At 36.5% G+C, this 60948-nt stretch overlaps 1 protein-coding gene across 1 annotated transcript; it reads left to right on the forward strand.

The window, feature by feature from the left end:
• The first annotated feature begins 28156 nt into the window (after positions 1–28156).
• LOC139143766 (uncharacterized protein F23B12.7-like) lies at positions 28157–60733 on the forward strand. Its single transcript, XM_070714318.1, has 3 exons — positions 28157–28370; positions 31851–31986; positions 60532–60733. Exons 1-3 carry the CDS (start codon positions 28157–28159, stop codon positions 60731–60733), a joined length of 552 nt encoding a protein of 183 aa, XP_070570419.1.
• Positions 60734–60948: the final 215 nt, after the last annotated feature.

Genomic DNA, 60948 nt, shown 5'->3' on the forward strand with positions numbered 1-60948 from the left:
AAACATTGCTTCACGCAAATCAAAACATAACACGCCAGCAGTTTCATAAACATGTCCTTTCTTGACGCACGTGTAAAAGACGGTATGACTGACCGTAAAACATTGAGTAAAACCAGACAGTAACGATAAAAGACTTTCAAATTTGGTTCAAACACACTCATTACATATTCATAAAAATATGAGAGGAATTTTTAAAACGGTAAAACTCACTTTCCTGAAGCTCAAAAACACTCCCGTTTTCGCCAGCACATCAATTCTGATCAGCACCACACGACAACAACAACACAAACTTTGTCGAACATACTTTCGCTTAACAATTAATGAAAATCCGAAAATTACCGAAGGGTGCATGGTCGGCACTCTTCAGAAATGAGAGCCAAGAGCTTCGTGAGGCGAGGCAAACATGGATTGCTTACGTAACCGCTTCACACCTTAAACAATAGCCATTGCCACTCTGTCTCTGTGAGTTTGGTCAGTGTTGCTTGCATAATAAAGTTATGCAATATCATTTTTTCCGTACAATGGTTTCCCTATGGAGACGGTAATGACAGTGTAGACATATATCAGGAAATACTGCACAAAATTTAATGAATTTTTTCACAGATGACAATCTCGGAACATTGCAAAGATAATGTGAGTGTCATGTTAATTATCAGCTCATTTGCATATTTAATGAATTTTGTTATTAGTGATATAACTCTGAACTTGATGATACGTGCAACAAATATTGATCTGATGTATATCTAATTATACTTAGAAGCATTGGGCGGTGAAAAGTTAATAAATAGCTCATTTGCATATTTTATGAAGTTTTATAATTAGTCATATAACTCCGATATAACTGCAGCAAATGTGATGACTTCTGCTGAAGATACTGATCCGACTGATATCTCACTGTGGTGTAAAGCATTAAGTAGTGTGAAGTTCATTGAGGGTAATTTGCATATTTAATGAACTTTCTAATTAGTGATAATACTCCAAAACTATAGCATTAAACTTGATCTGATAAATATCTAACTATACTGAGAAGAATTGCGCAGTGTCACGTTAATAAATAGCTCATTTGCATATTTTATGAAGTTTTATAATTAGTCATATAACTCAGCTGATCGAACTAACTGCATCGAATTTGGTGAAAACTGCTGCATGTACTGATCCAACATATACCTGGCTGTGTTGTAAAGAATTCAGTGGTGTGAAGTTAATTAAGGGCTCATTTGCATATTCAATGAATTTTGTAATTAGGCATGTAACTCTGAAATTACGGCACCCAAGTCAGTGAAATATAGTACAGTTATTATCTGATAACTATCTAATTGTACTGACAAGCATTTGGCAGTGTCAACTTAACAAGTAGCTCATTTGCATATTTTATGAAGTTTTGTAATTAGTCGAATAACTTCGAAATAACTGCTCCAAATGTGATGAAATCTGCTGCAGATACTGATCTGACAGATATCTGATTGTGGTGTAAAGCATTTGGTTATGTGAAGTCAATTAAGGGTTCATTTGCTTATTTAATGAACTTTGTAATTAGTAATAATACTCAAAATTACAGCATTACATTTGATGAAACTTGATACAGATATTGATCTGATAAATATTTAATTTAACTGAGAAGCATCGGGTGTGTCAAGTTTATAATTAGCTCATTTACATGTTAAGTAAAATTTTGTAACTAGTGATTTAACTCTGAGAGTACTGTGCGAAAGTTTATGAAACCTGCTACATATAATGATTTAACAGATATCTTATCTTTCTTTTTACACGCCTAACACGGATGTCGATTACTTTGGTATGAATTGGGTTTATTGACAGGAATATTGAAAAACATAATACAATAAATCTTCGTCAGAGATAGTTACTCTGGCAGTAGACCGTATACACGGCTAGTGTTATTAAACTATCAGTAGTCTCTCTGCATCTCTGCATCAGTGCTCAATTGAACTGCTGTCAGAATATACAATGTCTGTCTTTGTTCTTGTGTTCTGGTAAGTGATTCGCCTGAGGTCTGCAAATCTTGCGTAAGATCACCTTGCTCTTGTTTTAAAATGAGACAGGTCAAAGGTACAATTTTTTTACACAACTTCATAACAGTCAAAAGTATGCAGTAATTCATATCATACTGTATTATTTCATGCGTCCAGTAGTGTCAGATAAATGTCAATACATGTCGCGTCATCAGCAGTCAATCTCAATGCTTGATAACTAAGTTTGTAGTTTTCTCAAATTCAAAATCTGTACAAGTCATTTCTTCCATTCAGGGGTCATATTAGCAGGTCAAGTTGTTGTGTTGAGTAAACGTTAAAATTATCTAGTCTGTTTACTGAATATCCAACATTCTGTGAAGCGCACTACTATAAATGAATCTGTTGTTAAACACGTGAGCATATTCAGTTCATATCTGGTTATTTGACTGATATAATTGACCTGAAATATCCAACAAAAGATCTGTGATCGCCTGGGAAATTACATGCAACTTCCCTGGTGGTTATATTAATGTCTTATGGTCAGATACCTTGTTCTATATGTGTTCTTTTGCTGTAGAACGCAATGTCTTCAGAAATTAGCCAAGCCAGAAATATTACGTCTTTTAAATGTTGTTTGAAGACCTACCTTTATACAATATTTTCTCATAGTTGTGCTTTTTACACTTTTGAGCTCTGTTTTGTATCATTATTAACTGTTTTGTGGGGTGCGTTTCCTAAAAATTATATATGTCATTGTACACAGCTATTATGTAGACGTCCGTCGCCTGACGCCATCTAAACTTAGCGCAAGGACAACACACTAAGACTGGCCTAGGTACGTCAAATAACTTTGTGATTCGATTGAATATTGTCATCACATTGCCTTTTTCTTTTGATTATTTGACTACTCAACTGTCATGACAGGTTGAAATGTTTTTTTCTAAAACGGACAGCATCTATTATTTCTACTCCAAACAATGTTTCACTCTAACTTTCTATCAATATCATTAAAATCGTGAAAACCGGTGTTGACGGCTTGAAATCGAATTAATTCGCATTGAACGTTAACCACAATCCCCCCTATGAAGAGCTACTGTCCCACCGCGAAATCATATCAGTAAGTGATACGATCGGAACGCCCCTTTTGAAACCAAAAATAGATGAAAATATTTAGGAGCGAAGATGTTTGGCTTCTACATGTATATTGATTTCACCTCCATTTTCAAAAAGTCAAAAAAAAAACATCTCGTCAAACTACGAACACATCACTCGATTAAGACGCGATATAGACCAAACATTATAATTACCTTGCATGACGTGCGCCCAGGGACGTACAATCAACGATACGTTTCACGTATTGCGTGATACCGAGGTCCCTAACCTCTTTACTCAAAGAAAGAGTACTTTACATTTTAGCAATCTGGGGAAATGTTTTCTATCTTAAGTTTTCATATTTTTATAAAGTAGAATAAGGGTGTCTGTGATTAAAGAGTAATTTTATCAAATTTTATCATAGTTATACATCATCGCATACGGTTCGGAAGAACTGAGGTGTAAAGTTACTAGTCTCTCTAAAAATCATTCCTATCTAATCAATGGCGTTAAAGTAAGACATTTATTATAACAACTATACTTTTGTTTCAACATATTTGCTTCCAGGTGCTGAAATCGCAAAATGGAGGCCGTGTGGCGTTTCCTGTGCCTCGTTATTTTTTATTATGGAAATGATAGAATGATAGCATGGTGCAATATTACTACACCAGAGCTCGGAACACCCCCAAGTCTAAGGGAGAGCTCGAGTTTTTATACCTCAAGTGTAAAAATTATCGGCAAAGCACGAAGCCGTCATATATCTAGACCAGCTTCTCAACAACCAACAGCTTCATTTCAAAATGAATCAATCTACCGAACAACGACAGGTGGTCCACAACCAATAGAAGAACCGTTCCCGCGAAACATGAATATCGACCCAACATCTTTGCAGTGCCAAAGCTCATTCACAAACAAATCAATCGATTCATGTCTGTCAACAGGTGCCGTAAATTGTATTGGGGAAACGCAAGTACCTGCAATCACTGCAAATATGGTTATGTGCAGCTGCAAGCCTGAGTGCGTTATTTATGGGGACTGCTGTCACGACTACCAATCAGTATGTTCTAACAAATCGAAGGAATTTGAAAATATCGCGGACACAAGGCGGTGTATGGAATCTGGTTCAAAATATGGTGGAATCATTATGACTTATAGATCCAAGAAATTGGCCTAATGACGTCATAAGAGCTAAATGTGAAAATAGTTCAGGTAAGACAGGTTTATGTTTTTAAGAAAATAATAATAAGGAAGAAAAGAAGTTCTGTTTTCTACAATAATGAACGGCACAAATGGATTTGCATTAAAGTATGAAAGAAGCCTCTTTGTTCATGTATATCAGATAACTCACATGTGATGAAGCCCTCTATTGTCAGTTTTTTTGTGTCCTAGCAGTGCGTGGCGTACAACTGCTACGTATCCTGAACACACACAATGCAAAGCAGTTGCCAAATGAGACTACCTGTTCTCTATACATGTTCACTTCTTGGCGCAAACACACACACGTCAGCTATTGTTGCAACGATACATGTCCGTCTGCCTGTCTGGCTGGCTGGCTGGCCGGCTATTCATCTGTCTGTCTGTGTGGCTGGCTGGCTGGCTGTCTGTCTATCGGCCTGTATATGTGTTGGCGCGATATTTAACATCTTTATGTTCGCCAATAACAAATTTCAATATTTAAAGAACTTTTCCTTTTTAGGGATGTATATCTGAATTTATTTTATCAAGGTTGACGAAAAATCTATATCAATGGGAGATACTGTTATATAGCATTCGTGAAAGTTGTAGTACTCCATTTTAAGATCAGCTGATTACTAATTTTCATATTTAACAAATTTTCCTAATTAGGGATATATAATCTAATATTGATTTTATCAAAGTTTGCAAAATTTGTTGTTTACTTTGAATATACTATGATAAAACAATCCACAAGAATCCCCAGAAACATCATGGTTCCAGCATATGTAAAGCCAAGCGCTCGTGTAGCGCCCTCCCTTGGCGTCCCTCACGTGGCCAAGGCGTTCATTAAGGGTTCATTTGCATATTTAATAAACTTTGTAATTAGGCATATAACTCTGAAATTACGGCACTCAAGTCTGTGAAATCTGGTACAGATATTGATTTGATAAATATCTAATTGTACTGAAAAGCATTTGGCATTGTCAAGTTAACAAATACCTCATTTGCATATTAAATAAAGTTTTTTAATTCGTGGTTTAACGCTGAGAGTACTGTGCGAAAGTTGATGAAAAAACCTGCTACATATAATGATATAACAGATATCCTATTGTTCTTATTACACGCCTCACACAGGTGTCCATTATATTGGTATGAATTGGATTTATTGACAGGAATATTGAAAAACATAATACAATAAATCCTCGTCAGAGATAGTTACTCTGGCAGTATACCGTACATACGTCTAGTCTTATCAGAAGTCTGTCTTCCACTCTGCGTCGTGTACTCAATTGAACTGCTGTCAGAATATATATTATCTGTCTTTGTTCTTGTGTTTTGGTTGGTGATTAATCTGAGTAATGCAAATGTTGCATAACATCTCCTTGCTCGTCGTCGTTTGAGACAGGTCAAAGGTACAATTGATTTGCTCATCGTCGTTTGAGACAGGTCAAAGATACATTTGTTTTACACAATTTCATAACAGTAAAAAAGTATGCAGTAATTCATGCCATACTGTATTATTTCATGCGTCCAGTAGTGTCTGATAAATGTCAATACATGTCGAGTCATCAGCAGTCAATTTCAATGCTTGATAACTAAGTTTGTAATTTTGTTAAACTCAAAATCTGTACAAGTCATTCATATAACACATCATTCCTTCCATTCAGGGGTCGCATTAGCACACGTTGTTCTGTTGAGTAAATGCTAAAATTTCCTATTCTGTTCACCGGATATCAACACGTGAGCACATTACGTTCATATCTGGTTTTTGTATTCATATAAAGTTGAGTGCATGCAGTCTCTTTACAGTTCTTGATATAAAAGAGATGCAGAATTTTACTAACGCCCACACACATATTGATGGTCTGATTAGTTTGAACAATCCCAGTATTTCTAATTGCCTTCATCGCATTTATTCTATCTAGATGAATAAGAAATAAAAGAAACAACATAAAGTGTGAGCTAAGCGTCATACCTTGATCTGTATCTTTTAAATTAGACAAAATGAATTGCACATGCACTACGCTGCATGAAAAAATGACGATTTTAATTTTGCAATTATTAACTTTCCACTTAACCAGTAATATTCCATCGGGTCCAGCGTATGGTGATTAAATTTCACAACGTCTTAGATACTGTAGAGCTAATGATTCATATAAAGACTTTCAAGTGAGTCACTGCTTTCTAGTCTTAAAGCTAGTGAGACAAGGATTTTCGAAATGTTGGTTTGCTAGATCATTTAAGACGTTCTACGGTAGATATGGAGATCCTGCATCAAAATATAACAAACCTGTTTCTCAGGTGATGAGAGACAGTATTCTTGGCTTTGACTAACAGTAGTAATTTGGCACATCTCGAATTACCGTACACATTTACTTTGTCACTTTAGTTCAATCGTAAAGGGTGTACCACCACTTTACTAGTGGTTCGAGATTGCACTATTGATTTTGTCAGTATTTTGTTGTTGTTGTGGTTGTTGTTGTTGTTGTTCTTTTCTTGTTCTCGTTTTGTTTTGTTTGTTGTTTCTTTGACCTGGTGATTTAATTTCCTTGAACGGTAACGATTACTGGAATAGATTGATGTCATATTATTAAGCATTTTGAGACAAACAAATAACTCATTTCCATATTTTATTAGATGCCCTAATTAGAGATATATCTTTCTGAATAGAATTGATCAAAATGGAGAAAGCGTTCTATGTACATTCAAGAAGCTACGGTGAAATATTACCCAAAGTCATTAATCATTTTTGCACGAACTAGTTACTTATGTGTATATTCAATGAACTTTCCAATTTATGACCATAACACTGGAAGAGCTTTACCAAAGTGAATAAAACTTACTATGTATATTGATTAGACAATTATATTGTATTAGTGATACATATTTTGCATTTTCAGTCAGCTTTTTTATAATTTGTATATCTAATGACCTTTCACAATTTGACATAGAAAGCTTGAAGGACATAACCAAAGGCATTTGCACTTGCTATAAAAGTGTTGATGCACAGTGAACAATCAAAGGAAAATAATATTTTAGCTAATTGCATATTAGTATACTTAATGACTTTTGGAATAAATAGCTCGTGGATGTTGTTCATGATGTTGATCATAACAATTTCAATCATTTTCCAAACTTTTTGCAACAGATTCAAATTACCTACAACTGCAATATAACGGTATACTGAAACATGGGAGCATTTTCAGTTCATATCTACTTATATTCATGTTGGGTGACTTTTGATCCTAGTGCAGTATGCAAACTAGATTTCAAAGGCACTATGTTATCATTCTGGTTGTGCTCCCTTGTTTTGCCTAACTATGTTTTTCAAAGTATTGGAGTAAACTTGGGATTGAAATTATTTTGTAACTGCTTTGATATTTGGTCTGCGTGTTAGTGCGGAGATTCTCTAATTCACATTCATTCTCATAGTCACCAAAGGCCCATACTTTTACTCTATATGTTGTGTTTGTTTTTGGTAAAACATTTCTCTACGTATTCCCGGCCGATTGCGTTTACATTATTGAAAATAACTGCAATTTAGATTTGTCAAAAATTTGTGGCGAGAATTGGATATATAGATTTTGGGAAGACTTATCCGCTGTATGCAAATATAATATCTCGACCTCTTCAGGTCTGATATTCTTTTGATTTGGTTTACAGGCTACTATGATGACTTTATTTTGATTGTTAAAAATAATAGTCAATTTAACAATTTGGGTTCGTGGCAAACTTAATCTAATTTCTTGTTTTTGTTTTCACCGCATTTGTTTCTCTTGAGTTTCAACAGAATTAACAGAATATTGATATCATATTCTTTAAAATGATTGCGATTGCACTGTAATCAATTTTTCATCATCATATTTATCAATATGAGAGAGAGTGAGGTCTAGCGTTTAAGCTGTAATTCAAGAATGGCATCATGGTTACCATAAGTTCCATCAGTATAATATTTACGTGGTTGACATGCCGTCTCTAGCGACCATTTCTTAAGATGTTGGCAGTAGAGTGTCTTCATTTCCTGTGGATTAGTTGATATAATTTTCTTGTAAGCAGGGAACTTACAAACGGTAACCGTAAATTGATTGGGACGGGTGATAACTCCGAATGCCCGAGAAAAACATATTAATATCAATTATATTACCATGCATGCCCAGTCGCATTTTGATTGGTCGAGCTTAACCACGTGACTGACCACAAATAAACAGTAGTGGTTTATTAAAAGGCCCGTGAATATGAATAATAAGATTAACAACTTAAGTATCGTAACTTTACAGCTCAAACGTAAATCATAATCAATCACACAAAATAAAATGGAGCACTTGTAGGTCAAGTTGCGATACTTTTTTTCTGAAAACATCTCTGGATTTGCCAATTTTTCACAGTGCGCGTGATAGTGCGTTGCGTATTGCTCAGTTTCTGGGGCTCAGTTGTCGTTCGCTCCGGAAATTTTCGCACATTTTGACGGGTTTCTTGGGTTCGCTGATAATATAATAGAAAAAACTGACTCACCTCTGACCATTAACGTTTATTTGCGGGCGCGGGCTTGAGGAAAGCCAAATTAAAGGGCTCGGCAAGCCTCGCCCGTTAATTTTTGGCTTTCCTCTCGCCCTTGCCCACAAATAAACGTTAATAGCAAGCGTGTCGCCCGTTATTTCTATAATATTGCGCAGATAAGACTAAAGACTCAGTAGTATCTCATACTTTCTGAGCAATACATTACTGCAACATCTAAGATGTTTTTGCTTTAAATTAATGTACAATTTTCGGTTGGGATCAACATAGCAATCAATATACAGCACTTTTCAGATATTGTACACTGACATGGCACCGTTTATATTGCAGGTCAAACTATGCTTGAAGTGACTACAGCGATCAAATCCGACGGAAATAATAGTACAGTATACAAGAACATCTACTGTGGTCTTTGCCATGGAGTCAACCTAAATGATATGCAGTTCGGGCAACTGAAGTGGGAATGTCCACTGCTGTTTGTAGGAGATGTTATCAGTGACACTGAAACAAATTCATTAAGTGTAGTTTCTAAGTCAAGAGCTATCCCTTCTTGCAAACTGTTACCTGTGATACCAGAATTCCTTGACGACATAAACCTCCATTGCCATTACTACATAGGAACTTGTCCTGAGGGAACTAAAAGCACTCTCGTTGAGCTTTGTCAAAATCACACTGCAAAGGTTACAACAGGCGAGATTTTTGTTGTATATTACAAAAGCGTATATTGTGGTATGTACAATGAGGAAGAATTTAACCCCCATATTTTCCTTTGCGGAATCCCACGGGATTTGCGAAGTCAAATTAAATTATGGACATTTGACGTACTGTTCAATATTAATGTTCAAGGTAATTATGACATGACGATACGACATGTTTCCTCTGCACACCAATTCAGCTGCGCAGACGGTGAAATATTTGATGTCTTTACAGAGAAGTGTACTCCCCTAAATCTACAACGCCCTTTACAAACCAAACTTTCACCACCTCAACAAAGCAATGTCTCAGATCCTAATGCCGTCGGTGCTTTGTCCGAATCATTGATCATACTTCGGTTAGAATTCATTTCATCTAGCAATTTTTTTAAAACTAGTGAGTTAGAAATGGATGCAGAAATGCTTGTCAACAATCTTTACCAAAATGCAACGAACAGTATAAAAATACTAGAACTGTCAAATGCTGCCATTATCCTCCAGTACTCGGTTAGTCTTGTTAAAATATTCTGTTTTTGTCAATTCTGTGACATTAGCAAAAGTTCTAAGGGAAACGTGTCTAGGCTCATGGCAAGAACATGTATACTACTTTCGCCAAGAAGACGTCACTTCTATAGACATTTCTTTCAAACAGATACAAAGCAATTTATGTAACGACAGTAAGGAAGAAACCATTCTAAATACAACTATTTTGTTTCACAAAATCGAAACCAGTCCGTCAAGTTCTCTTTCAAATATCACAAAACAGTCGCCCGATCATCTTCAGCAACTGAAATACAGGGCCTGTCACTACAAACAAGTTGGCGGTGGTATTGTAGGCATCAGTGTCAGGTCTACACTTTGGGTTTGTTAAAGGCATAATTCGAACATAAGTTGTAAAAAAGGTGTTATCATTAAAGTAGGAAAAGACAATTTTGAAATGATTGGAGAGCACATCGTTGACAGGTCGATGCGTTACTCACCACAGGAATACGTTTTGTCTGAAGGGGGTTTGCATGCCTTTTTATGTTATTTTGACAAGAAACGTGCTTTCTTTTGGGATTTAAACAAAAAGACATATTTAAAGAAACTGTTAACATTCACAACTTCAGTGCTGTCGATTGGCTGCTTTCTGGCTACAATTATTGCCACCGCGCTTTTAAAGGAAATTAGAGGAAGGGCCGGAAAGATTATACTAAACTTGGCAATTGCTCTGTTAATTGCACACGTTTTGTTTATAACTGTGGTTGACCTTCCCCAATTTAAGATGGCATGTAAGGCAGCAGCAATTTTGTCACATTATATCTGGTTGGTTGCGTTCTGTTGGATGGCTGTGGCATCTTTTGACCTTGTATACCTTTCAAACCAGCTCACGGTAAACCATAATGACAAGTTTATTTGGATTTACTGTTCGTTCGCCTGGGTATTACCTCTTGTGCTTGTCACGGGGTGTGTGTTAATAGACATCATAGGGCCATATGAGTTTAAGATCGGATACAGCGAGGGTCCAGTGTGTTGGATTGGCCGATCAACACCCTTGATGTCTGTTTTCGTAGTTCCGGTAGCTCTGATTCTGGTATTTAATGTCACATGTTTTGTAATTACCATCAGCTTAATGTGTAAATCGGAAGTGCAAATGAAATGAAAAAAAGACCGTCCAAAATCTTTCACTACACGCCATGTTGTCTTCGCGGTGCAAATAACAACAATCATGGGTCTGACATGGAGTCTTAATTTAGTTGACAGTTTCATACAATCAGATTGGTTGGATTACGTGTACATCATTCTCAATGGTCTTCAAGGCCTTACAATTTTTGTGGCGTTCCTGCTTCGCAGACGCACGTTCCAGTTATTACGCGAAACCTGTTTCAAATGTGCAAATAATTGAACACGATACAACACTTGAGGAAAACGTTGATCAATAGCCACCAAAGCTTCGCTGTAACAAAGTGTTTCAACTTACTTTCTATACGTATATGACTTGATGTTACATGCATAAAATCACTGAGAGGAATGCACATGGAATTAATCTCATTACACATATAATTATAAAATATAGAAGCTATCAAAAGTTTTACTCCTGCTATATCAACAATATTATATGCATGCTTGTTTCAAGTTTAAGTTTCGTAATCGGTTTGCATATAAAACCATGGAGGTATTACCCCCTGTACGGTTCATTTGAACGTCCCTTATACAGCCACGAATGGCTGTTTTATCGAGATGATGCAATGAAAACGCGATTTGCAGGAAATCAAACTGTTTATTTAATCAGTCCTTTGTAACAGTTCATCAGTTTGTATTAATTGTTTGTTTATTATACTATTCAAACGCATACAGTGGCTTGCTTCGATGTTGTTGTGGAGGTGTCAAACCCAAAGTTTACATCAGTGATCAAGACTGAAATTGTGAGTTAGGACTCAGTGTTCTAGATGGTGTGTCATCTATGGGACCGCCGGCTGCTAAGACCCAAAAATAAATATAAGTATATAAGCAACTGCCATGTCAGCGATAATGAACACACAGAACAAAAATCAGGCGACTTGTCGAGTTCTGTAGACAATTTGAAAAAAATTCTGAGAGAGATGAAAAAGGTGATTGTTCGTGCGAAACATATCTGTAGCGAAACCCATACGAATTCCACGACAGATCGCTGAAATGATTTCGATCTTAAACACTATTGAGAAATTTGCTGTGATGCTAGCGAACATCTGACAATTGTTAGCACAAAATTAATACAATGTTTATTTTTTTCGAAAATTCGAAGATTAAATGCTGGCGTGTCACTGTCATATGTCATATCCTAACGCTTTTCTTGGTGTGTCCTTCTTGCCCCTTCAATCAAATTCGCCCCTTATTCCGCTATCCAACTTTTGTTTCACGAATATTAACAAGGATAACACGAACTTTTAGAAACACGTGCGGTAAATTAATTGTTTTGAATAATGTCAATTTGCTTCCTTGTTTATTTGAACGACGGTTCATGTATCTAGCGGTTGTTGACAGACCAATGTTATTGAGGTAGAACGTGCTTAGAGGACGGATATAAGGACTTTCAATTTTTCTACTGCTCTCTAGGTTTATCACTTATGGGCACTCATTTTAAAGCTCTTCGAGTGAGAAACATTTAACCATCTTATTTTTTCGAATATTTGAAATTGTATTTCTCACCATAGAGTTAACACGGGAATGGCGGCTATATTATATCTCACATTTTGCTAAATGTCAGGCAGTTTTTTTCTCTTGTACCAGACTTTACAAGATCACCCCTGATATCTGCTCTTGATTGGTAAGAGTATGGTTGAAAGTGCCATTGAGGAGAATTTGAGGAAAAGTTTATGTCATTCACTTTCGGGGCGCATATTTCCTTAATCCAAAAACCGTTACCTCAATAATAAGTTGATTCGCACTCTTCTAAGATACACTCAATTGATGGAAACAAAGACAAAGACGCTACATGTATTTATGAGTTTGTTTTTAACGTATCCTTGAAGTATACTAAGAAACCCATCGTCCATACGTAAAGAATGAACATGAGAATAGCACGCGATAGCTCTGTAACATGTCAGTTATGGATATGTAGTTGTGATATGGAAATTGTACGTTGTATGATTATTTAGTTGAAGTGTTTAATTAATATTTATTATTAGATGTATTTGGAAGGACAGCACAGCCGACGATCACAGAAAGACACGCGTAGATATGGGAAAAGCTATATCTTTGGCGATGGCATCAAGTGGTTAATCATTTGATTCTTACGAGTCACACTGAGTGTCAAACTCACTGATGCCAACTCCTTCCACCGGGAACAGTGAACTTGACTCTCAAAGTGACCCAGCATAATGAAATCATTAATTATTGGTAATGTATCATTACCAGAAATGTATACACTACTGCACTATTCTTCCTGATTTTAAAACACTGGCTCTATTCATAGAAAAAATCGTAAATTCAGTGGTACTGATATAAACAACCAATGAGGTAATATTCATATGAAAATGCATTTTAATTCAGAGATTGTAATTTGTTTAGATTGTACACATATCCAATAATAAAAAGCACGTGTATTTAAGTAAAGTGTATACTCTGCTATTCACCATTTTTTCTGTTCAAAATTTCACAGTGGCACCAATAGCATATTTTTAACCTTTGAATTATGCTAAGAGCCAGCGTTTGTATAGTTCGCTGCCTGTTTACCATTACAACCAGTGCTGGTGTGGGTAGAATTCCGTTTGTGCTGTACTTATACTTTTATGCTGTCAGAATAAAACATTCTGTATTTATGTGATATCATTTAAACTTTTTTTGTTGTTTATACTATAATTCCACACAAACACTGTGTAATGTATGACTCAGTCCCCTCACACAGTCTTGTGCAAACTTTAAAAAATCCCCTCTAAAACCATGTACTAAAACTGAACTCTCCTTATTTCCATCCCCACTATGAAAATGAAGGCTTCCGAAATTTGAATCACGTGGAGTCCATTTCTTATTTGCGATTTTACTTTGCTGTAAGTATTCCATAACAGCAGTTAATTTGTCGTCATGAACATCGTTGAGCGTATTCAGTTATGAAAACACCTTACTTCATCGGATATTTTAGCCAATGCGTAATGCCTACTTCATTTATCGATTAAAAATAAGGTTGGTCAATAAAGATACTTGGCAGAATGTGTTGTTCTAAATTCAGAAATACATTGCAAAGAAAGCGCACCAAAGATTAAAATGTGGTCTAATGTTTTAATGATTAATGGTATAGCTCGATTATATGACCACCTGACAATAACAACCGTTTTATGTTGCTGGTCCCCATTCTTTTAATCGGACGAATACGGTACGGTGATGTTCATGTGAACTGACTGAATAATAAAATTGCCCATATTTCAACGTCCATTTTGTAATTTTCTGGTAGAAAAAAATATCTGTAAAAAATTACTGATTTTCAGCAAAAATGTTGTAACAGTTTAAAAGAGGTAAATCAGCTAAATAGGGATTGTTCAACATTTCTGCTATGTTACTGTATGCACGGTCAAGGCCCACTGTATATACATATCCGTAATAAAGTCTTAAAGAATACAATAGACACTTCAATGTTCGAATTATTATTACACCTTTACTAGTTTCTTTGGTCAGCATGACTCATTACAATTATTCTCCCATCAAATTTCTAAACCCCTTCATACTACTGCCATCGCTGCATCGTTCTGGTGGCTTCGCTTTGAAATGCCGCTCACTAAAGCCGTCTTCCACATCAACAGATGGTCAATCGGGCGCACCTTCACATATCCGATCGATTCAGCCATACTATCGTTGATTTTCGAATTTTTCATTTGAACTAAATAGGTTTGGGATTTACACTTGGATTTACGTTGTTTTCAAAAATCACCGAAAATATACTTAGGGCTTACACTTGACCTAATTCTGACCAGAAATAGGAAGGTTGAAAAAAAACCGCTTAAGTTATCACAGATTCGAGATTATGCTTCAACGTCGATAAATTATACACTACAGCAAAACCTTCTCGTGTGCGTATCAATGAGCCGAATGCGGCCAGCTTCTTAGGCCCGCCGCGCAAGCTATTGCACTTTTCTAAACTAGGTATGCTATCTTACTACAAATGACAATATACATATGCACATTAAAAGCAATCTGTGATTTAAGGTAGCCAAAGAGTGTTTAGGTAGCAAACAAACAGAAGTATCTTGGTAGATTAGGTAGAAACTCATCAATCACATTGCTCTATAAAGCTGGTCAATGATATGCATTGATATAATGGAGTATATTGGACAATTGCTTGCCATGTACAACAAATTTTATCAGCAGAGAAAACTAGCATGTATTTACTCTAATAAAGTAACGGCCAAATTAAAAATGGTTTTCATGTACTTCTAATGTTTCACAGAATTACTGACTATTTTTAAGAGAGATTTAATCAAGGCGTATACATAAGGCACCTTGTCTAAATGGATATTTTGTGGCTGGGCGGTCATTCGACGACTGACAACCGTTTAATTGCTAACGACTGACAACAGAACATTGCCCCTGTAATTAACCGATTTTAACTTCAACCATGTCAATCTTCGTGCTTAACGTTTGCCAAACGCCTGCAGAGGAACACCTGACCTAAGTCGCATAGCAAAACATCCAGAGGCAAAAGAAGGACACCTTTGGTAACATGAACGATTCCGTTCTTTTAAATGATTCTCGACCAATCATTTCAACAGGCCTGGGCTAGATTACGTATTGGAGAATAGAAAGAAGAGCTTGGCAGAGCAATAAAATTAATCATTACGACTTCCGCATATTGTTTAGAGGTAATATATGACAGAGTCTTATACCCTGACTTACAGATATAGACTTGCAGAATTTTGATTGTATCATTTTTCTGTATATGTTCTCCTCTATTGTAAAATAAAACTATAGACTGTCACAGTAACCCTAAACTGTGCTTTTTTTAAGAAATATTTTGGAATAATATTGATCACATCATTGGAAATTCGAGATGTCCTGATACCTTCTGGATATTATCATTTTGTATAAATATGGGACGCTACAGTTTTCAGTTAGTTAGACTTCGAGATCACGTCAAGACTATTTTGGACCCTCACACTCATGCTGGACTTGCTTTGTAAACTCTCCAAGCCCCAGTCAGCAAACCTGCAAGCCTCATCCATAAGTGTGCCTGTCTGCTCTGCTCTTGAGACAAGACGTTTGTAATGTTCGGTTGAGGTAATTAGACTGTAAACTTTTACAGTTTGTACTTTATCACTTGACTTAGTTTTTGGTTTTCATTACTTTTATTTTAAACAAAATCACTAACTTCAACACTTTTTTGGTCATAACAACAATTTGGGAATCGTTCGGGCTCTAATATTATTTGTAGATTTTACAACATTTGGCCATCCTTATCCAATTACTTTAAACGCATTGCTTTTGAGTATCATGTCGTCATGGGATAATTCAAGCCAGACGAATTTATGGAGGACCTTCATCAGGAGACATTTACATCTCTCTCAGAAAAGACAACTTAATTAAGTTGACCCATTTTATTAAAGTATAATTGAAAAGATCTTTGCAGAATATGAGAGAGAAAGAGAGAGACAGACAGACAGACAGACAGACAGATAGATAGACAGACAGACAGAAAACAGACACAGAGACAGAGAGACAGAGACAGACAGACAGACAGACAGAGACAGAGACAACAGATAGACAGACAGACAGACAGACAGACAGACAGACAGACAGACAGACTGACTGACTGACTGACTGACTGACTGACTGACAGACAGCCAGAGACAGAGACAGACAGTAAGACAGATTGACAGACTGACAGAGACAGAGAGACAAAGATTTAGAGACAGATAGACACAAACAGAGACAGAGAGCGAGAGAGACGCAAGACAGACACACACACAGAGCTGGGTAGGAAAAATTGTAAATGGAAGAAACACAGAAATAGAGTGAGGCAAGAAAGACTAGAAAGGGAAGGCAGGCAGAGTGAATAATATAAAGAGAGGAAACAGAAAGGAAAAGCAAGACAATTAGTAGACTGTGAATGCTTTAGTTGCATTTTTCAATTTGTTTGGCCCTCCTAAATGTGTCCAGTCCAATCAAGGCCCTAATTTTTATGTCTGAAATTTTTCACTAAGTAGCGGTAAGCTAGGCATTAAACAGTATAGGTCCTCTGTCTATCACCCAGAAAGTTAGGGTGCTCTCGACCGGTTTCATCAGACTTTGAAAAATATTATCAGGACCCATTGTTTTGACACTAGAAGCATTGGACGAAGGAATTCATTTTCTCCTCTTTACTGCTAGCCAGTAAATTCAAGAGCCTCTTGGTTCTAGACCATATAAGCTTGAATTTGAACATACAGTCCGTGGCTCACTTAAACTTTTTAAGATAAATTCTTATCATACGAAAATGACAGTCTGGATCTTTTGCAATGTGTATCAGAATTTCGTACAAGACTTAAAAGGCAAGTGAATTAGCCAGAGAAAATCTTGAGTCACCTTAGCAGTTCATGAAAATAAATATGATAAAACACCTGAAAACGGAAGTTCGAACCTGATCAAAAAGTTCTTGTTTTTCTTCCAGTTCCTGGCAAATCATCCATGCTCGTTACTTTGACCCCTATCTCAATAAAACTGTCTTGAGTGAAATTAAGGTGCCGTTCGTTGTGTGTTCGAACCCGTTTGAAGCCACAATATTTCTACACTGGGTTGATAGCTCTTCTGGTTGAGAGAATTGTCTCCGAGGCTGTCTTTCGCCAAGTTTAAGCGACGTGTTCATTGCTTTGCTTGGATAAAGCTGGTGTGTGTGATAGTGAGCGTACTAGCGTGAGAGCTTCACGAGCTCTATAGCGTGTGGCGCGGTCGCAGTCAGAAAAATTGTAACAACGTAGCTCGGTAATTGAACCATTTGTTTGAGATTGGGGATTTTGCCGAGCGGATTTGTCTGTGGCTTCTACGCTAGGCGACTGGGTGCCGTACGTTGTGAGTTCGAACCTGTTTGAAACCACCATATACTTTAAATTGAAAGCTGGGATCAGTCAAACTCCAAAATTCAGAAATTCTGGAAAATCTGAGTCTAAGTTTGTACATCCTTAGCCTTCACAACATCAACGGGTGACAGAACCGATTCACGCATACGAACACCTGTTCCGAGATGTTTGAAGGCAGACAAACAGCATTTGTCATTATGTTGATGTCGGTTACAGTAAGCCTGTGGAACAACATCCGTACCGACTGAATCCAATGAAAGCGAAATGTCTCTGGACAATGACTTTATAGAACCAAGTAACAATAACTGAAGTTCACAACGCATACATGTGCCAAAACTGATGAAAATTCCATCTGTTTAGACTATAGAAAATGAAGACTCTCACAAAGGCAAACACTTTTTGAATTCAGAGGATTGATGACATCGATTGAGTCGGAAAAGCCAAGTATGTGACAAAATTTTATCTACTCAAGGGATTCTCATGAATCTTGCCCTTGATATATCTGGCCCTGTAAGACCTGACCTATTGATTCAATGCGAGGTAATACCATTTGGGATGACTACAGCATTTCAACAGGTGATAAACAACATCATATCTTTATCAGAAGTAAATGAAACTTACGTAGACGACGTTCTACTGTACAGCGACACCGTGGATTAACACTGCCAACTCATGTGGACGTTTTGAGAGACTGAGCCAAATATTGACTGTTAACCTCACAAAATCTGAGTTTGATTTGGCACGAGTGACTTACCCTGGACACACCTTAAGACAGGGTGACATAAAACCTGTCGATGACAAAATCAGTGCCATTTCAAGCTTTTCCATACCGAATTGCAAGATACAACTATTGTGTTTACTTGGTATGGAGGTTACTACACAATATTATGTCCGTTTTTTCTACCATTACTGAGCTTTTGACTACTTACTCAAAAGAAACTAAAGTTGTTTTGATCGAAAAAATGCCAACAGTAAGTCGATCACTTAAAATCATACTTCAAAATGCTCAAGTTTTGTCGACCCTAGATTTGTCAGTTTGCCGTTCAAATAAGCTGTATATGCTAGTGCTGTTCTATTGCAGATGATATCATGGGGTAGATCGTCTTGGGGTAGATCATCTTGTCTGCTATTTTTCACAAATATTTAACAAAAATCCCAGAAAAACTACTCTACATACTTCCTCAAATCAGCCGATAATGGTTTACTATTGATCACAACCCTCTTTCTTTCTGCAGAAATTAAAAGGCAAAAATCTTAGAATGTTAAGATGAAGTTTAATGTCACAGGAGTTTAATCTTGACATTAGACATATCAAGGGTACAGACAATTTGATTGCTATTGTCTCTCACATTGAACGTTAGCCGCTGTTCACACTTTTGATATCGAATGTGTAAAAAGGAAGATATTATATATATATATATATATATATATATATATATATATATATATATATATATATATATATATATATATATAACGAAAGTTATATATACAAAAGTTACATTCACAAAACTGTAGAAGAAATTACATTTTAAACATTCTTTTGTAGTGAAACTATTGACATGTTAGATGTAGTATATCAACATATGATAAAATGTGCATAAAGTATTTTAAATAAGCTTTGAATGTATTTCAAACATGTTGTGCATGGGGTATTACACACCAAATATTGCCTATCACAGAGGGTTTTGCGCGATGATGATTTTTTCGATAACGGTGATTGTGATGATTTTGCAAGCGATGATTATGATAAGATTATAATAATAACGAAGACGACGACGATGCCGAGATTGATAACCATGACGATGATGACAAAGACGCGGTGGCAAAGGATGGGTAGGAGGAGAAGAAGAAGGAAGAAAAAGAAGAGGAGCAGTTGGATGATTAAGTTCAGAACAGCTGTTTCCGTGAGCTCTTTGTAGGGTTCGGGCATGCTTGGCAAGAGTGTTGCATCATTGGTTAGCATAAAATCGGCGCTGGTAGCTAGCCTGGGGCTGTCATAATGGTGGTGGTGATGGTAATGCTACGTTATTCTCTAGCGTAAGTTATGTGTACTTATGCCTAGTCAGATTTTCTTTGTTGTGTCAACACTTTCTACTGTATTTTTCAATCCCTGTTACATTTCTGAATATTTGTGCGTATTGCTCCAATTTGTGTGAAATGTAGTGGCTCTCTGTCAAACTGTGTCATCACTTGTAAGGTCCTCTCTTATACATATATTACGGTTTACGCCTACTCAGAGGAGTCTCGCCATATGTTGTCCTAACGACCTAATTCATTCTGTAACGATGTTTTCATCGTCTCAATGTCTATTTTAACATTGGAGACTTGCACAAAAGAATATCAATAAGCACCATCAATCGTTCTCTTCCTCTTTAATGGCTGTAAAGTATGTAGACAGATACTCTGAAGGAAGGACGCAATTTTTAGGTGCCTGAGATTATTGCTTATCTGAAGACGCTTGCTGATATGAAGAGTCGTTGACATTTTTGAGGGCGACGTGTCATGATAATGGCTGTGCAAGTATCAGCTGCTACAGCATATGCAACAGTAAGACTTTAATAAGACTTTTCATCAACATTGTCTGCTTTGAATGGAAAGTTGAAAAACAACTTCGATTGAATTGCAGCATATGATTGCTATGTTTTTACCTCAATACAGCCTCAAACTAATACACGTCTCGAAACAGTCGGTTTTAAACAAGACCGCTACACTCAATATTAAGTATCTAGAGAAAGGTTTTACAAAATTGAAGTTATCAAATTATCTGAATCTAATAGTTCCTTATCTATATCGATCTGACATAGTAAGTCCTCATTTAATCAATCGTTTAATCAGTAGGTCAGCCAGTCAATTAGTCGATCAAATCAGTAAGTTTGGAAACTGATCTGACAGGAATAGTAAACTGAGATACTACCGAAATTTAAGGCTAACTTGTACAAAATAGGGGTGTCAAGATTTCTCGAGTTATTATTTATAATATTTTTTCCTGCTATTTCAGACTCGATAAAATTATCCATATGACATAGATAAATATAGAGACAACACATAAAAAACAACAATGTTACCCAACACCAAACCGCACAACAATACAGAAAACATAACTTGTCAAATTCCTGTTTAGCTTTTAAAAATCGTGCGGTACAGAAGCTGTTTAAATGGTAGTATAATCAAAAGTAACGACCGCAAGACATGCGGGGTCCTTAAAAACCTATTGTCAATACATTGTAGTTTGCCTGAGCTGTACAGTAATTTTTAATATTTTACTGATCAACCAGGATCATAAAAAGCAATATGAGTGCAATATTTAGAGGTTATCAGTGACAAGCGAGGGGTATTGGTGCGGGTATAAGACCTCTTGGGTGCAAATTAACAACTTTTTGCGGGAAATAAAATATCATGATCATTTCACCGAAATACGCGATATATAAATTACGCGCTCGGGTATTTGATTGATGACCTCTAAGCCGCAAAGTAATATATTTGGGGAAAATAATCTACTCGCTAAGCTCATTCATTAATATAGTACAGACAGCGTTCATAAACAAAGCATTATATTTTATGAAGTGAAGATGATCTTCATCAGTACTAAATTCGTTCCACACGTTTTCTGTACCATTATTGAAAGATGTAAATGCAAGAATTTCGAGGAAGGAAAATAATAATAAACATGGAAATGATAAAAGGATAGTCGCTGGAGGAAAAAAATCTACCATGTGCAATTAACATGTACCTTTTAAACTGATCGCTTCATTTCCTGTTTACTTCATTTCCTGTGCATCCTTTCTGTTTGGTTTTACTGTTATTGTTTGTTGGACGGATTCACTATATATTGCCCAAGCTTTAAAGCTCCATAAGCTGTAACTTTCGGCTCTTTTTTCAGAACTTTTGTTTTTATGGTTTCCCTACACTTTCTGTATTGAATCCCTAAACTGTAATTTAATGCCAAGTATTTCGCATATCAACACAACCTATATGAGTATAACCTACATTGTTATCGTTGAAAATTGTATTCAAATCCGGACTAGAATTCATTTGTACATAATAAGGAATGATCACTACAGGGTCAGACACGGTAGTTGATATACAGAAGCACAATACTAAAAAACTTTCCATAATTTACAGCTTATGTCCCTTTCATTATTCTAATTTTTATAGTTTGTGTAGCTTCTAATCAACGTTAAAATCAATGCAGATTATAGATTAGTACGGCATCTATTTCATACAACTTAATAAATGTGTCCCTTTTTGTAGGTTCTGATTGTCTCGTGTACTATATACTCAGGATAAAAACTGCATGAAGTTTAATCCTTTCGATAATTAAGCTTAGGAGAGAATTATGTCAACTATTTGTCATGCTTTATTTGCAGAGCTGAATGTATGCATTAACATGTTTCGAGGCGAAGATTACAATGAATATAACATGCCCATCTCATCAAGTATAACCGATGATAAGATGTCAGAATGTTCACAAGCTAAACGAGCTAAAGGAGTGCCCAGGTTTTAATTCAAGGAGACCTGAAGGATTTCCATTTTCCCAGCGATTGGTGTTCTATTGCCCAAGGAACAGTACTTGAGATTTGCCATAATTCATCATGATTTGTATCATTGGAGATTCTTCAGTCAAGTGTACCACGTCGACAATGTGTACACAAATTCATAGACTAGATTTTTAAATTCTACAAAACGGACTTTTAAGGACACCCTTCTTCTCAATTCCAAATTAAAATTATTTAGAAACGTATGCTGGAATGAGAGGAGATAGCATTTTAATTTGCAAATTTTCCAAGGATTGTCCTCAGCCATACAGAATAATGTGACTGAAAGTAGGGAGACAAGCTGCACCTGTTTTATAAAACAAAAAGATATAGATTCTTTTTCAAAATAGAAAGTGCAAATTAAACTCACATTCTGACTTTTATCAGAAAATGACTCCTTCAGTTTGTCATAATTTGCTTCCAAAAGTATAGCATTTGTTGTACCTGCAGTGTGACTTTTGTGGTTATTTCAGCGATGTCTTTGAAATTCATAATGCAACTCAAACGTACTTTTAATAGATATAATTAATCAATTATTTAGAGGCGTAACGTTATTGTTTTCATGCAGAACTGAAAAAGTTATAAGAAAACTAACGCCGTAGGTCCAAATTAAACAGACTTGCCGGTAATTGACTGCACTGTGATTCGAGCCCGACTAATCAGCGCGCTGCAGAGTAGTTTGTGCAAGGACAGTGATCATTGACATAAGTAATGATGCCTGCCAACGCGCGGTAGATGCTATCGAGCCGTGAATTACCTTACATCTAAAATTGAAACATTGACGGGATTTATTTTCAAATTCTGAGTTTATCTTAGTAATTTTATAACTCCGTCCATTGCAAACTTGATCAAAGAAAACTTGGAACTGGGGGCTTTGCGTATGATGACGCCCTCATAAAAAATGTGGGATTGCAATTGCCGCGAAAATTGCAGTAACATGTTAACCCTCCCCCAAATTCATGCACAAAATTCCATGAGCCTTTACAAATGATTGCACAAAAGATTGGCGCCTAATGCCCCGAAACACCGCCCCGTGTAATCTCTTACACGATTTTTGAGTAGGTGGAATTTATAACAGAGAGCGAAGATCTCAAGGACGCAAAAACCTGTTTGTCATTTTTCAATTGCAATCGAGTGCTAAATATGAATACTTCACTTCACATCAAAGTCATCCGACCAAGGTGTTGTGCAAAAATCAATCACGTAGTATTTTGGCAGGAAACGATTCACCTCAACATTGGCGAGAGTGCAACATCATGACGACGGTGAAGAAAAAAAGGCTTCTGATAACAGCGATTCGACACACATCAGCGAAAGTGGAGATGAACAATTCCTTGATTGTGACTCCATGCGCGAAGATGTGTCGGACTTTTCCCAAAAATCAACACCTATCGTTAAAATGGGTATAAACAATGAACCAAGCATGAGAAACAAAAGAAAACAAAAGAGGAAGAGGAAGAGGAAGCAACAGGGTAAATGATTGAAAAATTAAATATTTTGACTTTAAATGTAAGAGGCTTTAACGAAAAAACAAAACGCAGAGATATGTTTCAATGGATCAGCATCAAAAATCAAGTATTGTCGTTATCCAAGAAATTCACGGAGAAGGGACAAATACTGACATTTGATATAAAGAACGGGGTGGTAAAAACGTATTCTGAAAAGGCTCGAACAACCGTAGAGATGTCGCTAGCCTTTTTTACCAAGAAACGTAATTTTCAAATTGACAGTAATTACAAATAAATAGACATAAACCGTCTTGATAGAATTTCTCATTTTGTAACTGTCGATAAGTCTGTGAATTCCCTTCGTAAGTTGTTGAATCATTTTGGCCTTGTTGATATCCTAATTTGCAACAATTTACTTGGCGACGTTTACGCCTAAACCCAATACAAAGCAGAATTGATTACATTTTCATTGTCAAAAACTTTGTTAAAAGTATCAAAAAAGGTTGACATGAGGCCTGCGCTGAAAACTGACCACATGGCTTTTTATTTTGAAATAGTCCTTGAGAAAAATGACACGCCGAGGGGGTGGGGTACCTGGAAGTTCAATAATTTCTTGCTCAATAATGAAGACTATGTAAGCAGTGAGCGAAAAATTATTGGATCACGTAAAATTAAATATGAATATTTATTATTTATAATATTTTTCCTGCTATTTCAGACTCGATAAAATTATCCATATGACATAGATAAATATAGAGACAACACATAAAAAACAACAATGTTACCCAACACCAAACCGCACAACAATACAGAAAACATAACTTGTCAAATTCCTGTTTAGCTTTTAAAAATCGTGCGGTACAGAAGCTGTTTAAATGGTAGTATAATCAAAAGTAACGACCGCAAGACATGCGGGGTCCTTAAAAACCTATTGTCAATACATTGTAGTTTGCCTGAGCTGTACAGTAATTTTTAATATTTTACTGATCAACCAGGATCATAAAAAAGCAATATGAGTGCAATATTTAGAGGTTATCAGTGACAAGCGAGGGGTATTGGTGCGGGTATAAGACCTCTTGGGTGCAAATTAACACAGAGTAATATCAGACAGAGTGGCAACAGCTATTGTTTAAGGCGTGAAGCGGTTACGTAAGCAATCCATGTTTGCCTCGCCTCACGAAGCTCTTGGCTCTCTTTTCCGAAGAGTGCCGACCATGCACCCTTCGGTAATTTCGGATTTTCACCAATTGTTAAGCGAAAGTATGTTCGACAAAGCTTGTGTTGTTGTTGTCGTGTGGTGCTGATCGGAATTGATGTGCTGGCGAAAACGGGAGTGTGTTTGAGCTTCAGGAAAGTGGGTTTTAACCGTTTAAAAATTCCTCTTATATTTTTATGAATATATAATGAGTATGTTTGAACCAAATTTGAAAGTCTTTTATCGATACTGTCTGGTTTTACTCAATGGTTTACGGTCAGTCACACCGTCTTTTACACGTGCGCCAAGAAAGGACATGTTATGAAACTGCTTTCGTGTTATGTTTTGATTGGCGTGAGGCAGTGTTTCTGGCCTGAGAGCTCACAAGTAACTATGGTTGCTACGCGGACTGGCAGTACGATGCCATCTCGTCGTATGTTTCGCATAATCTCGTGTAATTATCAACCACGAACCAGCCTCCAAAAAGTTTAACACCTTTTAAGCTCATTTTAATATGAAAAGCCAATAGTCTACCGAGACGACCATGGAACAAAAGGCATGCAAGTGTTGCCACTCTGTTTATGTTACTCTGTGAAATTAACAACTTTTTGCGGGAAATAAAATATCATGATCATTTCACCGAAATATGCGATATATAAATTACGCGCTCGGGTATTTGATTGATGATCTCTAGGCCGCAAAGTAATATATTTGGGGAAAATAATCTACTCGCTAAGCTCATTCATTAATATAGTAAAGACAGCGTTCATAAACAAAGCATTATATTTAATGAAGTGAAGATGATCTTCATCAGCACTAAATTCGTTCCACACGTGTTCTGTACCATTATTGAAAGATGTAAATGCAAGAATTTCAAGGAAGGAAAATAATAATAAACATGGAAATGATAAAAGGATAGTCGCTGGAGGAAAAAAAATCTACCATGTGCAATTAACATGTACCTTTTAAACTGATCGCTTCATTTCCTGTTTACATCATTTCCTGTGCATCCTTTCTGTTTGGTTTTACTGTTATTGTTTGTTGGACGGATTCACTATATATTGCCCAAGCTTTAAAGCTCCATAAGCTGTAACTTTCGGCTCTTTTTTCAGAACTTTTGTTTTTATGGTTTCCCTACACTTTCTGTATTGAATCCCTAAACTGTAATTTAATGCCAAGTATTTCGCATATCAACACAACCTATATGAGTATAACCTCTATTGTTATCGTTGAAAATTGTATTCAAATCCGGACTAGAATTCATTTGTACATAATAAACAATGATCACTACAGGGTCAGACACGGTAGTTGATATACAGAAGCACAATACTAAAAAACTTTCCATAATTTACAGCTTGTGTCCCTTTCATTATTCTAATTTTTATAGTTTGTGTAGCTTCTAATCAACGTTAAAATCAATGCAGATTATAGATTAGTACGGCATCTATTTCATACAACTTAATAAATGTGTCCCTTTTTGTAGGTTCTGATTGTCTCGTGTACTATATACTCAGGATAAAAACTGCATGAAGTTTAATCCTTTCGATAATTAAGCTTAGGAGAGAATTATGTCAACTATTTGTCATGCTTTATTTGCAGAGCTGAATGTATGCATTAACATGTTTCGAGGCGAAGATTACAATGAATATAGTAATAACATGCCCATCTCATCAAGTATAACCGATGATAAGATGTCAGAATGTTCACAAGCTAAACGAGCTAAAGGAGTGCCCAGGTTTTAATTCAAGGAGACCTGAAGGATTTCCATTTTCCCAGCGATTGGTGTTCTATGGCCAAGGAACAGTACTTGAGATTTTCCATAATTCATCATGATTTGTATCATTGGAGATTCTTCAGTCAAGTGTACCACATCGACAATGTGTACACAAATTCATAGACTAGATTTTTAAATTCTACAAAAACGGACTTTTAAGGACACCATTCTTCTCAATTTCAATTAAAATTATTTAGAAACGTATGCTGGAATGAGAGAGGAGATAGCATTTTAATTTGCAAATTTTCCAAGGATTGTCCTCAGCCATACAGAATAATGTGACTGAAAGTAGGGAGACAAGCTGCACCTGTTTTATAAAACAAAAAGATATAGATTCTTTTTCAAAATAGAAAGTGCAAATTAAACTCACATTCTGACTTTTATCAGAAAATGACTCCTTCAGTTTGTCATAATTTGCTTCCAAAAGTATAGCATTTGTTGTACCTGCAGTGTGACTTTTGTGGTTATTTCAGCGATGTCTTTGAAATTCATAATGCAACTCAAACGTACTTTTAATAGATATAATTAATCAATTATTTAGAGGCGTAACATTATTGTTTTCATGCAGAACTGAAAAAGTAATAAGAAAACTAACGCCGTAGGTCCAAATTAAACAGACTTGCCGGTAATTGACTGCACTGTGATTCGAGCCCGACTAATCAGCGCGCTGCAGAGTAGTTTGTGCAAGGACAGTGATCATTGACATAAGTAATGATGCCTGCCAACGCGCGGTAGATGCTATCGAGCCGTGAATTACCTTACATCTAAAAAGGAAACATTGACGGGATTTATTTTCAAATTCTGAGTTTATCTTAGTAATTTTATAACTCCGTCCATTGCAAACTTGATCAAAGAAAACTTGGAACTGGGGGCTTTGCGTATGATGACGCCCTCATAAAAAATGTGGGATTGCAATTGCCGCGAAAATTGCAGTAACATGTTAACCCTCCCCCAAATTCATGCACAAAATTCCATGAGCCTTTACAAATGATTGCACAAAGATTGGCGCCTAATGCCCCGAAACACCGCCCCGTGTAATCTCTTACACGATTTTTGAGTAGGTGGAATTTATAACAGAGAGCGAAGATCTCAAGGACGCAAAAACCTGTTTGTCATTTTTCTATTGCAATCGAGTGCTAAATATGAATACTTCACTTCACATCAAAGTCATCCGACCAAGGTGTTGTGCAAAAATCAATCACGTAGTATTTTGGCAGGAAACGATTCACCTCAACATTGGCGAGAGTGCAACATCATGACGACGGTGAAGAAAAAGGCTTCTGATAACAGCGATTCGACACACATCAGTGAAAGTGGAGATGAACAATTCCTTGATTGTGACTCCATGCGCGAAGATGTGTCGGACTTTTCCCAAAAATCAACACCTATCGTTAAAATGGGTATAAACAATGAACCAAGCATGAGAAACAAAAGAAAACAAAAGAGGAAGAGGAAGAGGAAGCAACAGGGTAAATGAGTGAAAAATTAAATATTTTGACTTTAAATGTAAGAGGCTTTAACGAAAAAACAAAACGCAGAGATATGTTTCAATGGATCAGCATCAAAAATCAAGTATTGTCGTTATCCAAGAAATTCACGGAGAAGGGACAAATACTGACATTTGGATAAAGAATGGGGTGGAAAAAACGTATTCTGAAAAGGCTCGAACAACCGTAGAGATGTCGCTAGCCTTTTTTACCAAGAAACGTAATTTTCAAATTGACAGTAATTACAAATAAATAGACATAAACCGTCTTGATAGAATTTCTCATTTTGTAACTGTCGATAAGTCTGTGAATTCCCTTCGTAAGTTGTTGAATCATTTTGGCCTTGTTGATATCCTAATTTGCAACAATTTACTTGGCGACGTTTACGCCTAAACCCAATACAAAGCAGAATTGATTACATTTTCATTGTCAAAAACTTTGTTAAAAGTATCAAAAAAGGTTGACATGAGGCCTGCGCTGAAAACTGACCACATGGCTTTTTATTTTGAAATAGTCCTTGAGAAAAATGACACGCCGAGGGGGTGGGGTACCTGGAAGTTCAATAATTTCTTGCTCAATAATGAAGAGTATGTAAGCAGTGAGCGAAAAATTATTGGATCACGTAAAATTAAATATGAATATCTTAGTGCGAAGCGAAGTTAAGGTAGTATGCACCTCGAAAGTGCTTTAACTTTCCTCATGGAATCTTTCAATCATTCTCTTTCAAAATCAAGAATAAAAATAGGGGGTCACCGTGCAAATTTTCTTCTAGAGAAACAAATTACCCAAAATTTACCGAGATTAGAAATTCAAAATGACCGCAATCCCTGCGTTTACTCTATGGAGAAAAACAAAAACCTTCGAATTTCGAAAAAACTAAGCCGATGAAAAGTGGGTTTTTTTCACCAAGAGCTTTAAAATGAACCCCCGCATGTGGTATATCAGAAGAGAATTGTAAAAGTTTGAGAGTCCGAATGTCTGTCCCCGAGGTGCGTTCTACCTTAAATGGGATTTGACACAAAAAACATAAAGGTGTTTACAACTGTCTATTCTCATAACGCTACAAAGAATATTTATCGTATCCTGGCATTAAAAAAGCAGCTGTGTTCGACAGAAAAATGATTTATGATATCAATATTGAGGTTTACAGTACAAGTAAAAAACGTCTGGAAGATTTGTACTCCGTGCAGGCTGAAGGCGCACAAATTCACTCTAAAGCGCGTAGGGTGGGAAAAGGCGAGAGAAGTCCAAAGTATTTTTTGTTTCGGAAAACACAGCACAGAAAAACAGAGCTGAAATCATAGGCACAAGTGATGGTTTCACGGGATCAGAATCAGTTTTACAGTGACTTATGTAAGGCCAAAGATATAGAGGTTTCACTAAAGGACTTTCTTGGTGAAACGCCGATTCCCCAACTTTCTGTCGACCAGAATAGAATTTTTAGGGGCGAATTATCATAAAATGAATGTCTCGCAGCCCTCAAAAGCATGGCAGTAAATAAATTTCCAGACTCAGATGGTTTAACTGTTGAATTTTATTGTTGGTTTTGGCATGAAATGTGTGATTTGAATTGTTAGTCGCTTCTTTAAACGAAGCTTATAGATTGGTGTCATGTCAGACTCTCAGAACGGGGTGTCGCTTTTTAAAAAGGGTTCAGAAGATTATTTGAATGACTGGCCTCCCATTCTTATTCTCCGCACCAAATATAAAATAGCTACCAAAGCCCTCTCCTATCGTGTTGTTCTTCCATCTGTAATTCACAAAGATCAAACCGGGACTTTTTGTTTGTGAGAATATGAGTTTGTGAGAATATGAGATCTATTGATGATATCTTTCACTATTCGAAAAAAAAAACCAAAAAGAATGTTACCGCAATTTTTGTTGATTATGAAAAGGCGTGTGAAAGCGTCAATTTGAAATGTATAAATTAATGAAACTTTACTTGCCATGCATTTTGACAACCCTTTCGTCAGTGGATGAAAACACTTTATAACGACATCCAGAGCTGTATTAAGTACAAAGGTTGGTGCTCTGGATACTTAAATCGTGAAAGAGGTGCCAGGCAGGTTTGTTCATTGTCAGCTCTGTTATTTGTTTTGGCGATTGAGATATTAGCCTGTAGAATTAGGCATGACAAAAGTATCAAAGGTTTCAAATTACCTGGTCGCGACAACACAATACATGAGCAAACATTTCATTTTTAGCGGATGATACAACTATTTTGTTCAAGATATCGCCTTTGTTGAATCAGTTCTTACAGTTATGGAACAATTCCACATGGGTAGCAGGTTAAAGCTGAATAACAAAGAAACGACAGGATTTTTTTGTTGGGCAAGTTTAGACAAAAGGATTTGAAAGTTCGTGACCTTAAATGGACTGCCGACACTGTGAAAACGCTTGGAGTGTATTTTGGTTATGATGATAAACCTTGCAAGAAATACAATTGGAAAGATAAATGTAATTACCGGAAGATTTGTTAAATTCTTAGGGAAGGCGACACCTTCCAATTTATGGGCGAATCCTTATTCCAAACTCTCTTGCTGTATCAAAGAAAATGTACCTTGCTTCTATGATTGTATACCTAACACGATTGGAACTAATTTGGGATAATTGGATCTTCGTATTTTTCAAATTTCTCAAAAACGTTAGGAGCCCTACAGTTTAATGTTGCAATATTACAAATTACTTACAAAAACAAATGTGTAACGTAAAAAGAAAAGCAGATGAGGTTACATTTTTAGATGAAATTGACATAACCTCAAAATCCAATTATCCCAAATTAGTTCCAATCAGTTAACCAATCGTGTTACCTGAAGATATCTGTCAGAAACTCCAAAGTCTTATCGAAGTATGCTAGGCGAAAAAGAAAAAATTCAAACAAACTACTTGAAATATGTTACAAATATGGAGGTACCAAAATACAAATGTGAAATGCCAAGTGCAAACACTTCAAGCTATGTTGGTGAACAAATTAGTGGAAAGTAAAAAAGACATGGACAGGGTAACCATGGTCGTACTTTTTATTTTGATAATCGCAACTGTACATTACACAAAAACAGTATTTTATCCAAAACTTTAATGTTCGCGTGCATGTTTTAAATGTAGTACAAATTTTTATCAAAATAGCCCCAATTTCAAATATATCCGGGATAGTATCTGCTATATTGATTTCCATGATAGCAAAAATACATTCTACTTTTTTCTACTATTTTCGCGTGTAAATCATCTTTCTTGTTCGATTTGCGATTAGTACAGTTGTCACAAAGGAGCAGTATTACGAAGCTCTTTCTTCTGATATATTTTGGCTACCTAAACGAGAAGCACGAGAATATTAGATATAATACCTTTCTCTGACAATTCTTGCAGACTTCAAATATTTTATCCAGTTCTGCTAGCGTATTATATTCGTTGTGAGAAGATCTTGTCTTGTCATGTTGACGCTCTTGATGTATCACGTGACAGGTCATTTTGAAGGAGTTTATGTAAATAAACTAGATTTAAAACTAGACTCAGCTGCCCAAACTTCCACAGCATCTGCTTTCGCAGATGAGAAGAGACATCAGAACGAGTCCTGTAAGGATAACATCGAAGAGAACTGGTGAGTAACTGGGATATAACATTGCTGTTTTAGTTTTTTCGGCATGGCTTAATGTAAACATTTGTAGCATTTTCGTTTTCAGTGTTTTGACATGGTGATCAAATAGCGTTGTGGTATAATATGGCCTCAGCAATGTATTTACAATACCACTCACACTCTGAAATCAAGAAACCGGAGTGTTTCAAATTATTTGTTTACATAGATTACACAAAATACATAAACAAAAAGGTAAGTCTTTAAAATTCGGATAGTTTTCAATCGGATTCGAACCCACAACATACGGCATCAGTCGCCTAGCTGAAAGGCCACAGACAGAACCAGTCGGCTAAATCTCCACTCCCAAAAAAGAGTGGTTCAATAGCCGGCTAAGTTGTTACATTTTTCTGACTGAGGCCGCTCAACACGTTGTAGAGTTCGTGAAGCACTCACGCACGCATGCTCACTATCATACATCGCACATACACACTTTATCGAAGCGAAGAAACGAATTTCATCGCTTTAACTGGGCGAACGATAACCTCGGGGACAATTCTGTCCACCAGCAGTGAGGATGGAGTTAGTGAGGCGCGAGTAAGAGTACAGGGTGTGTTTTACGTTCAATAAAAATGCCAATAAGCAACTATAGCCAAGGCTAACGAAGCTTTGAAACATACAAGCGAAAATTTGTACACACAGATTTAGAAGTCGATTTCGTAATTATTATTTTTAAATTAGCGTCACTTATCCATTAACCAGTTGTTGTCTTACGTTTATAATATAAAGTAAATCCCGGGCGTGAATGACTACTTACATGTTTGATAAACCCAACATTTAGGAAGAATCTTCTTCGAGAATAGTTGTGCCGACACTTAAATTTTGAAAAGAATTGGCTGGGTTGGGTTTTTTTTAGGTTTCATTTTGTTGCTGATTGAGTTTTAACACCTTGTCATTGCGAAAATAGTAAATTAAATTATAGTTCTACAAAGTATAAACATGAGGAAATATTTACTGCTATCTAGAACTACAGAGGCTGGTACATTTTAGGTTATTTAATACAATGTTACCAAAATGTGCACTTAGAACCAGTACCCCTCATTTTGTATTGCTATCCATGAAAGGGGATTATTTAAAGTTTTTTGGGAAAGTCCGAGCAACAGTTAAAAACCGTTAGTTTTGAGGTTCATAGGGAGCTAATAAGGACCGCCTTTTACCACATTAGCTGCTCACGAGTTGTTTGACCAGCGTTAGGCCTATAAGCCTAAACTTTTGTGGTCGGTAGAAGGAAAATTTTTAAACTCCCCTTTATTCTAACCAAGTGAGAGGGCTCGATTTGTCGCCCATGGAGGAAGTAAAGATTTCACCGGCTTAATTTTGTAAAAATTGAAAATTTCACGCTTCCGCATAGAGTTAACGCGGAGGTGGACGTCATTTTGTATTTACAATGTTGCGAAATATTTGGCAATTTGTTTCGGTAGGCCTAGTACCACATTTTTAATGATGATCCCTGATTTTAACTCTAGATTTAGAAAAGGAATAATCCAAAGTTTCGTCAAAAAGTTTGAGAAAACGTTAAGTGATGATATTATTTAGGAGTTCGAAAAACATAATCGGTATCTCATAAAAGGATATAGCAGCTTTTGTTTCTTTTAAAATACAAGCCCAGGACATTCTTATAAGGAATCAGACTAGCCCTTTATGTTTTCGATAGCCACCGTGAATGCTACATGAACCAACTTCAGTGTGTAAGAAGACCATATTTGTCGTCATATCATGTCAAAACACACACTGGCTCGTGGATAAAAAGTTGGATGCCATGTTAGTCGATAAAAATTAAAACCATGTATTGGTGAACGACACAAAAATTCGACTAAATATTCAGTTTTCAAGAATACCGCCCAAATGAACAAAGTCTTATGTAATTAAACAATTCTGCCCCACATGTAACTCTGTAATAGACAGTATTACTTTACAATAATGCAATTCACAAGCACTAACAATCCCAGATGCAGACGCCGAACAATATGCAGGCTGTTGTAATACTTAGTTTCTTTGTACTGAGTGTACATTTTTTTTTAAATATAAACTCGATATTAGCTTTTTACATCGGCAAATATTGACGTACTTCTTGTCAAGAAGAAGTAGAAAGTTAAAAATACGGATCTGTTAAAATAACATGCCAAGTTTCAGGCCTTTTTTCGCCAGCTAGTGTTATGATATGTTTATTGCATTTACAGCTGCAGACCATAAATAAATAAGAAAACTGATGATAAAGGATAGAGTCATGCAAAAGATACAAATCTGAAGATGTACTCAGAGAGTTGCTTTCCTCTTACACGTAACCTTATATCCAAATTTGCAGAATTTCAGTAAAAAATCCAAACACTGTTTGGTTTTCATAAGCCTTGTAATTTTCAGGAAATTGTCATCTTTCTGAAATTCTTTCGGTAAGCATTTTTCTCTAAAATCTCTGTACAGAGGATAAAATAGAACAAAATGATCTTTGTCTTCTATTTCACTGGCGTTACAAAAATAACAGATTCGCGCTTTGATATCAACGTTTTGTGATCGTCTCTTTTCTATAGCTTATGCTCCAGACGAACATCGGAGACGAGCGAGCGCAACAATATATTTCACATTACAAGTCAAAGTTCGAAATCGAGTAATCTTTAAAATTAGCATCAATTACGAATCATATGCTCTGTGTGATTTCCAAAATCCATTTTGCTTACACACATCAGAAACACGTGTTATTAATTGTTGAGAAAAAAAATGTTCCTTGTTCCGAATGTTTTGGACGATTCATACAAAACCACGAGAAATAAAATATTTTTCAAGAATGTTTCAACGTGTTTTGCCCTACAAAATCTAGTCTGTGAAGCGTCAAATATGCTTGTTTTGGCAATCTTTCTCTTGGCATTTCCAGTAATTTTAGCCAATAATTAATAAACGTTTTCAGAGTCACAACTAAAATAGGCAGACGCTTAGAAGCCTAGTAAACGACTTTTTTGTACTTTTTAAAAATATATCTTAATAATGGTAGACCAACACCTATGAATCATAACATAAAATCAGAAGATTGAGAGAATCGAAAAGTCCGAACTGACAAATTATAGGGACATTACCTATTTTGTAAGATGCGATTGATTTGACAATCATGGCTTTACTTGCTTAATCTGCTAAATTGGAAAAAAAGCCTTAGAGCACGTCGTGTTTCTGGCTGATAACAATAGGCCTAAATACTTATAATATGATACTCGTTTGTAATAAGTTTGTCCCCTCCTTTACGAAAAATGACAGTTTTAGTTTAATCAAAATTGACTTTCATGTACAATTTTGTACTGAATTTGAAGAGTACATTTGTAAGACTTTGGTGATTTATGACTGAGTTCGTAAACATACAATGTCATCAGCATTGAGAAGACAAAAGGCGACATAGAATTATTGTGCAAGTTTACTCCCAAGTTGTCCTGAGTTCGACAATACCATATTCAATAAAAATGAAAGCAGTGGAATTAAGACAAATTCTCGACATACATCGTTCGGGCATTTAAAATAATCTGATATATTATTTCCTGCTTTGGCATAACTGTACATGGAGTATAAAATGTTACATATTTTTTTCCTTTTACACCAAAACACAGTAATTTATATAATAATAATGTATGATTGACCCCATCAAATGCTTTAGATAAGTCGATGAATAAGCAGTAAAATCTTCAGCGTCTGACACTAAAATGTTTCTTGACAATCGCATGTGAAAGAAGATGTTAAAATGGTGCCGTCAGCTTTCAAGAAACCTGCTTGGCAATCTGATAAATTTGCATAATTTACACAAGTAAGCAATTTGCATAAATGCGATATAAAATTAGAAAATTGAAAAATTTTTCAAACTATCAAGCGATAAATAAAATGAAAGGAATTTGCATGTAAAACACAAAACTGATATCCAAAGAGAAATTTCAAGTCATTTTACTGAAATATTTTCATATTTATATTATAAAAAATCTTTAAATAGCTGTATTTTAAAAATTTTCACAGCAGTATCAATGCAACTACAAGCATTATGTTATGGAAAAGTGCATAGAACCTGCAGAACAAGTAGCTGAAATGAGTTCTGAAAATGAATATTTTGTTTGTTGAATATGTTTCAAAACATATGAACACCTCTTTTTGCTTGCAATATTATCCGATACCGATGTCTAGTTTTTATAGGTCAGAGAGTGTTTTCCCCAAACATGCCTTCTGTTTCGAGTATAATATACACATGGAAAGCATATGAAAACCTATTAATGCTACTCAAGTATACCAAAATTTTCTTATAATGTTATAAACAAGGCAACAGCACTAAATAATATATTTTCGCAGTACGAAACAAGAAAAGAACTGCCACATCCTCCCTACAGCCTTTTTTAAAATGTGCTTTAGAGACCTGTATATACAGACACTCCTCCATTTCCTGCTGATGTTCGAACCTTTAAGTTTTAAATACCTTTTCACTATCTTTATACTTCGTACACATAGCAACATCGCCTTGCTTCCACGGATTTTTAATTTTTAATTTTAATTTTCAATCCGGTTCACTCTTTCGTACTGCGAAATTCATTGATTCTCTTTCTGTAAATCTGACACTTCTTCTGATGTTGACCAGCTTTCACCGATCTTATCCTGTGGAACACTGTAAAATATAGAGTTATTTCTTCTTGGTCTATTTTCCAGATCATCTTTTTCTTGTTTCGATTTTCATTTTCGCCACTGAGGTATTCCACTACTGTTTTGATTTAATCTTGCTTTCCTTGAGTATCGTCTGTCTTCGTACTGTTTTCATGAATACTTTCTTTGAAGATGTTTATCTAGTCTTTTTGTCCATTCTCTAATGTAGTTGATAACGTTTGCAGTTCATGCACTTTGTGTCAAATCCAAATTAATTCTCATCATCAAGGAGTGCTACAAACCGTTTACCTTCACTGTCCCGAGTTTTCAGCGGGAGATAATTACTCTTTCATGACTGTTTTTTTTTTTAAATTCGTAGAGCAGCTTTCGCATGACACTACTGCCGTGACTCTTCGTCACGTTACCCCCAGAGAGGTTTTGTCTCCGTTACATAAATAGTGCATCCCAAAACATTTTCGCATATTGACACACGTCTACTGAGTCTAATATTTGTATACAAAATATTGTGGAAACTTTTAAACTGAAATTTCTTCAGTTTTGATTCAATATAATATTAAAGGTATACAGTCACCTGTTATCTAAATATGCCCATATATGGTCAAAGTGGCGTTCCAAAGTATTCAAAATGCTCAGTTGAGGGCGCTGTTTTTAAAAAGCGGCCACCCGCTTAACATCTGTGATGGGTTAGATTTTCTCTTTCCATGGTAACTGTGGCAAAATGGGAACAGGTGTCAGTATACCTTTAAATGGATGCAGATAACACTGCTCCAGACATCAGATATCAAGCAGGTTTCTTAAATACATTAAAGACATTATCGATATCATTTAGTTTCTTGATTAATATTTGTGTAGTGTGTTATCCTGTAAATATTCAAGGATAATAGATTCGTTCATCCTTCATCGTATCATTTTTTTCTGTGCTGCTTCTCATCTGGTTAGATGGCACTCCTAAGCCTTACTCATCTCAATATAGATGACTGATGGACAGTTTTTCCGCGCATGAATTCGCAGTCCAGAAATTTGCCATTTTCTCTGTGCAAATGCTACAAATATGAAACCACATCTTCAACAAGTTTTTGATAGAAGACAGATTTCCCACTAATCAAGGTATTCATATTGTTCCAATAAGATCAGAGTTTGCTACGTGGATTATTTCTACTGGATGGTATTTCTTTACTGACATAAGTCCATGTTTTTAACATTCTATAAAAAGGGTACCAGTTAACTCGCACCTTTTCCAACGCGCCCGATACCAACTCGCCCGAAACCAACTCACTCGATAGCAACTCGCCCGAAACCAACTCAATCGAAAGCAACTCGCCCGAAACCAACTCACTCGAGCGATTCCAACTCGCCCGAAATCAATTTCTGACTTTTATGACTAATGTACATGGTTACGTCCTGACAAATAATCTCCTCCAAATGTCAGACCAGTTTCCATAAGCATTTGTGGTCTGTCAGACTCCATATTCACGACGTAAGATACTTGAAATCGACAACGACAATCGGCAAAAATACACGTGCAGAACATGTACAGAACCTGACTAATGCAATGCTATTGCTCGGATGATACGGTACCGCAAACGACGGCTTTCGCTGCTGCGTTCAAAATTGTAACACGGATTTATTTGTTTCTTTCAGTTTGTTTGTAGGAATGTCAGGCATGTTTTCCCAATGTTTTAATAATCAGCGTTCCAAGAAGAGGTTTGTCTTCTATTTTTCACCAATCGAAACTAGACTGCCGTTTTGCAATCGGCCCAACAATATCCAAGCTGCTTGCAGCCTCATGGTCATACAAGATGCACGTACCAATATTGTGCTTTTACAAGGCCTGGAAGCCGTATTACCGGCCAAGGGCTTGCTCCCTCTAATGTTCATACCACCGTGCCATATGGCTTCTGACTTCCTATAATTGATTGTAAGTCCTGACAACAATCTGAACTTGCCAAGGAGTGTAAAGGAGTTCTTCACCGACTTTATGTCCTGAAGGAAAAAGATCAAGTCATCAGCAAAGGTGACGTTCATAATTTCATGACCACTGATATTTACACCCTTGATACCACTATTCGAGAGTAAACATATCAGAAAAAACTCGAGGCTTAAAATGAAGAGAGCTTGGAAAACGCTGTCGCCCTGTCTGACATCTCTGCCATATGAAAATAACCGATTATTGTGCCCTCATTCAGAAGGCAGCTAAAATATTGTTGTAGAGGGCCTAACGCTGCTGTATATAGTTTATCACCAAAATTAAAGCACTGGAGTACTTCAAACAGGGAATTCCATTCTAAACTATCAGATGCCCTTTTATGCCTTTTAATTGTCAATTGTCAACAGATGACTGGACAAATTAATTCAGTCTGTATATAATATGATGCTTTCGATCAATTTTATCACATCTCCTATTTATTTATTTTTGAACAAAGTCGGACTGAGTTTCATGTATGACACCTAGCAGAACTTTCTCTAATCAATTCGCCAAGAATTTAGTGGCAATTTTGTAAGCTGTGCTGAAAAGTGATACTGGTCTCCAATTTTTTGACATGTTAACGATATTTTCGTTTGTACTCAAAGAACAAAAATAATCACATCCTGTCTCTGCGCAGGTGACAGTTCCCGTTTTTGATATCCTCTATTGAACGCCTTGACTAAGTAAGAGCCAACCACGAGTCGAAACGTTTTATAGAGATCTGCTAGGAAACCATCAATACCAGGTGTCTTATTAGTCCGCATTTCTTCAAGAGCTAACCATGTCTCTCTTCGTAATTAACTCCTCATAAGACCTGGTATCTTCCTGAGAAAGTTTAAATGACTTCATTGTTTCAAAAAGAAGGTTTATACCTGAGTTATAATTGGGCTTTTCCAAGTTTTTTCTCAGATGAATTAAAGTTTTTATAAAAGAGGGCAATTCCTTGTTTATAGCTTCGACTTTAGGCTCAGATATATTATTTCTCTTGGATAACAATTATTTATTTCAAATTTCTACCATTTGCTTTTCCCATTGACAATAAAAAGAAATTGTTTGTCTCACCGTACTCGTACCGGTTACATCTGGATCTGGTTATATTCCCTAACCGACTTATGTCATTATTAAGACGTGCCATTAAGGTTTCTTCAAGTATTAAAATCATATGGCCAAGGATATCGAATTTCTGTTTTCTTATAGTTAAGCGTTTTCGCCATATTTGGGCGCTTTTTAGCTTTAGTGTGTGTCTATCATACGATAAACGCCTGTTACAACCGATAACGTAGTAACTAACCGATAACGTATCAAACCCGATAACGTAGTAAAAATTTACCGATAACGTAGTAAATCAACCGATAACGTAGTAACGAACCGATAACGTAGTAATTTTTTCTAACCGATAACGTAGTAAAAATTTACCGATAACGTAGTAATTTTTCCTAACCGATAACGTATCAATAAATTTACCGATAACGTATCAAATTGAAGTATACTGTTTTCGTGATATTACTCAGACATCACGAATCGAATTTCATCAATTTTGGAAATGTGAACCAATTTATAAGTATTCCTGCAGAATGAATTAAAGATACAACACATATGAGAGTGTCTTTATCGACACACTTTCTAAGTTGGGAGGACTTGGAAAAAGTTTTCAATATGACCGATTATAAAATTTCGTTACTTACAACGTCAGTATATCAAAATGACAATAAGCCTTTACAAAATAATCGTAATCATACCCATCCGTAATCTGATAACACTAGGTAAAAATTCGTAATACACTAGTTATAAACATAGACACAAAACAGAACAGACAGTAAAGCACCGGTACACACTCATGTAACTCTCATTCTGGGACTGAATTACAGGTAAATCTGGACTCATTGCTCAATTGAATTCCTTATAATCACAATTCATTAATTTTGCAAATTACTCCTGTAAGCAAGCCGAGTCAACAGATTTTGTAGACAACGTATTGCTTTTTCTTTCCTTTTTATCCTTTCTGTTGTGATTCACGTCGATTCACATCTTATTACGAAGACATCTCAAAATTATTGAGTAGTCATCATAGTATAGTGCTGATAGAAAAAAAAACCGCTTAGGCCAAGAAAAATAAAAAGTTTGTTTCTCATCCTCGCGCGTGTCAATTGAGAACCGCCACGTTGACGTCAACCTTTTTTTCTGCTCATGAGGAATATGTATAAAACAGAACTGTAAACAAAATAACTGACACTAACATTCCATTCAGAACAGTACACATATGTCACTGTTATACTAAGCTGACAAAACTGTGTATTGCTGCACTAAAAGTCAAACCGTAGAACTGTTGCTATACAAAAACACTAAACAACACTACTGTGCATTTATCTCTGCGTGCATTCCTATGTCGTTTTCATGTTTTTCGCGCATTCCTGTTGGTTGAAGAGTAAAAGAAATGAGAAGAAAAGAACCGCGTCACCGCATCAGTTTTGCAATATGTCTAGGATGAGAAACAAATATATTTATAACAATTTACGCTGAACGGAAAAAATTAATAGAAGAAAAATAAATTGAGTAAGAGACAATGTGATGACAAATCGATCTATAGATCTATCTATTCACCTATCTATTGACCATTTAATCAAATTGATCGATCGATCTATCGATTAATTGATATATCTTTCTATCGAATTGATAGATCCTTCGTTCTATCGATCGATCTGCCCATCAATTTATCTATCGATCGATTGATCGATCGATCGACCGACCATCTATCAAACATCGATAGATAGATCGGTCGATCTATCGATTGAGTGATTGATTTATCTATCGATACATTGATCGACCTATCTATCTATCTATCAATCTATCTATCTATCTATCAATCGATCGATCTATTGCTCCCCATGATTCGCTTAATCAGATATTATCAACTAATTGATACGTTATTGGTCGTTTTGATGTGGTATTCGTTGACTACTCTATATTGTCAGTGGGTTTAATCCGTTATTGTTCATTGATACGTTATCGGTAAATTTGTTGATACGTTATCGGTTAGGAGAAATTACTACGTTATCAGTAAATTTTTACTACGTTATCGGTTAGAAAAAATTACTACGTTATCGGTTCGTTACTACGTTATCGGTTGATTTACAACTTTATCGGTAAATTTTTACTACGTTATCGGGTTTGATACGTTATCGGTTAGTTACTACGTTATCGGTTGTAACAATGCCTGCTCATGCCTACGATTGTCGGATAATATATGATCGAAAAATTTAAAATAACTAACTCTGAAAAGTAGTGTATGTCGCAAGAATAGATATCATACAACTACTGACTGGGAGGTCTGTGTACATTTGAATTTACAATATTGGAAAAACGGAACAGCAACTTGGAAATCGTTATGGCCAACATTACATTTTGTGATCTACCAGTACTATATGCACAAGTTGTACAAAAAGGTATGCCAATTTTAAAGTATAAGAGGCGGGATGAATAGGATAATAACCATTGAGCTTATATATTTTCCTCCATGAAGAAATCATAGTTATTCGATAATAAAAGTGTTTATGCTTGTATTTAGTCACAATTAACTGTATGGAAAAGGCAAACAGTCAAATATCTAGTTTGCGTCGTTTTGACGGTCAATAGTGTTCACTGACATCTTCCAGTGAGAATACTATTTTTACTATGCTCTTGTCGCATTTTTCTTACCAAATTATTCTGTTATACAATGTTGGGGTAACACTTCTTGGTTTATCGGTTCCTTAGGGTGGTCAATCATAAACACTAGAACTAGAAACGTTATTCCTTAATTTCGGCGTTATCCCTGTCCCTCAAAACGAAAGTCTTTAATGCGAAATGGGTCTCAGAAAACTGTGTTGTTTACTATGTATTGAGAATATCAATCTGTCTTCAACCCAGACGATATGCAAAATCTACATAATATCAGCGCTTTTTTTCATCCTTCCAAATAGCCAATATTCAACAGATTTTTCGATCGTCGCTTCGCGAAGCTCTCGAGATACATTTTATTGTTCAATCAAAGGGGTGACTTTGCCATAGCTCTCAGAGTTAAGATATGTTTCTGTCTTTTAGCTTGTAATTTGTATTCCGTTTCTTCACGATTGACGTTGAGTTTGTAGTGCATCGGAGCCTTACAATCACATTTACAGTTGTCAATTAGTCCACACGTTAAAACCACTAGAATACGTGTCAGGTGCCTGTATATATTATCATTCTTTCTCTTCTGTTGGGTTTCGCTCTTTCGTTCTACTTTCACGTGTTGCACGCAGTTAGTTGATATGGTTTCCGTTCTGAAGTTTGATATTTTTTGTTACATCAGAATCCTTATTGAAATGTTCACGCACGCATAACGAACCGGGTTCTGAACTCTCCCCTCCTAAGCCAGGGAATCACGTTCTAGTGCGTCGGCTTTTATAATCGACGGTCCTTTTCCCCCTTACTCAATTCGTTATCGGGACATTTCGAGATACTGACTGACCAGCACACCAGTATGTGTAACTATATTCGATTATCATACTTTGTTGTCTTATTGCCGTTTTACTATGATATACTTAAATGAAACAATGTTTTAACTGTAAAGATGAATCATATGGCCGGAATACTTATAACACAGGTTTGAAGTTCACGGAAATACTGCGTACACAACTCGTACCTCATTGCAACGTCGCGTTAGAGTAATAATGTTGTTTATTACGAGTTTTGGGCCATTACATTTTAGTACAAGCACAGTTTATCAACAAAATATATATAGTAATAATTTGTGAGTATCACGACAAACACCTGCCTCGACAGAGTGTTTGCATTTTATCTGCCTGCAGAGTATGGTCGACAGTACTTCATAGCAGAACAACTGTATGCTTATTAGTCCTCGTGGATGAAGTTCGGGGACTTATTAAAGATTGAGTGGCGTGCGTGCATAACCCACCATGCCGTACATATGAACGTCGATTGTATTTGTGATAAAATCAAATATTGTCGCCAACAGGTCATTTTGTTGCAATTTTTCATGTCGGCTATGCGGTGGCGCTGTTGACCAGCAGCCGTTTTACCTCATCTCTCAGTATCTAATGTTTCTACAGTTTTATCCTGACATTTGTACCACCACTAAGTTTTTATCGAGGGTTTTGTGCACTCCAGCGAAAGACTGCGTGTTTATCGTCCATAGAGGCAGTATTCGTTGTCCAGTTATAGACCTAAGGGTCCGGCGCCGTATCTTTTGTGTTCAAGATGGCGGCTCTATCAGTACATGTAAGGCGTCAGACCTTTTGTTTGTTGGAACATTTAAACAAATCCTGTATCGCTCCCGTTCAGACCATGTATGCAAGACCGGATGTAAACAAGCTAAGCAGAGGTATTCCAGTTACCGTGAAAACAAGTTTCATGGTGGGTATTTTCTGCGATAGTGCTTCATGCCAGATTTCGATTTGTGGACACGCGATTTTTTGTAATAACCCGACGGTGGTTTCGACTATAATCACCATTCGACCAAGCTTGCCAGTTGCAAACAAACTTCACTCTGAACTGAAAAAGATTTCAATGGTATCTTCTCTCGTTTCCAATCAAAGTCTTGTATACTTTAAACTAAATATTCAGAGACCACGCATCAACAGGCTCACGATATCGAGGCGTGACTTTAGCCAATCAATGTTGCTGAAACGAGCTTACCCTTAAAATTGACCAAATATCCATATGAAATCTATGCCGAACGTTCGTTCAGCTTCTTCTGCAATGCTGTCACCGAAGCCGTCGATGATGTAGCTCCTACGACAGAAAAGCTGATTATCGATAAAGTACGTGCACCGTGGTTTTGTTAAGAACTGTTACTGTTAAGGACGAATTAACGTCAACTTGAGAATAAGGGGCGAATTTTAAAGTTTGAGATCGATTGCCAACTTTTCCTGCCGAAACATTTTTAATGCGTCCGCCGCTGCGACGCTGTCGGATCGACTTATCACCGGATTTGTACCCGAGAAGCAGACAGCAAGATAATGTTTGATATTGTTGCTCAGCGGTCGATTGTGAAGGCTACTAATTCAATTTTTTTTTTTTTTTATTTATTATACTTCCTCACTGGCATACATAAATTATAAGACGGAACAGTGATACCAAAAACCAAAAAAAAACCTAGACTGCAAGAGAAAAACCCTATATGCACCATAGTTTAACTATACAAAGAGACAATAGACCATATAATATTCCCTTGAAGGGCATGCCATCCAAATTCAAGAATTTCTCTGAGTTTAAGGTTTTAAAACTTGGGGAGGGCCTTGGTGAATGCTCTGACGCCTGGAAAAACGATGTGTTACTGAATCATACCTTCACCGATTTTTGGTATACCATCAGTTGACGAAGTACGTAAACTAATAAAGCAGTCTTCAAAATTACATGACCTTTACGTGTTGCCATCAAAGTTCGTTCAAGACTTATCGATATGCTCCCACCTTCCTCGAGCAACTTTTCCATGCATCTCACCGGCATCGTTTCAAGTCACTCGAAATAGGCTACAATTCGGTCGTTGTTGGCAAGATCATAATTTGACTAACATATCTTGAAGAACTAGAGAGCAGTATCAAATCTATCTTTCCTATCCAAAGTTTTTCAGCGAATAGTTGCCCAACAGTTATATGATCATCTTAACAGGTTTCTGCTTTTCACAAGTTGTCACAGTACCATAGCAATGAGACTGCTTTCATGATGCCTACAATGATTCAAAGGAAGGAAGGATGTTCCTCTTGTCAGGCTTGAATTGTCCAACGCGAGGGATCAAGATATGATCATGACGACCATGATATTACATCGCCGTGGATCTCGATTCGGTTATTGGTAAAGTATGGTTTCGATCATATGTTGCTGATCGCATTCAGCGTGCCAAGGTTGATTCAGTACTTTCTCTTAATGCGTGAGTGAGGTACGGCGTTCAACTTGGATCTGTCATCAGGTCTATTTCATTCACGCTCTTTAAAGCACCACGAGTATAGAGGATACAATAGTTGATCATGATCTTGACTACATGTTGTACGCTAATAACAAACAGGTGTACATAATCTGTAATAAACCTGACGAAGTGAGTGGCGGTGTTGAAATGTGAATTGATGATATCCGTGGCTTTTTGAGAGCTAATATGCTGGTTCTGAAAGATAAGAAGACTTAAGTTGTAATTTTTTTCAATTCCGATTAAAAAACGATGCAACAGACTTAACCAGTCTTAGGATGCGTGAAGTTAACATCAATCAATCTTTCGTTCGAAATCTGGGTGTTTTGTGATTAGGGATGGGTAAATTATAAGTCAGTTATGCAGGAACACAAATTTTGTCTATGTCTTCATTAAGAAAAGGTAAAATTTGCAAACTACCCGACAAGTCCACGACTGAGAAACTTCTCCATGCATTCGTGACATCCAAACTTGATTATTGCAACAGTCAGTTCTGAGGCATAACTAATGACCAACTAAATCGTCTGAAGTCTGTTCAGAATGTCGCATTTCAAAATTTCATGGACCACTTTTAAATAGTCAATGGAGATACACCTTTTTATTTGACTGATATAATTGACCTGTATGTTCTAACAAGAGATCTGCGATCTTCTGAGAAATTACGTGTAATTTCCCTGCAGGTTATATTAATATCTTACGGTCACAGACCTTGTTCTGTATGTGTTCTTTTGCTGTAGAAAGCACTGGCTTCACAAATTCGCCGCGCCAGAAATATTATTTTTTTAAATGTTGTTTGCAGACCTACCTTTATACAATATTTTCTCGTAGTTGTGCTTTAACAGTTTCGAGCCCTGTTTTGTTTCATTGTAAACTGCTTTGTACAACGCACCTACTGAAGACGACTGGAGTGCGTTTCCTAAGAATTATATATATATTTGTATATCATTATTGTCTACAGCTATTATGTAGACGTCCGTCGCCTGACGTCATCCAAACTTAGCACAATGACAACACACTAAGACTGGCCTAGGCCGTCAAATAACTTTGCGATTCGATTGAACATTGTCATCACATGGCCTTTTTGTTTTGATTATTTGACTATTTAACCGTCATGTTGAAATATTTTTCTAAAACGGACAGCATCTATCATTTTTACTCCAACCAATGTTTCACTCTTGCTTTCTATCAACATCCTTCAAATCGTGAATACCGGTGTTGACGGCTTGAAAGCCAATTAATTCGCATTGAACGTTAACCACAATGAAGAGTTTTTGTCCCACCGCGGAATAATATCAGTAAGTTACGATTGGAACGCCCTTTTGAAACCAAAAGTAGATGAATATATTTAGGGGCGAGAATTTTTGGCTTCTACATGTATATTGATTTCAGCTCCATTTTCAAAAAGTATCGCAAAAAAACATCTCGTCAAAATACGAACACATCACTCGATTACGACGTGATATAGACCAAACATTATAATTACCTTGCATGACGTGCGCCCCGGGACGTACAATTTACAATACGTTTCACGTATTACGTGATACCGAGGTCCCTAAACTGTTCACTCAAAGAAAGAGTACTTTATATTTCAGCAATCTGGGGAAATGTTTTCGATCTTAAGTTTTCATATTTTTTAAAAAGCGGAATTACAGTGTCTGTGATTAAAGGGTAATTTTTTATCAAATTTTATCATGTTTAACGTCATCGCATACATGGTTCAGAAGAACTGAGGTGAAAAGTTACTAGTCTCTCTAAAAATCATTCCTATCTAATCAAAGGCGTTAAACTAAGACATCTTTAATTTTTACTGAATGATATATGATCATTTATTTTGACAACTATCTTTTTGTTTCAACATATATGCTTCCAGGTGCTAAAATCGCAAAATGAAGGCCGTGTGGTGTTTCCTGTGTATCGTCATTTTTTATTATGGAAATGAAAGAATGGTAGCATGGTGCAATATGACTACACCAGAGCTCGGAACACCCCCAAGTCTAAGAAAGAGCTCGAGTTTTCATACCTCAAGTGTAAAAATTACCGGCCAAGAACGAAGCCGTCGTATATCTGGACCAGCTTCTCAAGAACCAAAAGCTTCATTTCAAAATGACTCAATCTACCGAACAACGACAAGTGGTCCACAACCTATAGAAGAACAGTTGCCACTAGACATGAATATCGACCCAGCATCTTTGCAGTGCCAAAGCTCATTCACAAACAAATCAATCGATTCATGTCTGTCAAGAGGTGACGTAAATTGTATAGGGGAAACGCAAGTACCTGCAATCACTGCAAATATGGTTATGTGCAGCTGCAAGCCTGAGTGCGTTATTCATGGGGACTGCTGTCACGACTACCAATCAGTATGTCCTAACAAATCGAAGGAATTTGAAAATATCGCGGACACTAGACGGTGTATGGAATCTGGTTCAAAATATGGTGGAATCATTATGACTTATAGATGTCCACGAAATTGGCCTAATGACGTCATAAGAGCTAAATGTGAAAATAGTACAGGTAAGACTGGTTTATGTTTTAAAGAAAATAATAATAAAGAAGAAATGAAATTCTGTTTTCTACAGTAATTAACGGCACAAATGGATTTGCATCAAAGTATGAAAGAAGCCTCTTCGTTCATGTATATCAGATAACTTTAATGTGATGAAGCCCTCTATTGCCAGTTTATTGTGTCATAGTAGTGCGTGGCGTACAACTGCTACGTATCCAGAACATACACAATGCAAAGCAGTTGCCAGATAAGACTACCTGTTCTCCTATACATGTTCACTTCTTGGCGCAAATATTCACACACGCCACCTATTGTTGCAACGATAAATGTCCATCTGCCTGTCTGGCTGGCTGGCTAGCTATCCATCTGTCTGTATGTCTGGCTGGCTGATTGGCTGTCTGTCTATCTGCCTGTATATGTGTTGGCGCGATATTTAATATTTTTATATTCGCCAATAACAAATTTCAATATTCAAAGAACTTTTCTTTTTTAGGGATGTATATCTGAATTTATTTTATTAAGGTTGACAAAAAATCGAGATAAATTTGAGATAATGTTATATAGCATTCGTGAAAGTTGTAGTACTTCATTTAAAGATCAGCTGATTACTAATTTTCATATTTTACAAACTTTCCTAATTAGGGATACATAATTTATATTGATTTTATCAAAGTTTGCGGAACTTGTTATACACTTTGAATATACTGTGATAAAACAATCAACAAGAATCCCCACAAACATCATGGTTCCAGCAGATGTACAGCCAAGCGCTTGTGTAGCGCCCTTCCTTGGCGTCTCTCACGTGGCCAAGGCGTGTGGGGTCGATTCAAGATCGTACGAGAAGGAGATAGGAGATAGTGTCATATTTTAATTGATTGTAGCAGTTGAATGAGAACATTGGATTACGGGTTATTCCATGGTGTGATCTTTGTTAATGGTGGAAAAATTTTGTCAGTATTTTGTTGTTGTTGTGGTTGTTCTTGTTGTTCTTGTTGTTGTTTTTGTTCTCGTTCTGGTTTTGTTTTGTTTTGTTTGTTGTTTCTTGGACCTGGTGATTTACTTGCCTTGAACGGTAACGATTACTGGAAATGATTGATGTCATATTATTAAGCATTTTGAGACAAACAAATAACTAATTTTCATAGTTAATTAGATGCCCTAATAGAAGATAAAATTCTGAATAGAATTGAACAAAATGGAGAAAGCGTTCTATGTACATTCAAGAAGCTATGGTGAAATATTACCCAAAGTCATTAAGCATTTTTGCACGAACTAGTTACTTATGTGTATATTCAATGAACTTTCCAATTTAGGGCCATAACAATTGAAGAACTTTACCAAAGTGAATAAAACTAGATATATATATATATTGATTAGACAATTATATTGTATTAGTGATACATATTTTGCATTTTCAGTCAGCTTGTTTATAATTTGTATATCTAATGACCTTTCACAAAATGACATATAAAGCTTGGAGGACCTATCCAAAGGCACTTGCACTTGCTACAAAAAATGTTGATGCACAGTGAACAATCAAAAGCAAATAGCATTTTAGCTAATTGCATATTTGTATACTTAATGACTTTTGGAATTAATATCTCGTGGATGTTGTTCATGATGTTGATCATAACAATTTCAATTAATTTTCAAACCTGTGGCAACAGTTTCAAATTACCGACAACTGCAATATACCAGTATACTGAAATATGGGAGCATTTTCAGTTCATATCTACTTATATTCATGTTGGGTGACTTTTGATCCTAGTGCAGTATGCAAACTAGATTTCAAAGGCATTATTTATCATTCTGGTTGTGCTCCCTCGTATTGAAGTAAACTTGGGATTGAAATTATTTTGTAACTGCTTTGATATTTGGTCTGCGTGGTAGTACTGAGTGTCTCTAATTCACGTTCGTTCTCATAGTCACCAAAGGCCCATACTTTTACTCTATATGTTCTGTTTGTTCTTGGTAAAACATTTCTCTACGTATTCTTGGCCGATTGCCTTATACATTATTGAAAATAACTGCAATTTAGATTTTTCAAAAATTTGTGACGAAAATTGGACATATAAATTTTTGGAAGACTTATCCACTGTATGCAAATATAATATCTTGACCTCTTCAAATCTTGAGATTTGGTTTACAGGCTATTGTGATGACTTCATTTTGATTGTTAAAAATAATAGTCAATTTAACAATTAGGGTTCGTGGCAAACTTAAACTAATTTCTTGTTTTTGTTGTCACCGCATTTGTTTCTCCTGAGTTTCAACAGAATTAAAAAAATATTGATATCATATTCTTTCAAGTGATTGCGATTGCACAGTAATCAATTTTTCACCATCATATGTATATATATATATGTGAGAGAGAGAGAGAGAAAGAGAGAGATAGATGTCTTAGAATCTAGCTTTTAAGATGTAATTCAAGAATGGCATCACCCTGTAAGTATAAAGGCATGGTTACCATAAGTTCCACCAGTGTTATATTTACATGTTTGCCGTCTCTAGCGACCATTTTTAAGATGTTGGCAGTAAACTGTCTTCATTTCCAGTGGATTAGTTGATTTAATTTTCATGTAAGCAAGGGACTGACAAACGGTAACCGTAAATTGACGGGCACGGGTTATATCTCCGAATGTCCGAGTAAAACACATATTAATATCAAATATTGCGCAGATAAGACTAAAGACTCAGTAGTATATCATACTTACTGAGCAATACTGCAACATCTAAGATGTTTTTGCTTTAGATAAACGTACAATTTTCGGTTGGGATCGACATAGCAATCAATATACAGCACTTTTCAGATATTGTACACTGACATTGCACCGTTTATATTGCAGGTCAAACTATGCTTGAAGTGACTACAGCGATCAAATCCGACGGAAATAACAGTACAGTATACAAGAACATCTACTGTGGTCTTTGCCATGGAGTCAACCTGAATGATATGCAGTTCGGGCAACTGAAGTGGAAGTGCCCATTGTTTGTAGAATATGTTATCAGTGTCACTGAAACAGATTCATTAAGTGTAATTTCTAAGTTAAGAGCTATCCCTTCTTGCAGACTGTTACCTGTTATACCAGAATCCCTTGACGACATAAACCTCTATTGCCAATACTACATTGGAACTTGTCCTGAGGGAGCTAATAGCACTCTCGTTGAGCTTTGTCAAAATCACACTGCAAAGGTTACAGCGGGCGAGATTTTTGTTGTATATTACAAAAACGTATATTGTGGTCTGTGCAATGAGGAAGAATTTAACCCCCATATTTTCCTTTGCGGAATTCCACGGGATTTGCGAAGTCAAATTAAAGTATGGACATTTGACGTACTTTTCAATATTAATGTTCAAGGTAATTATGACATGACGATAGGATATGTTTCCTCTGCACACCAATTCAGCTGCGCAGACGGTGAAGTGTTTGATGTCTTTACAGAGAAGTGTACTCCCCTAAATCTACAACCCCTTCTACAAACCAAACTTTCACCACCTCAACAAATCAATGTCTCAGATCATAATGCCGTCGGTGCTTTGTCCGAATCATTGCTCATACTTCGGTTAGAATTCACTTCACCCGGCAAATTTTTTAAAACTAGTGAGTTAGAAATGGGTGCAGAAATGCTTGTCAACAATCTTTACCAAAATGCAACTAACAGTAAAGAGATACTGGAACTTCAAATGTTGCCATCATCTTCCAGTACTCAGCTAGTATTATTAAAATATTCTGTTTTTGTCAATTCTGTGACATTAGCAAAAGTTCTAAGGGAAACGTGTCTAGGCTCATGGCAAGAACATGTATACTACTTCCTCCCACAGGACGTCACTGCTTTAGATGTTTCTTTCAAACAAACACGGAGCAATTTATGTAACGACAGTAAGGAAGAAACCGTTCAAAATACGACGATTTTGTTTCACAAATCAGAAACCATTCCGTCAAGTTCTCTTTCAAATATCACCAAACAGTCGACATATCATCTCCACCAACTGAAATACAGGGCCTGTCACTATGAACAAGTTGGCGGTAATATTGTTAGCATCAGGTCTACACTTGGGGTTTGTTCAAGGCATAATTCGAACATTAGTTGTGCAAAAGGTGTTATCATTAAAGTAGGAAAAGACAATTTTGAAATGATTGGAGAGGACATCGTTTACAGGTCGATGCGTTACTCACCACAGGAATACGTTTTGTCTGATGGGGGTTTGCATGTCCTTTTATGCTATTTTGACAAGAAAAGTGCTTTCTTTTGGGATTTAAACAAAAAGACATATATAAAGAAACTGTTAACATTCACAACTTCAGTGCTGTCAATTGGCTGCTTTCTAGCTACAATTATTGCCACCGCGCTTTTAAAGGAAATTGGAGGAAGGGCCGGAAAGATTATACTAAACTTGGCACTTGCTCTGTTAATTGCACACGTTTTGTTTATAACTGTAGTTGACCTTCCCCAATTTAAGACGGTATGTAAGGCAGCTGCAATTTTGTCGCATTATATCTGGTTGGTTGCGTTCTGTTGGATGGGTGTTGCGTCATTTGATCTTGCATACCTTTCAAAACAGCTTACGGTAAACCATAATGACCGCTTAATTTGGATTTACTGTTTGTTCGCCTGGGTATTACCTCTTGTGCTTGTCACGGGGTGTGTGTTAATAGACATCTTAGGGCCATATGAGTTTAAGATCGGATACAGCGAGGGTCCAGTGTGTTGGATTGGCCGATCAACACCCTTGGTGGCTGTTTTTCTTATTCCGGTAGTTCTGATTCTGGTATTTAATGTCATATGTTTTATAATTACCATCACCACAATATGTAAATCGGAAGTGCAAATGAAAAAACACCGTTCCAAGTCTTTCACTATACGCCATGTTGTCTTCGCGGTGCAAATAACAACAATCATGGGTCTGACATGGAGTCTTAATTTAGTTGACAGTTTCATTCAATCAGATTGGTTGGATTACGTGTACATCATTCTCAATGGTCTTCAAGGGCTTTCGATTTTGTGGCGTTCCTTGTTCGTAGACGCACATTCCAGTTATTACGCGAAACCTGTTTCAAGTGTGCAAAGAATTGAACGCGAGGCAATACTTGAGGAAAATGTTGATCAATAGCCGTCAAAGCTTCACCGTGATAAAGTGTTACAACTTATTTCTTATATGACGTGATGTTACATGAAGAAATATCACTGAGAAGAAAGCTGATGAAATTATGCACATTACACATATAATTATAAAATATAGAGGCTGTCAATACTTTTACTCCTGTTCTATCAACAATGTTACATGCATGCCCGTTTCCAGTTTTTGTTTTGTAATCGGTTTGCACATAAAACCATAGAGGTTTACCCCATGTACGGTTCATTGGAACGTCCCTTATACAAAACCACAAGGCGTACTTCACGAATGACTGTTTTATCGAGATGACACAATGAAAACAGTCTTCTATTTGAACGCGATTTTCAGAATATCATACTGTTTGTTTAATCATTCCAGTGTAGCAGTTCATCTGTTTGTATTAAGGGGGCGATGCACCCAACACAGCGTATTTTGCAAAAAAAATTTTTTCAGAAATATTTATTCAATTTCAATTAATTTGTTAACCCAAGATTAAAAGGTCACCTCTTAGCTCGTCAAGCAGTCGTAGGTTGCGTGATACAGAAGTGTTAATTTATGCAAATATAAGCAAATCACCGGATTTCCTGGCTTCTGTTTTCCTCCCGCTTTCAAAATTTCCAAAGAATTAACCCCACTCTTTCTGGGTCAAATTTTCTAAAATTTTCACATTATGTTCTTTAAATGCTACATAACAAAACAAAATTTGTTTAGCAATAAACTTCATACATTTGAATAAGAGGCATTTTAATTTTGCTAATCATGATTGTATTCATTTTTTGAGCGTCAGCCTTTCAACCTTTGCCACTTTAGAATGAGGGTTGATAATTGAAAATAAAATAGCATTGTTTTCTACATATACTCTTCCTTCAAGTGAAATATTGCATTTTAGAAAATAGCGTAAAGTTTTTGACTTAAATTAATTTTCATTATCAATACCAAAATTCAGGTTTTTTGCCCTAAATATACACCCACTTCATCCTTCGAGTAAACTACTGCTAACATACTAAACTTAAGCGTCTCTGCTTTTTGAAAAGATATGGTATGAGGGGGTTTCCTTGTCACCTTTGATGAGAAATATTACTTACTTATGTTATGCCAGCGGACATACGACCGTTGTTAGCTCAAAATTTAATAGAAAGGTTATTTTTTCGAAAATTCGAAGATAAAATTCTGGCGTGTCACTGTCATATGTCATATCGTCTTGATGCACGTGTGTCCTTCTTGCCCGCTTCAATCAAAGTCGCCCTTTATTCCGGTTGCCAACTCACACGTACGATTTTGTTGTTTTACTGCTGAGCTAGTTCGTATACTGCAACGAATATTAACAAGCATAACACACACTTTTAGAAATACTAGCTGTAATTAAATTGTTTTGAACAATGTCATTTTGCGTCCTTGTTTATTTGAACAAAGGTTCATAGCGGTTGTTGACACACCAATATTATTAAGATAGAATGTGTTTTCGGGACAGATACATTTAATTAATGGCAACAAAGACAAAGACGCTACTTGTGTTTAAGAGTTTGGTTTTAACATATCCTTGAAGCACAGTAAGAAAACTGGAGGTAGTCTTCACAAAAAATATTGATATGATAATAGAACGCGATAGCTCTGTAACATGTCGGTTATGAATATGTAGTTGTGATATGTAAATTGTACGTTGTATGATTATTTATTTGAAGTGTTGTATTAATATTTATTATTGGATGTATTTGGAAAGAAAGCACGGCCAACGATCACAGAATGACACACGTAGTATTGGAAAGCGATATATTTGGCGATGACATCTAGTTGTTAACCATTTGAATCTTAGGAGTCACTCTGAGTGTCAAGCTCACTGATGTCAGCTCCTACTACAGGAAGCAGTGAACTTGCTTCTCAAAGTGACCCAGCATAATCAAATCATTAACCATGGATAAAGTATCATTACCAGAAATGTATACACTACTGCACTATTCCTCCTGATTTTAAAGCACTATCGCTATTCATAGAAAAAATCGTCAATTGCTACAGTCGTATCGATATAAACAACCAGTGCGGTAATATTCATATGAAAATGCATTTTAATCCAAAGGTTGTAATTTGCTGAGATTGTACTCATGTCCAATAAGTTAAAAGCACGTTTATTTATGTAAATGTATACTATGCTATTCCCCATTGTTTCTGTTCAAACATTTCACAGTGGCACCAATAGCATATTTTTAACCTTTGAATTATGCTAAGAGACAGCGTTTGTATAGTTCGCTGCCTGTTTACCATTATAACCAGTTCTATTGTGTGTACAATCCCGTTTGTGCTGTACGTATATACTTTTATGCCATGAGAATTAAACATGCTGTAATTATGTGATGTCATATGCGCTTCCTTGTCGTTTGTGTTGACATATTTCCGCACAAACCCTGTGTAACAGATGACTCAGTCCCCTCACACAGTCTTGTGCAAACTTTTAAAATCCCCTCTAAAACCATGTACTAAAATGCAACTCTCTTTATTTCCATCCCCACTATAAAAATGAAGGCTTCAGAAGTTTAAATCACGGGTAGTATATTTCTAATTTGCGATTTTACTTTTCTGTAAACATTCCATGGCAGCAGTTAACTTGTCGTCATGAACATCGTTGAGCGTATCCAGTAATGCAAACACCCTACTTCAACGGATATTTTACCCGATTCGTAATCCCACTCAATTCATCGACCATAAATAAGGTTGGCCAATAAAGATACTGGGCAGAAAGTGTTATTTTCAATCCAGAAACACAACGCAAAGAAAGTGCATTAAAAGATTAAAATGTGGTCTACAGTTTTAATGTTTAATGGGATAGCTCGATTATAATACCACCTAACACAGAGAAAGATAGATAGAGTGGCAACGGGTATTGTTTAAGGCGTGAAGCGGTTACGTAACCCATCCATGTTTGCCTCGCCTCAGGCTGCTCTCGCCTCTCTTTTCCGAAGAGTGCCGACCATGAATCCTTCGGTATTTTTCGGATTTTCGCCAATTGTTAAGCGAAAGTATGTTCGGCAAAGTTTGTGTTGTTGTTGTCGTGTGGTGCTGAGCAGAATTGACGTGCTGGCGAAAACGGGAGTGTTTTGAGCTTCAGGAAAATGAGTTTTACCGTCTTAAAAATTCCTCTCATACTTTTGTGAATATAATGAGTGTATTTGAACCAAATTTGAAAGTCTTTTATCGATACTGTCTGGTTTTACTCAATGGTTTACGGTCAGTCATACCGTCTTTTACACGTGCGTCAAGGAAGGATGTGTTATGAAACTGCTGGCGTGTTATGTTTTGATTGGCGTGTAGCAGTGTTTCTGGCCTGAGAGCTCACAAAGTAACTATGGTTGCTACGCGACTGGCAGTACGATTGCCATCTCGTCGTATTTTTCGCATAATCTCGTGTAATTATCAACCACAAACAAAGCCTCCAAAAAGTTTAACACCTTTGAAGCTCATTTTAATATGAAAAGCCAATAGTCTACCGAGACGACCATGGAACAAAAGGCATGCAAGTGTTGCCACTCTGTCTATATGTTTCTCTGTACACCTAATAATTACAACCATTTCATGCTGCTGGCCCCGGTATTTGTAATCTGACGAATACGGTGATGTTCATGTGAACTGACTGAATAATAAAATTGCCCACATATCAACGGCCATTTTGCAATTTTCGGGGGGGGGGGGAGAATGGTTGGTAAAAAAATCACTGATTACAGCTCAAATTTGTAAAAGTTTAAAAGACGCAAATTAGCTATTAAAATAGGGAATTTTCAACTTTTCTGCTTTGTTACCGTATACATGGTCAAGCCCACACCGTAAAATATTGGTAATAAGGAGTGAAAGAATACAGTAGACACTTCAACTTTTAAACTATAACTTAAACTAACTTCGTCTGGGTTTCTTTTTTGCACTATTTTTACACCTCTCCTAGTTTCTTTGATCCGCGCCACTCATAACAATCATGTTCTCATCATAGCTCTAAGCTCCCTCATACCCACTGATACTACTGCCATCGCTGCATCGTGCTGGTGGAATCGCCCTGAAATACAGCCCACTGAAGAGATCTTCCAAATCAACAGTTGGTCAATCGGGCGCATCTTCACATATCCGATTTATTAAGCCATACTATCGTTTATTTTCGAATTCCTCATTTTAAAATTAATAGGGTAAGGACATACACGTGGATGTACCTTAATTTTCGACAATCACAAAAACTTACAGAATGGGCTTATACACGGGCAAGACTTATGGCAGTGGATGAGAACAAGTGTCATTTGTTATTTTGTATAGCATTTAACTTTTCTGTGGTTGTATTGTTAGTTCAGCTTTGATGGTGTTCAACTACAGATATGCATTTAGTGTGTCTGTGATATGTCAACACCATTCAATATTAAAAACATGTTTAATGAAAAAAGAAACCATTTGACGTTGATTTATTTTAAATAAGTGAAAGGCTTAAACATGGGTGAAAAATGACCAAATAAAAATATATCTAGACATTCCTATCCTATGTGTTACTAATCGCAGAGTTCTATTCTGTGCATAGAGATCTTTATTCTTAAACTTAAATTTAAAACAGCTATGTTGAAGATTCTGAATGGTATGGCACATTTATGATATAACAACAGCACATTGAAGTACAATTGCACAAAACCTAGACTAGCTCCAAGTCTGTGGGCATGTAAGTATCACAATATATAAGAATTTGAAGGACTAAACATCAGTGGTAGGCTGTTGTGTAAATCTAGTAACTCAGCTGCCTAGAAAAGCCAGGCAACTCGGGGCCAGTCTACACAAAACCAGATTCAGGTCATGACTATTACACGTAGTAAGTAAAGTTCACTTTTTAAAATTGTTATGAGTTTACGATAAAATAAAACACTATATACCAATATCATATAGAGGACGACTGTCCTGATAAGCTTGACAAAATCCTGACCAGAAATGGCAAGATTGCTAAACAAATATTTAGATATCACAAGCGGTACGAAAAGCAATATAGAATGAGCTAAGTTAGTACAGATTCGAGATTCTGATTCGTGGTCGATAAAATACACATAACATTAAAGCTTGGACTTTCAAGCCAAGTGGATTCTGCTACTGTCACTTGCCAGTTCAAGGCGACCTCGGGCTTAAAAGATTCTGATACTGACGACAAATCTGGACAGCTTCTTTTGTTTTTATCATGATCCTGACGATGAAAAACACGTTCGGAGTTCAGCAAACATTATCTCAACAAATTTCTAGTTCTACAAATGCATATAAGGTTCCCTTGGCTGCAGAACACGCATGATCAGTTTCCAAGGTGTCATTTTTTTCACACATTTAACACTTAGTAATAACGCACACATTAATACCCTTGAGGGCTCAACGATTTACTGGCCTTAAACAGAATTTTCAGGTGATTTTTTGCGCGCCCTCTGGGTGGCAGACCGCGATCAGAGTAAAATGTTTTCAACAGATTGTCAGCAGATTATCACCGGATTAACTTTGACAAGTCAACAACGAACGCACCAGCAAGGTATATCATACCTTGAAGGGTATATCATTCCTTGCTGGCGCGTTCTGAATTCTGGTTCATGAAATTGAAAACTTTAGTGCATACACAGTGCCTGACAACAAGCCGTATGATAGTATGCTACCGTAAGTAATTTTTTCTCGGGTTTATCAGAAGAGAATCGAGAAAATTAAGACATGGTTCTCCTTAGCTATGAGTACACACTGTCAACTCACCTACTTGCACTTTTTTGGCAGTTCTGTGTCATGTTGGGCGTTTTTTCGATTAGAATTTTCTGTGCAAGTAGCAAAAACCAATAACATCAAAAAAAAGGCAGGAAAGGACACAACACCAAGATAAAATACTTTTAGTTGGGTTGTGGGATAGATTCCCCTCACCTGAAGGGGCATTATGGACCTGATGGGCACTGCAAAGGCCTAACCCCCTGTCAATAGCGGCGTACTTGAAGTTGACCGTCAATGCAAGCCGTGAGTTGCGAACAACCGCCGTGTGTTCCCGGCGCTACACGGGCTAGCCAGCATGTGAACATTTTTCTGTTTGTCTGTGAATACGATTGGAACTAATTTTGAATTATTGGATTTTCATATTTTGCAAATTTCTCAAGAGTGTTAGGTGCCATATAGCTGAATGTTGCAATATCGCAAATGTGTAATATGAAAAGAAAAGCAGATGAGATAACATTTGTGGTTTAAATCGACATAACTTCACCATCCAATTATCCCAAATTAGATCCAATCGTGTTTGTTATTTATAATGGTGAATAAGTCAGCATATCAAAATTTGAGTACAATATATCAAACTTGAACCACTTAATATATATATCTATAATGGATATACTAGGCCTACATTAGATAAAAGATAAAAACAGTTAATAACCACCGGCTACGTACAAAGCTGCGATCGAGGTACGGGTCGGCTTGGTACGGGCGGAGCGAATCCTTGACCCGGGAACACTTACAGACACTTAGCGCTTACAAACAGGTGAGATTGGTCAATTTCGATTTTAGTGTTATGTCCCATTAGCCGGAATGTTCTGCACCTGTGAATGCCTGACCCTTGTCCATGACAATGGAGAAAGCATTAGTTTTGCAGTCATTCAAGTAATTTGAACTGGACCATTGATACATGCAGGTACCGTGTCGCCGTTCTCAAACTACCAGTCGTAGTGGACTGACCAGGTGGGAGTGCAGAGAAATACCTGGAAGAGCCAAGTGTACAATTTTGGATTAAGTGGAGATAATTTGTTTGCGTTCTTGCCAGCCTGATCCGACGCATTCTTTGAAGTTTTATCGCCCGCGTTCACACTGAATATTCATAAACGTGGTGGCTACCCTATTCTTGGTGCCTGAACCGGATATTTACCAGGTCAAAATTTGTATGGGCAAAAGCTGAAATGTATAAAACGAGGATAGATAATGCGTAATAAAGTAGTCGTTTTTGCTAATTGTATACTTTTCTTTCAAGCGAAATATTAGATTTCAGAAGATAGAATCAAGTTTTTGACTTAACTTAATTTTTATCATGATCATTAATACAAAACTTGAGTTTTTCACACTTAAACATGTACCTCCTTCGTCCTTTAAGTAAACTATTACTACCATGATACTAAACATTTGATTCTCTGCATTTTGAAAATATCATATAAGGGGCTTCCTTCTCATCATTGATGCGGAACATTCCTTTGAAAAACTCGTGTTGGTTACGGGCAACCAGCTTTTTTGCGTGAGTGGTGAATGTATTTAAAACTTTCTGTGTATGGGGTGTTACACACCAGAGACTGCCTGTGACATGGAAATTAGGATTTTGACGGATCGTGATTTTACGGTGATAGAGATTGTGATAATTGTTATAGCGATGATGGTGATGATGATAATGATGATGATGATGATGATGATGATGATGATGATGATGATAATGATATTGATGATGATGATGATGATGATGATGATGGTGATGATGATGAACACGACGACGACGGTGCTGATAGTGATAACGGTGACGATGATGACAACGACGGCGGCTGTGGCAACGGCAGTAGTATGGGTCCGGGATGAGGGAAGAGGAATCAGTATAAGAAGGATGATGATTATAATGAACTTCAAATAGCTGGTTCAGTAAGCCACTGGTCGGCGTCAGGCATTTATCTCTCTCGTAAAATATTTGTAATGATGCCGAGTAAGATTTTCTTTGTCCCGACAACACTTTCTCGCGGCGTGCTTTTTTATAATTCCCTTCCTACTAGTATATAGAAATAGATTATTTCTTTGAA

This window comes from Ptychodera flava, chromosome 1 (genome assembly GCF_041260155.1).
Source record: "Ptychodera flava strain L36383 chromosome 1, AS_Pfla_20210202, whole genome shotgun sequence".
In the NCBI taxonomy this organism is placed as follows: domain Eukaryota; kingdom Metazoa; phylum Hemichordata; class Enteropneusta; family Ptychoderidae; genus Ptychodera; species Ptychodera flava.

What these genes read in the sequence shown, in the direction of transcription:
- LOC139143766 (XM_070714318.1), top strand. Translation starts at nt 28,157, where the DNA reads ATGACGACGGTGAAGAAAAAGGCTTCTGATAACAGCGATTCGACACAC. An exon ending in GAGGAAGAGGAAGCAACAGG is followed by an intron (nt 28,371 to 31,850) that starts GTAAATGAGTGA and finishes ATCACGTGACAG; the next exon opens with GTCATTTTGAAGGAGTTTAT. An exon ending in GATAACATCGAAGAGAACTG is followed by an intron (nt 31,987 to 60,531) that starts GTGAGTAACTGG and finishes TAATTGTTATAG; the next exon opens with CGATGATGGTGATGATGATA.